The 72,089-nt window shown below is 34.5% G+C and overlaps 2 protein-coding genes across 2 annotated transcripts; both read right to left on the reverse strand.

Moving 5' to 3' along the window:
* Window positions 1-19,640: 19,640 nt before the first annotated feature.
* On the reverse strand, window positions 19,641-25,436 carry LOC127873616 (uncharacterized). Its single transcript, XM_052417493.1, has 8 exons — window positions 25,098-25,436; window positions 24,303-24,478; window positions 23,454-23,632; window positions 22,610-22,843; window positions 22,101-22,227; window positions 21,361-21,570; window positions 19,895-20,070; window positions 19,641-19,761 (listed from the first exon to the last, which is right to left on the reverse strand). The coding sequence occupies exons 3-8, from the start codon at window positions 23,532-23,534 to the stop codon at window positions 19,699-19,701; spliced, it is 891 nt and encodes a 296-aa protein (XP_052273453.1). The 5' UTR covers window positions 23,535-23,632; window positions 24,303-24,478; window positions 25,098-25,436; the 3' UTR covers window positions 19,641-19,698.
* A 12,703-nt stretch (window positions 25,437-38,139) lies between these two features.
* Window positions 38,140-42,613, reverse strand: LOC127872567 (uncharacterized). The gene is made up of 3 exons (XM_052415892.1): window positions 42,165-42,613; window positions 38,814-38,867; window positions 38,140-38,209 (listed from the first exon to the last, which is right to left on the reverse strand). Exons 1-3 carry the CDS (start codon window positions 42,611-42,613, stop codon window positions 38,140-38,142), a joined length of 573 nt encoding a protein of 190 aa, XP_052271852.1.
* Window positions 42,614-72,089: the final 29,476 nt, after the last annotated feature.

The following is a 72,089-nucleotide window of genomic DNA, read 5'->3' on the forward strand; positions in this document are numbered from 1 at the left end:
AAAAAATACTTAAAGTGATAGTATTGGCATTTTGCACTGTTGAATTGAGCTTAAAAGAATTAACAGGTCAAAAGAGTTAGTTAAAATGTGGTTACTGACCAAATATCTGCAACTCATCTTGCTACCAGTTGTTTATAAAAATGTATTTTATATTCGATATTCTTACGTGACCCACCCAGTCCTCTAAGCCGAAATGATCCGTAAAACAAAATTGTGTCTTTGTGTCGTATGAACGAATCTGCACTCAAACTAAATTTAGGTTCAAATCGTACATGCATGATCAGTTGTCAAACGAAATTTCGGTTGATATGCAAATACATTTTTTGTCTCTTTCCGGGATATTGTTTTAGTATGTTGATGCTGCATTAACAAATATAAGTGTATATGAATTGAAAACCCCCAAAATAAACAACGGTTGCGATAGACACCTATAAACTGCTAGATGCCCATAATATCACTTTAATTGTTTTAAAAGATCATGATATCTATAGAAAACTCTCACGAATGAGCGGGCTCTCAAATTTATCTCATTAAAAATTGTGAAATATTAAAAAAAATATATCATTAAAATGTTAACTGGGCGCGCTTAATTCTCCTAACACAGATCTTAAAAGTCACGTGGTGTAGGTACTGTGAGGAAACATCGTTCAGATGATTTAAACCATGTGCTTTCGACTGGCACCCGCGATCTTAATGATATCGATGAAATTGTAAAAAATCAAGTTAACTTTTGGCATTAAGTTTTGTTTTTATAGATATGTATAGTTTTATTTTCGTTTGTATTTATTTATTTATTTAAGCATATTAAAATTGTGTTATAGACCGACGCTCGTCATGTTCATTATATCGATGTAATAATATATTAAACTTTGCAGTGAACGTTTTGCATTCAGTATTGTGTCATATTTATGTTTCTTTTTGCGATTATTTACTTACACTTATTAAAATTGTGTTTTAAAATGGCGCTTTAAATGTATTATATCGATCCAACGTTAAGATGTTTAAACCGGAAATGGGATTGTTTCATTAAATTATTTTATAGTTATGTGTCGTTTTTATTTATTCCATGGGGATGAAGAGTATTAAGTCACTTATCCAGTATTTTCCCCGAAGTTATCGTGTTTCATCTGACCATTTTTATTAGCTTCAATACAGCACAGGTCGATATTATCAAACGTGCGATCAGATTCGCTAACATATGCTGCAACGGGGGATCTGTTAAATTTACGTGTTTTCCAATGAGACCTATGCAAGTGTATGCGTTTGCTCAAAGTCATTTTTGTCTCACCACCAACGTATTGTTTGTTGCACACATTACACATCATGAAGTATACTGCATTTGCTGTTTTGCAGTTGTGGGTACCCTTGATGGATGTAATGGCGCCTGATATACTTGAATGTACGTGTTGGGATTGACTCATTTGGGACACTTTTCGCAGTTTTGGGTGTTACTTTGGCACGCATAAGTATGTCCCTGTGACTTTTTGGCCTTCGGTAGGCTATAACAGGCTTTCCAGGGAATACTTTTTGTAGTTGTGTCGATGTCATGATTTTGGACCAGTGGTTGTCAATAATTGCAGTAATGTTGGGCAGCTCCGGATGGTAGGTGACCACAAATGGAATTCTTGACCTTTGTTTTGTATGTTAGCAATTTGTCCCTCTGAAATGCGCTTGCTTTAGCGATAGACTGCGAAACAATATCATCGTCGTATTCTCGCTTACGAAGGTATTGAGATAGCTCGTGTGTTCTCAAAACAAAGGAAATTTTCTGTTTGCATATGCGTCTAATTGTTCTTGTATCCTCATAGGATCCATTGTTTTTAAGAGTATGTTCGTTGGTGTTTCATTATGTTTCTCAACGTTTAAGAAGACCGAGAGGTCGAAAGCTACGGCAAATGTAATCAAAGCGTTTAATGTTTTATAAACGGCTAAAAGCGACTTTGTTATATGCAACAACGTGATGGCATATCCCGAAACGGAATATATTGAATTTACGCGACTGAAGAAAGTAACTGGACAAATTTGTCGATATGAAAGCCATAGAAAGTTCCTGCTTGATTGTATAAATTCAGAACTAATTCCTATGGGATTCGACATAAAATGGAAAATGGCTCTTGAAACCAATAGGTATGAGGCCGCCAGTGTATCAGACATTTTACACATGTCGCCGTCCGTAAAAGAAGCTCAACAGCTCAACAACTGAAAATGGACTATGTAAGTAAGCTTTCATCACTAATCAATTAACCGCAATTTGACAAGAAACTGTGTGAACTTACAGACTTCTCATTAAAATGAAAATTGATCTGCTTATAACTAAATAAAGAAAACTCAAATAACTTCGAACTCGAAAGATAAGTGCAGGCGACCAGTGTCTTCTTTTTATTGAAAAAGATGGAAACTCCTTTTTTAGGTGCATTACGACAGGAATATTCGATGATCCAGAGAAACATGAACTTGTAAGTACTTCTGTAACTAATCACATGCTAGACCATCTATCCACTTACAATAACTATATTGATGGTGATTACGATGAACCTCTTGGGCTACATCGGCGGAAATATTTGCGGCTTCAACATGATACGACGTAGACATATGCGTGAAACGATACAACAATGGATGCTTTAGTTGGCTGCGATTCCCTGTAGAAAAAGGATCGTTTAACCGGTAGTTCATTTGTGTGCGGCTAGAAAACTAGCACTTTGAATTGATTCGGCAGCATTCAAGACCTACGTCCGTGACAAAAGAAGAAACGATACTCTCCTAGAAGGAAATGCAGACCATACAGTGCATGGCGAAAACAAAGACTAAACATGACGGAAACAAAATGAGTGTTGTTACCAGCCTGTCAAAGAAGGCGTTAACTGAGGCTCAGATGGCCCTGCTGTAGAAAGGACTGAAGTTCATTCCGACTTGAATAACAAAAGACACAAGTAAATTACTTACAGACTTGCCAGCGTCGGAACGCCGTATACGCTCAAGAGAATATTTCTATACAAAAGACGCCGAACATAGAACCAAGGAAGATGAGCAGCAATACAAAAGAAGATCTCGACGTGGACTCCAAAGGCATGCCGCGACAAATGGCTTGACACATATATGCATGCGGTCAAAGACGACATAATTTGCGGATTAAAACGAAAATTTAATTATAATCTGAGCAAATCGGAAGAACAGGCAATCACAGAATTACTCCACGACGACGACATCGTTATTCGGCCTGCCGACAAGGGGTCGGGGATAGTGATAATCGACAGGGAAGACTATGTCAAAAAGCTAGTGTGAAATGTCGGACAGTGACACATACGTCGAGGTGACGGATGATAAAACAAGAATTGGGGAAAACAAAGTGATAAAAGTGGATGATGCACTACACAAGAAGGTTCAATCAACAGTGACCTAAAAAGGTATCTCACCAGCAGCGGTGGAACTTCCGGTAAACTTCAGGGCAACCCGAAGCTTCATAAACTTGGGATACCTCTCCGCACTATTGTAAACGGCTGTAATCATTCGACAGAGATTGCGGAAATTGTCGAGAATGAACTGTGCGATCGTGTGACGTCACTTCCGTCGTATGTGAGACACAACCGACTTTCTAAACAAAATAGCATAAATACAGCAGCCGCTACCAGATGGTATCATCATATTTTGTTTGCATGTGAAGGCTCTTTACCCCAGCGAACCAAGAGAAGAGGCCCCTGCTGCAGTGACTGAAGCTCTCAATCGGCGAGTACAACCGGAAGTAGCAACCAACGACATGATCATAATGATGGACACTGTCCTAAATAACAACACCATTTCATTCAATGGAGATCACTACGTGCAAAATGAAGGAACTGCCATAGGATCGCACTTAGGTATGAACTACGCGTCGACCTACATGGACGCCTGGGAGAAAGGGTTATTTTTTAAATCAAATAAATATTCCATAGCTTACTTCTGGTTAATTGATGCTGTTTGGGGCTTGTGGACACATGGTTTGGAGGCACTTAAGACATTCCATGCGTTTTCAAATAAAATCCATCCACAAATACAGCTCGAGCTCCGCTACTCCACAGAGCAGCTCGAATTCCTAGACACTATGACGTCGATTCGAACAGGAAGGCTGGTTTTAGACTTATACACCAAACCAACAGATAGGAACCTCTACCTACAAAAGGACTCGTGTCATGCCGAGTCTACGAAGAAGGCCATTCCGTACGGCATAGGTGTGAGGCTGAAACGAATATGTTCGGAAGAGACGGACAACACAAAAAAAACAGAGATGAGATCAAAGAGCAACTACTAAAGCGATGATACAATGGCCGATTCGTTGAGACAGAACTGAAGAAAGTTGATAGCAAGAAGCGAGAAGATCTGCTGCGTTCGAAGGTGCCTTCAAAAAGTACTTCAAGGGTACCGCTCGTTATCACTTTCTCCAGAGCGCTACCAAATGTCGGCCTTGTGGGGCACAGAGGTGCGCAATCTGTCCGTACATGATAGAGGCCAAAAAGTTCAGCGATACCACCGAATAAACCTATAATGTGCGGAGCGAGGTCACCTGCAACTCCACCAATGTAGTCTACGCTGTGCACTGCGAACGCTGTAAGACCTTTATATACGTAGGGGAAACGGAAGATATCCTTTGCCAACGAAATCTCCTTAACCTGTCCCGGATACGGACTCGACACAATGACCCGGTTGCTGCTTCTTCCTGTATTTACGCGATGATAAAAACGCTGTAAGACCTTTGTATACGTAGGGAAAACGGGAGATACCCTGTACCAACGACATCTCCTTAACATTTAATTCGGGTACGGGAAGACCATTGAACAACTTTGGTAGCGCAAACTGAGGACGTTCAAACCATTTGGACTGAACACTAAAGACTAACAAATTTGGCGCGCAATATAACCTTCAACAACAATATTACGTCCCTTTCGCTAAACATGATATGCTGCACAAATAAATGCCACTGAAGAAGACCGAAAGGTCGAAAGCTACGGCCAATGTAATCCAAGCTTTTTTTTTTATAAACGTCTAAAAGCGACTTTGTTATATATATATATATATATATATATATATATATATATATATATATATATATATATATATACATATATACATGTTATTGATATTTCATAGTTTCATCGATTAAGTTTGTCGCATTCAGTAAGTAACCGGTATAACTTATGTCAACATAATTAAACCATTGTCACAAGTCACATTAAAATAATAAAAAAGCATGCGCTATTGAATGTCTGTATCAGTATTAGTTATAGCAACCATCAATCGGATGCGAATTGACTTTTTATTTTGTGCATATGGAATTCCACACGAACAGTCGAACACATCCGCAAAGAATATTTGAGAATGTCCCATACGTGTATAAATGTATACGACCTTAATGTAGATTAAATTGTATTGCATATGGCGTACTTTTCTATTAAATGACATTATCAAATTGTAATTGTAGGATTATATACTAACCAAAATTACGAGTTCCTTTATTATGGATAGTGGAAAATTGCCGAACCATAATACGCACTACAAGGGCATAGGGTAAACACCAATGACTGGGTGATTTACTGCGTGACTTATTTTTTACGGTAAAAGGTTTTACGGCTCTTTTATCATTTATTTTGTAAGATTGTTACCCAAAAAAATAAAATAAAGTAAGCATGAACCAATGATTTTTCAAAACATAGTTTATTGATGACAAATGATTGCAGGACTACTATTCAGGGTTTCAGAAAGCATTTTCTGTTTGCTTTTATGAATTACTCCGCAAATTATTATGCCCTCCTTCGAAGAAGAGGGGGTATATTGTTTTGCACATGTCGGTCGGTCCGTCGTTCGGTCCGTGCACCAAATGGTTTCCGGATGATAACTCAAGAACGCTTAGGCCTAGGATCATGAAACTTCATTGGTGCATTGATCATGACTGGCAGATTACCCTATTGATTTTCAGGTCACTAGGTCAAAGGTCACGGTCAAGGTCACGTTTGGGGGAGGCATATGTTTCCGACCGCGGAACACTTGTATTTTAAGAATTTTTTTCGGAATAAGGGGCAAACATTAAAATAATGCCATTGGTTTTCAAACCAAAATCTGGTACTATGAGAATACTGGATAAAATGCACACATTTTTACAAAACATTTATAATTCTGATGTTTATTCTTGAAAATGTATCTTCTTTACTAACTATAAACACTACTTTTGATCAGAAAATGCATAGATAATAATGTTTAAGTAGTTTTCATGTTTGTAATTTCAATAAGCATATAGCAAATTGTCCAGTATATTTATACACTATTCAGACTTCATTGACTTTATACTGAAAGAAAACATTTTCAAGAAAATTTAGACATTTAATTAAACATTTTTATGTCTTTACAACAAATTGAAGACAAAGTAATTGACATACCAGGTACGTCCTTAGTAACATGACAATTCTAGGATGGCACCCTAGCAACCAGTGATTTGTTAATATCTTCCAATCATTTTTCTAGGAAAACATTTTATGTTAATTTTAATATTATTTTAATAAATCAATGCAATAATAATGTTTTAGACTTATACATACAGACGTACTGATTTAAAGTGAATATTTTAAAAACCATTGGCATTTTATTTTACATGTGTAGCAAACTTAGCTAAATCTTAACCAAAGGCTTTTTATCCAAACTATATATAATATTAACATTTTGTTTACCAAAATAAATTATGTGATAAATGTTTTAAATACACAGAAAAAACTCAAGGTTCATTAGATAGATGTCATAGTTTCCAAAATAAGTTTGTGGTCGAAATTATAGGAATTTATGAAACTATCGAAAAGAAGAATAAACTGAAATGTTGTTTTTTTTCAATATTTTTTGCTCTAAATTTTAAGCGTCTTTTAAAAGCAATTATATAAAGAGTTCTTGACCAAAGACAAGGTAATAATACTTTTAAATCATTTAAGTATTGGTATACAACAAAAAATGTAGAATATTTGCGAAAAACATAAGAATTTCGACGAAAACTTGTCTGGTGAAATTTTCCGTTTTGTACGGAAATTATCGATCGTCGGTTTCCGAAAAACTGCATGTCGCTGTTTCCGAAAATCAAAATGACTGCACCCAAAGATTTTAATTTTACTGACTATAACTGTTTGATAAATGTATCATTTTGCTCCTCATTTAATAAGTGAAAATTTCAAGGCCGATACACTTGAAATATATTTGCTATTCTGTCCTTTGGCCTTTGTCTATCAATATATCTTAACGATCGGCAATTTCCGTAACCACTCGGAAAATGTTGGAAGACACAAAATTTTATCAAAATTCTTATATTTTCCGCAAATATTCTACCACTTTCCTGTTGTATACCAATAAATGAATTATTTTCAAGAGTTAACACATTGATTTCAGTCAGCAACACTGTTTATAACCGCGAAAACAAATATTCCAAACTTTTTGGTTTACATTTTTTGTGATGTAAATAGATAGCATGCTGCATGAAATTTAATGTTCTGTCAGATTAGTGTTTCGACCTTCTTGATTGGGTGATTTCGGACTGTTTAAACAAACCAGAACATAGCTCTTAAACGTTATTTAGACCCATGTAAAGCGAAGTAATAAAGAACCCTTTTTTACGTCCCAAAATGTGACGAAACGAGTTGCCTCGATTGTTGGTTCATGCTTATTAAGTGTGAAATGAAAATTATTCTCAAAGTACTACACTCAAAACAATTACAATCTAAATACTGAATGATTTTATGTAAAACCGAGCAGACTTGTACATTTCGGAATGTAAAGCACGTGTTAAATAGCAAAAAACACCGAATATGTGTACAGATACGTGCGTTTAAAGTAACATTACTACTCAATATCAACGAAAATTTCGTACAATTGTTCGTAAAATAAACTTAACCAATTAAAAATCACTGTTTCTTATGGCAATTGCCGAAACTTCAACGCCAGATGTGGTCTGGTAAAATAGATGTTTGTAAGATACAAAATGCTCGTTTTTATTATTGTTTTGCATATCTATTCATACGACACATGAACACTAAAATGGTGTTCGTGTGTCGTATGAATAGACAAATTCTCGGGAATTAATTGTGGCCACAAATAAATAAAAACGAGCATTTTGTATCTACAAAAATCTATGTAAACCCGAGAATTTTTGTAATCACCTTTCCTAAAAATATTCGTTGACAGGCCGAAATTAAAAGAAAAGACAACAAGCTTTACCACGTGATACCTATACTGATCCCTTCATGTTCATGCTTCCAGCGTACACCTTCGACAGTTTTGCATTTAAGGAAGCATATATGATTTTGTTAACCTTGTTTACGAAAACACAACTTCGTTTCCATTGTGTGTGACCGTTATGGTTTTGTTCTATAGATTAAAGTGTACCTTGTATCGTTTCGGATGACGACCACTAAAACCAATACGGTCATAGTAAGTATGCCTATTTGGGAGGGCCAGTATGAGTCTTAGCAAATTAAGTTTAAAATTTCATTGAAGTCCAACTATACGCCGAATGTTGATTTCATAACAAAATTACTACAGTTCACGTTATTGAGGAAATAATACGGGCATAAAACGTCGAACAATGCACTAATATAAAATAATATTCTAAAGCGTAAAAAATCAAATAAGTATGCTTTCGGACTAATACCGTGAATTATTTTCTCGGTAAAGTGAGACAATATACACATTTGTCACTCGCATAAGTTCGTAACTTATTTCTAAATTATTTTAATGATATTTGAAAATACGAGCTTGAGATGTCTTTGTAAAAAGTTAATGCTGTTGTAAAGTAAGGAATTTACATTCTGGTCGAAGTAATTTTATATTGTAACCCAACGAAGGCCATTTACAAAGGGCAATTTATATTGTAATGTGGATTTATTTTGTTCTATTTTAGTTCTTACACTTAGATAACAGGATTTACGTCACGATGTATAACTCAGAATAGTGTCAGCCGATTCATTCAAAAAGGAAGATCAATGCCATCACGGCCTACTCAATAAATGTTTAAATATAGAACAATTGTACAAAATTTTCGTTGATATTGAGTAGTAATGTTACTTTAACATTTCGTTTGTACAAAGATGAACAGCTCTTATATCAGATGGGTTAATCAATACCATTCATGCATAGTCAAGTAGTAATCTTGGCCCAAGACAACTTAGGAAACCCGAAAGCAATACTAATTAAAAGGTAAGGCATTTAATGAGTTTAATATTATCGATTTTAACATTTAGTTTTGATAAGTATTTATGACTTGTATCTGTATTTTCATCTTTGGCGAAATACGACCGGAAAACAAATGCAGTCTCTGCAAATACTAACTTTGCTTCAAACAAACACAAACAACAACTATGTTGTGCGATGTGCGAGAGACGCCTATATTATTGCAACGTGTGCACAGAGCTTCGAGACAAACTTGCATTGTATAAGCAAGTACCGGTACATTTAATATACAATACTTCTAATTTATACAGACAAGTACAGTTTAATTGATGCACATATTTGTATTTTGTGCATAAGTGCAGGCTCAGGTGAATTATGTAGTTTTTGACTGGTTCAAGCTAAATACGATTAACTACAGATTAACCGTATATTCATCACAAGAATGGTAGCCGCACATAAACAACTCCTTTTTCTTTTCTGTGGTCTGGAAGAAGCGTGTGAACCGTATCAATTTCCTTTGTCCATTCTTCAGAATATAGGAATACCGGCCTTTATCCGAGCATGTTCGTAACATAACAAGCAGATGTATATAATATACATATAATCTTGTATAAAACAACAACAATATGAATTTGATGTTGCCACGTTGGCGACATTGCTAGAACTGATTTCAAACGGTATTTAGTTTTATAAATAGCCATTTACAAACCAACTTGCAAAACCGGTTTGTTTTATTATGACCGTCAGGACAAACGTACTCTGCTAAACGATTTAACGCGGAGTACTAATACGTTCTAACTTTGAATCAAACAATCAGAAACAAAAGCAATGGTGTACGATGTGCGAGAGACGCATATAGACAATTTAAAGTATAGTCGGATTAACATCAAATTAAAATTCATACATATGTTTTTTATCCGTTGTAAAAAACGAATTTACAATATCTAACAAATAACAAGTTTTGTAGAATTAAACCTGAAGAGTCTTGAACAAAACCGTATGTTGCTATGTCAGTTTTCCATCTCCCATTCCTCTAAAGGCATCTTTCAGAGACGCTCGAAGTGTTTGCCACATTAGTGACTCCACTAGCTCGCAGTGAGTGCGTACCAAGGTTAAGTTTGGGACCAACTAGTTTCAATTTTTAAACAATGCATTCTATTGCTCTTGGGTAACTTAATAAATTAAAACTAAAAAATAATAAAACGTTGATGCATAAAAATAAAGTAAACAAGTTCAGGAGAAGTAGTACCAGCAAAAAAACACACGAAAGTAGTGTTATATAGAATTGCCAAAAAAATGTCTGCCCTCACCATGTTTAATTATTTTGGTAAGATTTGTACATACGACATTTAGACATTATTTTGTTTCTAAAAAAAAAACCAGTACAATTGTCGGTATCGGCGTAAACCTGTTAGCTGTACTTTGCATAACAGTAAACAATATTTGATTGATGGTAGCATTTAACTATTGTTGACTAATTTTACATGATCATTTCTCTTTTATTTAGGTTAAAGATGGGCAGAATTATTGTTGACTTGAAATCATATGGATACTCGCTTCAATAATAATAATAATAATAATCGATTGGTGTGAGCGAAAACTTAAGTCTAAACTTATATTTGTCATAAGATCTTTTAAAAGAAAAAAAACCCTGACTTTTAATATGTTATCTGGAAAGAAGATAAGACACACATTTTAACGAATGGTAGCTACTGTATACTTCAATACTTCTAGTTGAATTTGGTAAGGAATGTTATATAAACTAACCAGCAACAGTTAAGGACAAATAAGTCACACGCTCAACCAGCAGCAAAAAATCGGTTTCGGCCAATTGATATTGTAGGGATTGTTCAGTGATGAGTCGTGTTGACGCGTAAATTTCCTCCACAGTTCAATGAATGTCACCTATCGCACATTTCTTGGTTCATGTTGTAACATATTTCCATGCATACCTTGCTTTTGACGTGTTCCTTTTGCCCGGAACATATCGTTTTGCTCTGTACAACAGTTATCAACACGCAATAAAGAATACATATCTGTTTTATAGTATGAAAACAAGATTTAATTTACGCAATTAGCAAAATAGTATGAAAGTACCTTAGTTTAGTTTAAACATATTTATTTTACCTCGATTGCATCGATAAGGTTGATTTGAAACACTCTCAGGTCCGTTTAAAACCAGTAATTGGTATCTTTGAGGGAGAATAAAAGAACGCTCCTTTTCGGAATTCGAACTCGGGACCCCACGATCGCTAGGCGGACACCTTATCTACTACGCCACGGCACCGTAGCTAGTCTTGATATCCAAAACTATGTTGAATGGGATACGGTAAAACGCGTTTTCTATGTTTGTGGTTTATTTTGTTTCAAAGCTATCTGGTTTGTTCATCTTTATAAAAACTAAATCATTATCATTATTATCGACAATCATCATCATCATAATCATCATCATCCGAAAAAATACCTTCCTAAGAAGACGATGATGGTTAACTACCGCTGACGAGTCTGTGCGGGAGTTGACACGATGATGATGGTGATGATCATGAAGAGGAGGGTCAATATGATATGCCTCTACAATGTGTTGTTATTAATGTTAACCATAAACATTAACATCGAAGTTAAACTGGCATACACGCGTCTTGTAGCAAAGCTTAATTGCTCGTATAGTTATGAGCAACGATTACTTGAAGTGTCTTATTTTTTTACTCTAATTCAAATTGCTTTGACATTGCTTTCATATTGCGTTTAGCCCAGAGGGGGGGGGGGGGGGTAACGTCCCAAATTTTATGGTAGGGGTATCCCGCTGAGACTTCCGAAATGTGACCCATTTTTATACCGGGACTCTGATAAAGTTGACCCATTTTGATACAAGATTTTTGAAAAAGCATACCCATTTGTATACGATACCATTGAGAAAGTGGACCCATTTAAATACAAGAATATTGATAAACTGGGCCCATTTTAATATTAGAATTTGATAAAGTTGATACATTTCATACTAAAATTTTAATCTCTTTCATACCAATACAGTATACCTATTGAATTTGCTATTGTATGTTCTTTTGTAAATTTCATGTATGTATCATACAACTTTGCCATTTAAAAATATGTCTGTATATTGCAGTCATACAACACAATAATAGGTTAATTTTGAGAGGTCAACTCTGTTCTCATTAGCATTTTGTGATTTTAAAATCACTTGTAATATATCACGTAGCTCTGTACTTTTATAATGTGGCTATTATTGTTACTGTTATCCAATCAAAATTACAATTTCATGAAATATTGGATTTTTTCAACCGACACAATTTTCATAAATCATTTGCAGTTACTGCACTTTTCCCGGCACTTTTAGATTATGTAACGATTTCGTCACTTTATATCAATCTCCATGCAGAGTTGTCGTTCCTTTCTCTCACATACAACCTCTGCCATCACAAGAAAATCCTGCCAGATTCGGTAGGACGATATTATTTTTTATAAGTGTTATATTATGAAAAGTAGTATCATTCCCTTTTAGATTTTCAACATATTGAATAAGTTTAGGTTCATAATATAAAAAAAATTTACCTAAATTAAAAAAGTAAAAATAACCACGGGACATTTTTTCGATTTGGTAAACATGGCGTTCACTTCTGAAATAACGAGAGCTTTTATTGAATTTTGTTCATCTTTTCAGCCTAAAGCGAAACAGATTGAATGTTTAGAACATTTTTTAGCAGGGAGAGACATAATTGCTCACCTTCATGTAGGTTATGGAAAGAGTTTGGTGTATCAGATAATTCCAAAGTTGTTGTCAATTGTGAAAAAAGATGAACCGCAAGCGACGCTATTAGTCATCTCTCCAATCATTCAAAATGAGCAGATTGAAACTCTGAAAAAGTATGATGTAAAGGCCTGTAGGCTTTCTTACCATGAATGTGATGGAGAAGTAGAGGTAATTGCATTGCATTATCATTATTACTATTAGAAATATTATGAAGACTTATTACCAGGAGACTTTGCATGCCTTTTTGTGACTATTTTATACCCATATTTTCAACAAAACAAAATATATATGTACCTTTTTGTTTGTAGCATTTAAACATCTCTTTATGTGTGGAATGTATGTTTCCCGGAAAAGTAACCTTTTGAAAAAAAAAACTAATCTAGTACAAATAATTCTGACCCATTCATAGTACTTTCAAAATCACACACGGTATCAACAGTTATAAGTTAAATCAAGATATCATTAGTTGATATAAATATAATGGACCAGCGTTGTTTTTACCGGTATGATAATTGTTTTTTTTTACAATGATCATAACATTCATATAACATTGATTTTAAATGGGGGGAATTTAACACTTTTTAGTAGATCCAGCAATAATTGTTAATAAGTACATGTTACACTTACTAACCTTAATTCATTGTATGACGTATTTCAAATTTATTTTTAATACTGCTTTAATAAATGATATTTTAGAATAAATGGTAGGTATTTATATAACACGTATATGCTTTGCTGTACTGATATAAAGCCATTGTAATTGTATTTATGTTCCGTATTTATACCATATTATTATTATTCAAGAAATATAATAAATATATAATAATCGATAATTATACCAGAAAACGTAGTACCATATTACTTCCACTCGGACTTCACCAAGAGTGAAAGAAGAGTTATTATTCACATCATATAATCTGTAAGTTAGCAACTATTGGTATATTTCTTTACAGCTTATGGAGAAAGATATGATACAGAATATTGCAGAAGGGGAATTCGCAATTGTGTTTGCTCATCCTGAAGCACTTCTTAACACATTCAGTGGAAAAGACTTGCTGAGCAAAAGACAATTCATTGATCATGTAAAAGGGGTAGTGATAGATGAATGTCACATTGTAAAAGAATGGTAAGTAACTAAGTAAGATTCAAGATTTTATTAACAGCATTTTTAGAAGGCCAATTGCCCATGTGGACAGATTTTAATACATGCAATATGATAATAACATTAATAGACATATAAACATTATTTTAACAAGCACTTGAAATTATGATTAAGCAAGGTTACAAAACGTTTAAAATAATAATAACATAAGTAGTACAAGCAGTGTGCGAAATTCAAATTTTAAAGTAATATCCCAAATTCTTTTACACATGTATAGAACAGTTAAATTTCTTACTGGCCCGACTATATACATTTTTAAATTCCCACTACCTCGAAAGGATTTTCACTAGCCAAAAGCCCAAAACCCTTCAAGCTAGTGCGAATTTCGCACAATAAGTACATGGATCAATAAATAATTTACATCAGGAAATACATATTGACTGTAATTATATTTAAGAGGAGTACTCATACTTATCAGTACATAAATTAATGCATTAATTTTAACATACATTTACTCTTTAAACTAAATCTTATGAGGCGTGAACAAGAACTCACACAAAAATACTGTTTATACAGGATTTCACATGTATTCACATACAAAATCAAAAACAGCAGTAAGTGAGTAGGGAATATGGGCCCCATAGAACAGTCAAGACATATATCCTCTTAATTTCATATACAATTTATTAGCCTGTGTAGTTCAATGTAAGAACACTTCTGCTCTGTGGGAAGAAATCTGGTTTCAACTCCCAGCAATGGCCATAATTTTCACATGTGTTATTTGGAGGATAAAATTCTTTTGCAGGGCATTTGTTAAACATAAGTATATTTTGATCATTAATGTATTGATCAAATCAATACATTTCTTCAAAGAATGATTCTTATTGGTATTTTTTCCCCTTTCATTATTTATGCACAAAGACAATTTCAATAGCTAAATCCGTTGTGATGTAGGTATACATGTTTAATTATATATGTACACCATTTTATATGGATTCAGTCAACTTCATGTAAAATGTTTTGTGCTTGAGCTGTGAGTGCTTGTACAAGTTAATGATCACAGAAGAAGTAGACTACTAACAAGATGTGTTTGTGAAACACAATGTCCCCCTATATGATGTTTGACATTGTAGGATGACCTTGACCTTGTGAAGGATGACCTTGACCTTTCACCACTCAAAATGTGCAGCTCCATGAGATACACATGCATGCCAAATATCAAGTTGCTATCTTCAATATTGCAAAAGTATTTATAAAATAAGCGATTTGGGCCACATATATTTGACCTCTGACCTTGAAGGATGACCTTGACCTTTCACCACTCAAAATGAGCAGCTCCATGAGATGCACATGCATGCCAAATATCAAGTTGCTATCTTCAATACTGCAAAAGTATTCATAAAATGAGCGATTTTAGCCACATATAATTGACCTCTGACCTTGAAGGATGACCTTGACCTTTCATCACGCAAAATGTGCAGCTCCATGAGATACACATGCATGCCAAATATCAAGTTGCTATCTTCAATATTGCAAAAGTATTCATAAAATGAGCGATTTTGGCCACATAAATTTGACCTCTGACCTTGAAGGATGACCTTGACCTTTCACCACTCAAAATGTGCAGCTTCATGAGATACACATGCATGCCAAATATGAAGTTGCTATCTTCAATATAGCAAAAGTTATTGCAAAATGTTAAAGTTGGCGCAAACAGACAGACCAACATACAGACCAACAGACAGGGCAAAAACAATATGTCCCCCACTACTATAGTGGGGGACATAAAAATTCTAGATTGCCATTAAAAATGGAAACTTCACTGATGCATTTAGGTTTGTTTAAGTCTTTGCCTTATCATCACTTAATACATGTTTATAAAATTATGTTCATCATATTTTCTCTTTATAATCTTCAAAGCACCCTACCGATATTAATGGTTCTAAAAATGTAAAAGAGAACTCCTGTATAGTTATAATATTGCGACTTTTGTTGTTAAAATCTTCTTTCATTATTAGGGGAGAGGAATTCAGGACAGCCTTTCAAAAGCTGAAGACTCTTCCTGCGGTGTTTAATGATGTCCCATTTATGGCATTAAGTGGGACATTACCAACCAGTCTGATGAAAGAGCTGCCAAACATATTGGGTCTCAACAACCCCGTGACAGTCCAAGAAAGCCCTGACCGTACGAATATATTTCTGAAAAAACTTCACAAGTCGAAATTTGGTGACACTAATGAAATTTATGAATCAATTTTCAAAACAGAATGTGATGACCTTAAGAAAGATCCCTACAATTATCCTGTTACAATGCTTTTCATGCCTTTGTACTATATAAGCCAGGCAGCAGCATATCTTAAGCATTTGTTTGGAGATGGTGATATTACAACGTCTTGCTATGCAGTGTTGTTTTCCAGACAAGACAAAGTTGTTCTTAAAACAACAGTTGAGGAGCTACAAATGGAATATCCCCAAATAAGACTGATTTTAACATCATCAGTTGCTGGCATGGGGTTTGATCCCCCAAGTGTGATGAGGATCATTCATGCAAGACCACCTCGTAACTTGTCCCAGTACCTCCAGGAGATAGGTAGAGCAGGTCGAAGGGGACAAAACAGTTCTGCAATTCTTCATTACAACAAAAGAGACATTGCCAAAAATATTCCTGGAATTCAAGAAGACATAGTGCAGTATTGCAATAATGAGGAAACATGCGTAAGGGAATTGTTGTTAAAACCATTTGGATTTTCAAAATCTCAAGGAATTGCAAATGAAAATTGTTGTTCATTTTGCCTGAATGAAGACATTTCAAAATTAGACGAAGCTGGAGCATTTGATAACAATGTTTGAATTGTAATAACAATTTCATTTTTTATGTGCCCGATACAACAGGTTGGTGTTTGGTTTGAAATTTGACAGGTCATTTCAGAGTTAATAAATAAAATGTGTGCTATATTTTTTAAATCCATTTTTAAATCATCAAAAACACACACAAGACAAATCATACCAAAGACAACTTGACTCTAAAAATGTTTATTTCTGTACATTTTTATCAGTATTATTATTGCAATCCTCTTTTTTTATTCTGAAAAACATTACACCCCATTCTATTAATGCAGCTTGTATTGTATCACTAATCTGTATTGCTGTTCAAATATGTCTGTTTGCATCTCACAGTGGAGAAACAATCTACTGATCTCAAAATTGTGAATTCTACATTAACACATTTTAAAATGAACATCTGACATAAATCTAAATTGTATTTAAGTATGTCAAACTTGAAAAGCATGTCACATCGTCTACTGAATTGCATGAAAATGGCATGTTTAATACATTTTTTACTTTTTTTCCATTTTTCTGCTTATGTAGGTGACAATCACATACATCAACTATTTAAATATTAGGACAACCTCTTTGGTAAAAATGTTTTTACCATATTTTCCAAATTGATACCATCAAACCCATGTTGTCTTCTGAATGTAAAAAAACTGTAAATGACATTTTTTAACATTTTCAGGAGAAGCAAAAAAACTGTTTAATTAAAATAAGAACATTTTTCCGTATTCCAATTTCTGATAAGTATTATAAATTAATTTTAAAAACAAAACATCGAAATTGAGATGTATTTTGGCAAACAATTAATAATTAAGAAAGAAGCATTTACCATAATTTTAACGCTGAGATATTTTGAATGCAAAAAAGTTAAATATGTGCTCTTTATGTATTTTGTAAAATATATACTCCTGAACAATTTACAAAATGCCAGTTACACATGTTATAACATTCAGTAGACAACATAGTTTATGTCTTGTTTTGCACTGGAAAATAATCAAGAGCTGACCTAAAACAAATAATACTGAATAAAAAAAAATCACATGACTAACCTGTTGGTAAATGTACATAAACTGTAAATCTTCAGTGTACAGACAGAACATATTTGTGTTCTACATAAACATGTGTTCTTGCAATGAGTAGTTGATTAAAAAGTTGATGTGAATGTACCATGATATTAAATTAAATGTTATTGGTATGGTATTTTGTTATGCATATTTGTTCTTGCTAGGCAAACATTAACTCTTTCAGTGCGGGAACCGAATTTTGAAGGCCTGTGCAAACAGTTTGGATCCAGATGAGACGCCACAGAACGTGGCGTCTCATCAGGATCCAAACTGTTTGCTATTCTGATAGTATTCTTTGCAAAAAATCGAAGAAAATGCTTATTTTAGAAATTTAGCGGACAACATTTTAGCAGACGACAAATTTCCCAGCATGCAAAGGGTTAATGTAGTTCAGATAGAATTATACATGTAGTCCCAATCAACAAAATACTTCGCACATTTGAACGTAAAACGTATTTCTTCTGAAAACTGTCGTTTATAAAGAAACACTTTATTTAAAGTCTATATTTAGAATATCTTGATTCAAATGGAATGCACACTGAAGGTTGCATAAAGTACTGTTAAAACTTGAGCACAACAAACAGCTATCCCAATACAGAATATATGTCATATAAATGTTATCAAAATGATGTTTTTTTTCAATTTTTAAGCATTTTTTGCTTGCATTGTGGTTAATAAGATGTCCATAACAAACAATTTCAAAACTCTTAGTTTCAAATCAACTAATATACAGGACTGAGGTTTAAAATTGTAGGGCACACTTATTACGTCACTCCATGTAACACACCCTAGCAGTCCTCCTCAGACGATTAATGGTCAAAACTGATAGTATGTCCATAATACAGCCTGTCAACTACTTGCTTGATCCTGAACTTAAGATCAACAGAGTTAATTTTTCTGACTGGTGAGCACAGGACATTTGGCATGCCTTGACACACTCTTCCTATTGTTTTAGAAAACGGTCGCAAGTCCCTCAAAGAATTGGCAATAACTTCATTATCTTTTATTCTGGCTGGCGTTTGATGCCTACTAGAAACTTTCCTTACTGATGTGGAAATCTCTATTTTCTCAAAAATGTCGGACACAGTGTATGCGGCTCTGCAACTTCTTTGAATTGCTTTTTCCGACTTATTTGCACCCAAAGCCCTGATTAAATCCTTTTGGTTTCTTACAGAGTTTTCTTGTACAAGATCACTTTCAATATTTCCTGCAGCTCCACCTCTCAGGTTAACAAATGCACCTTCCAATGTCCTAATTGTTTGCATAGGGCTCATGCAGTACTCACACTTTAATACAAAGTCCAAACACTCCTGAAAATATTTTGATAGTCTGGAGTTTGAGAAGAAAAACTGGGCACATACCATTAGGCAAGGAATTATTCTGGCCACATCTCCTTCTTTAACAATGTCCTCAAACATCATCAGGTGCATATACCAGTAACAGAGATTGCAACTGTAATTATACACAGTATCATCTGTGTCATTGGACACCACATCATCAGTCTCATGTACATAGTCTAGATAGCCAAAGTGGTCAAGGAACTGTCGCAATGAATTTAACAGTGATTCATAGTTTTCGGATTTTGACTTCACCAGCTGAATAACATTTTGGGTGCAACTGGAAGCAGGGCTCTCCATGCCAAAGAACTCCATCAGCTGCTCCTTCACCATCTGTTTACCTGCCAGCGACAGAAAATCGTGATGCGCTTTAAAGGCGCCCTTAACCTTTCCATTTACATCGCTCCTTTGCAACTTGCCCTTTTAATGGTATAGGGTTCCAGCTTGTCTCAGAGTTTTGGAACTGAACAGCTCTTTAAAGCATTTCTAAAAAAAAAACATGACAATGTAATACATTTTATACTTGTATTACTATTCGAAAATTGTATGAAAGTATTCCACATATCAAAAAAATCCATTAAAATGCTTTGAACCTTTGCTGAAGAAGGTTGATATTTACCTCCAAGAAGTCTTGCTTGATGTGCCAGAGCTCTATTATGAAAGGGTGGAGATCTTCAAACCGCTTTTCTGGTGAGGTAGCTAAGGAACGAAGGTGTTTCGCTTCCTCTAGACGCACACGAGTTAATTGATCACCACCAACAGGGACTTTATAGGACCGAAGAAGGTCAGTGGAGCCTGTTTAAAGGAAAGTTTGTGATGCTTGACCCTGAAGTTAATTTTTGTTTACATGCAAATAATTTTTTATTTATCCTTAAAATGTAAAATGAAATTTAGTTTGTAGCATTTTAACTGCTACTTACTGATGCAAACCTGATTAACGCACACAAATGAATATAATAAATTATAAAATAATGTGCTGAATATATTAACTTTCTGTCATTTACTAGGATACTGACGTTGGCAGTAAATAAGAATCTATCAAAGTGTTTATAATACCTGTATCCTAACTGTCTGTAAAACCTGCAGTAACTGGAAGGTCAAACAGAAACAATAACAAATTTGAACAATAACATCAAACTGTAAGAATTATGTGCACAGTTGTATTTGATGTGGCAATATTTATCATTGTACATAACTTTGATTTATTGGAATGCTCTATGCATCAGTTGCATGAAATTTATGCATTTAAAATAAATTGCCTTTCAATTTACTATAAACTGCAGATGACTTAAAAAAACAACTTGGCTTAAGCAAGGCAAAAGAAGGTTACACCATGCCACAAAAACACATCTACTTGCATTATAGTAATAACAACAAGAAAATAATAACAAATAACAACATGCATGCTGAGAACAAACTATAGATTGAATAAATAGAAAATACGAAAGTCAAAGATAATCTAAATAAATTAATATTCATGAATATATTTTGCATGTTCGGTAATGCTGAATGATTTCTTGGAAAAAATAAGTTTGTTTCATTATCAGCATCTTACATTTGCATAGGACAGAGAAAATTGGAACGGCAAAAATGAACAGCAGCTTTTTATTCAATATTCATTTTCTTGATGATCAAGTAGATGGAAGATACTAGCCTAGGTCAATTTCAACTGTAATTCAAAGAGATTTTTATTTGACAATACTTCACTGTATAAACTGCTTAATGTGCTATGTCTTCTGAACAAGTATTTAACAAATAAATAGATTGACAAACTTACATATTGGCTACCGGTAAATGACTAGCAATGCATGGTGTACATACACAAACCCATTCTAATCTTTATAGACTCCAATGGTACTTGTGCGTCTAGAAAGGTCTTATAATAGTCCTGTTTACTTTCCAGTATTTGGAAATTAATATATTTATGTATTATATTATTTAGAATCTATTGAAAACAAAAGTACATTTTGCACAAGCACATTTGGTAAACACCAGGAATTATGTTCAGTCTTAGTGTATTGATTAGAATGGGCAGATATATAACAGAAAGCAAACATATTTACATGCAACATAACATATACATACCAAATGCCTTCATGTAAACATCACCAAGGACCTGTTGATACTGGTCCAATATATATATACAATCCTCATGCTTGGCCTCATTCTTAAGGATGATTGGTAGCTGAAAAACTTCAGATTTTTGCCTCATCTCAGCTTGGTAAGGATTATAGATGTGGGCTGGGAGCACTTTTTGAAGCCAGGAGAAGTCTTTAAACTCAGCCAGTATTCTTCCTGGAGTAAAACAACATAATAAACAATAAATACAGTAGTCAACACTATTTTCTATACATAACAATTCTTGCTATTTTGTATAACTTGTTTATCTAGCATTCTTCAGTGTACTACTTTAATGATTATACATTAATAACAACAGATTTGAGGAAAAACATGCATAAGCAACTTAACAGAAGAAAATTGTACATGTTATGATATCCGAGGTTTCCGTTAACTTTTGAACTCTGGAAGTCTCTGTATTTTCCACTTTGAAGTGTTGGATTTGGGAAGTTTTGAGACTTCCTGGGATGCAATTTTGATAGTTTTTATGAACACAACTGGGAGTTAATTACTTCCAAACTTCCTTTAACAAAAGCCCAGTCTACTCAATATAAAGACTATATGTTTTAAGAGTATTTTATTAAATTATAGTGCCAGTACAAGAATTGTTTAGCTTATAGATAGATTCATGCTCAACCATAGACAATAAATAAAAAAAACACTTCACACGTCAAACAATACCAGCACTCAAATAATTTGAATTTTACCTAACAATACACAGTAGGTGTTTGTCAAAGTGTCTCTGTGGTGACCATTGGGAAAGAACTTCTCTGGAGAAAGTGTTCCAAGTGATGGCATGGTGAAACTAGTGCTGAACGATCCTAGTTGTGCAATCTGAAATACAAATAGACATACACATGTTTTTGATTTACAACATTTTTGAACACCTTTTAATTGAGTTTTTTTTTCCGCATAAATTTAATTTGCTGTGTTTGGCACTTTGTATTAAGTGAATCAGAATCATGATATTTTTTTAGATAACTGTTGTATACATTCATTCATTTTAACTAATAAACAATTATATCCTGTACACATGTTTAATAGAGTGGAAAGCTTCTGATACCACCAATGTGAACAAAAATACATTACGACTATTTACTCAGTATATTGTTAACAGATCATAATATTAACAGTTTAGTGATGCTATTGTTAACATCACTAATCAAGCCAGACAAGAAGGGGTGTAATTTTAACCATTAGCTCAAACATTACCTACCCTGCTGAATATGATATTTGCGGCAAACATGTGGAGGTCCTTGCTGTGTCTGTCCAGTGAATGATGTCCTGTTCTGACATAGATGTCCAAATTGTCACCCGTGATTTTGACAAGTGGGTTTTTTCTTAGACTTCTGGCGATGTTGTCTTCCAGCATTTCACCAGCTTCATCCAGTAGACGCAGTTTGGATGATGTCGACATTGTCATCCCCATGCGGTTGAAAAGTGTTAGTGCCTGCCAGTAGTCAATTATAGAAATGATCCATATATTAACAGTAAGAGAAACTAATTAGAAGAAGCCACTTTATGACTTAAAGTGTTAATTATATCATTTTATTTTCACCTTAAAACCTAAGAATGCTAATGGATTTATGCAGCAGATATTAATGATTTTTAATAGTATACAAATTCAAATGCTTTCAATAACAGATAATAACAATAATGGAAAAATCATCATTTTTGGGTCAGGTTCCAAATGGCAAAACAAATGTATATCCATAGGCATATTATGTAATTAAATTTTCAGATTGTTGTGAAAAGATATAAAATAAGTCCTGTTAATATTTTTGTGGTCAGAATTTGCATAAAACATAATTTGAACCACGCTGTTAAAATACTTTAACGACAAATTTAGTTTCATTTCCAACCTCATTGATCATATTCCTACAGTTGTAAAAACCAAACTAGGGCCATCTTTTCCTTTATTTTTTAGCTATGATGAGGCCACATATATAAATATCCCCCATTTTTTATTCCTTTAAATTAGTTTTCTGTCTACAGCTCGTTTAACTCGAATATAAATCCCTGTCTTTAGAAAATGTGCTTGTGCCAACTCTAGAGCTTACCGAGTCATCCAAGTGCCCTTTGATGGATACAACTGTTGTGAGTCTGTGCCACGCTGACAACTTCTCATTCCTGGCATTCATGAGGATGGCAAAAAGCAACAATCGGGGCAATCTTATTGGCCGATGGGTTTTTCCCAGCTATTGTCATTGTGCAGAACAGGTCAAGGACGAACGGAAGGCTAAAAAACAACAACAAGGCATGATGCATGTCAATTTATTATTGTGATTTATTGTGAATAAGACCTGTCAACAGAGAGGAATACTGACAATTTCTTTTGCTCTTATTTGAACAAAACGTGTAAAACGAAAAAAGAAAAAGAACGCAATTCTAAATACATCCACTTCTGACAGATAAATATAATGAAAAAGTTTTTTATATTCTGTATTCATCACACTAAAGTGAAAATGATGATCCAATAAGATAAAGTGGAAGCTTTCGTTCTAATCATAAACTCACACAAAAAACAAACATGTATATAGTATTAGTAATGTATGCAACATATTAGAGGGACTTTTCAAAATATAGAAGAAAACCTTTTAAAGACTTTTAAGATGCATAGTCATGATTGGCAGAATTTACACTTCATCAAGGTATTATTTAAATGTTAATGTTTAAGTAATGCCTACAGAATCCACTTCGACAAATGACAATATCCTAAACATAAGTAGGGTTATAACTTAGGAAGAACAGCTAGTGTGCTTGCACATTCAGGTGTACTTTCATGTTCTTTTCATTCATAAAAAAATTACTTCTACTAGAGTTCTATGCACCCGATAGGATCAATTTTTACAGTTTTACATTTTTTGTATAGATTGCTTATTAATGTATAGTAAAATTTAAGTCTTTACCTTTCTGAAATTTCCTGTAATATTTCTGGAATAATGTTTTCCCCATTCTGCATCAACTGTGAGACACTTTTCTTTTTCAGAAGAATGCTGTTAAATGCAGCATTTCTAGAGGACAATCGTGCGCAGACATTGTTGATTTGTTCCAAGAATCTTGCTTGAACTCGAGTGGATAATATCTACAATAGACCGAAAGGTTACTGGTATATTAAATAACATAGTTGCTGTCTATTTACAGAAAAACGTTTATTGTGGAAAAGGGAAATGATCTGTTTAATTTTATAGCTGGTCCTTAGAAGAATATGTACAATTTATTAGGGATTATTCTTCATTTCCTTTGAGGAATCAACACCAGTTCAAATAATTTGTAAACAATATAATTATCCCGCTGCTATTTTAAGCCCATGTTTTCATTCTACCATGATTTTAAAAATGATACAAAAATCCACATGGTGACTTTGAAACCAACAAAATAAAATAATGCCTAATACAATATATCTGAAAGTATTTGCATTTATTTTCATGTTACTAACATGTTTGATGACAGCATAATTGGATAAGTAGCTTTGAATAAATGTGATGAGTGGTGGATACAAATTAAGACTTTCATGCTGTGGAATGTCCCTAAAGCCTCACACAATAAAGTTCATCTCTATCTAACACTATAAATCTTATATTCAATACAGATCCTGATTTAAAAAATTGTATCAATACTTCCAATATGCAGATTTAAGTTGATAAATTGGTAAAAATTATAAATGTAGAAGCAAATTATTATCAGTAATTGTTAGTACAAACCTTGTTATTGGCGACAATATCCACTATTTCATCCACTATTTCAGTGCTCCCACTTGTCTCACACAAATGCTGCTTGATAATGTCCATGGCAGTTATTGTAGGGATGGCATGAATGTCATGCGGTTTCATGTCTGTGTTTAAAGCCCTGGTGTAGTCATGATCTGACCCAACGGCTGTGGCCATATAGTCATGATCTTTTGTGAACACAGAATGAACTACAACAACTTCAACCTCTGAAGTCTCCTTGGAAGGACCTGGTATGGCCATGTCACCAAGTGAACGCCTTGCAGGTTTTTTACCAGCAGTAGGAGCATGTTTGCTACGCTTCACAATTGAAGATAATTTTAGTGTTATGGGCGAGACTGTGCCACGCTTAAATCGAGTTGAGTCTGATATTTGAACGCCATCATTCAAAGCCAGGTCCAGTTTTTTTAACAATTTCATGAGCAGACTGAATTTTGGCGTCACACCCTCTACAAACTCCTAATTCAATTAGTGCCTCTTGATTTGCAGAAACAAAATCCTTAAATGGTCGATTTAATAAATAAGAAATTGCTTCATTATAATTTGATTCTTTTTTTCCAGTCAAACTAAAAACTCTTTTGTTTTCACAAAGGAAACAATTCTCCGGCACTTTCTTCTTCGGCGTTCACATGGTTATCTATCATTTCTACGTCGTCTGCCTGGATTTCGATGAGACATAACATATTATAGGTCCCTGCATTGTACTAAACTTACTTTATTAGCGGGCGCACTCGACTTTATTCTGTCCACTTCCCTAGTTATCAGTTATTGGTTTACACTTATAACTAACTAAGTTACAGGCAATTTCTAAGGCTTAAGGAACAGAAATAAAGAAACACTTTATATTGTAAGGCGCCATTATATTTTATCGTATCACGTGGCTCGAATATCATCACGTGGTTGCTTATGATGGCAGGGTTTCGATCCAGCTATGCTGGTTCCCGTCAAATCACTGCGCGGAGGTTGACTTTATATATGACGTATCTTTATATATGACGTCACAGTATCAGATAAAAACAGTCAAGTTTCTGCATCTTTCCCGCTACTGAAATTTACTTTTAGATACCCATTTATATACAAGAATGACATTTATCATACCCATTTTGATACAATACTTTCAAATCTATATGCATTTATATACAAGTAAATTTCTGATTTCAATACCCATATCTATACTTAGATGCTCAAAACCATACCCATATCTATAACTTTAGTAAAAAAAACACCCCCATAAAATCGGCACACCCCTATACATCCGTATATAGGAAGTTACCCCTCCCCCCGGGACGTTTAAATAATAAGATAAAATGGCAATAGTATTGTCAAAGTAATGATGAATTTTACACTCGATAATATTACACAAGTAATGTTTTTGTTAGAAGCAAAATATATTGGTCATATAATAGGCTTCTGATTGTGTTTATTCACGTGACGTGACAGCCTTTTATATATCATTTTCAAGCACATGAAGCGAATAAATGTCGGCAAGTATTCAACTAAGATAATTCATAGTTAATGTAGATAATCCAAAGCTATTCTTTTATTCAGAGGCTGTTAAGCAAGAATGAAATCATTCTTCATATTTCCATTTCTCACGTATAGTCGAATGAAAGCAGAGTGATCGTAAACTCCCATTGATAACAATAATATATCCCAAATGGGTTCACTATTTAAAGATATTGAACGTAAAATGTTGGAAAGCAATGAACCAGTTCCCGTAAAATAATTGCTTTTTCAAATGAATAAGTTAATCAGGATTTCACATACGTTCATAAGTAGTGGCTTTCACGGCTCAGTCGTAGTCGATGCTCGGTATGTTACGCAATGAAAGAATAGGTCCCCGTGGTGTAACGGATATGGTGTCCGCCTAGCGACCGGGAGGTCACGGGTTCGATCCCCACCGTGGGAGCGTTCTTTAGATCTCCCCCAAAGACACCAAGTACTGGTTCTAGGCCCAGGAAACAGACTCGAGAGCGTTTATATAAGCCTTAGACTTTCGATGCAATCGAGCTAAAATAAATAGGTTTAAACTAATGAAAGAATATCAGGAATTAAACATAAGTTTTAACCAAAAAAAATGTTCATGAAATATTCAATGGAATTTCGAATGTCTAAAATCATTTTTGTTTTATTTTTGACTTTGTCAATGTGTCGTTTTGAAAAACCATTGTTTAAAGCAAAGAAGTCGTCATCTTTGGCGAAATATGACCGGAAAACAAACGAAGTCTCTGCAATACAGTGTTGCGCAGAATGTGAACGTGACAGGTCGTGCAAAAGCACGGGTTACCGTCGCACTACCAAGGAGTGCTACATTTCATATATACCTGCATTTGCGGCGTTAAACGAGACAACAGACCCTTCAAACATTGTCTTTGCATTGGATGGTAAGTTATGCTTGGAAAATATAATTTACCAATTTCAATAGTATTATATACAGGATGTTACATTTGCCAGTTTATTGCCAGTTGAAAATGCTTGAATTTTTCCTTTCAACAACAGGAGAGAATAGAATTAAATGCAACATAAGATTTTGATATTACACGCTCATGTTTTGAAGAACATTATATACAAGACGAATATGAACGAAGAAGGAAATGCTTAAAGAAACAGGTTTATATTTCATAATGTGTAATGGCTATGCAGTATCGTATTGACGTTTATAATGAAATGTTTGCAAACAAATTTATTCCTTGCCCTCGGCGTGGAACTAAACATAGCAATTTGATTTTTTTTAGCCTTTTCTATTAAGCTTCTCTTTATAAGGCGCGTATTCAAATGTGTTTACATGTAAATCAAGAGAGAAACCCAATGACCGACCTGTAAAACCTGCCGCATCGCCCCTTTAAGACTGACGTCACACCTTCTTGGATATATTAGATATGTAAGACTTTGGACATAAACGTCGTCGAACATTTGGATTCGTGTTGAGTGGACCCATGAAAATTCACGCAAAGTAGTGTCCGATGAAAATTATTGGTTTACAAATTTTGCGTTTGTTCCATCTGCTTATATTTGAACAAAACATACAAGCGAACAAGAGAAAAAAGTACAAACGAAGAAAAAAAACACATACTAGCAACATGTACCGTAGTTAAAATTTTTAAGGGATTTTATAAAGAACCATTTATTTCTGGCTCAAGGGAATATATGTGTTCGTATTTCTTGAAAAAATAACACACGTTTTCATGGATCCTTAAAAGAACAAATTGAATCAAAAACGATGATGGGGATTCTCACTACTGCATACATTCCGTATGTACATAAACGATTTTTAACTTCAAAACGAACAGTATAAGCTCAATTCACCAAGAAGTGTTCAGGGTGGGATATTGTGGTGTATTGGCCCAGAGTATTGGAATTTGTTATGTAGCATTTACAGTTTATTGACGTCTTCACTTGTTAAATTTGGCCTTGGTCTTGGGCCTTGATGTACTTTTTTTATATTTATGCTTATATGTTAACGCTACATCGGCTTGAATTTACACGTTTCTTTTCGAAGAACGAAATCTGAATTATTGTATAGAAAACTGTTTATCTTTTTTATTTGTCTAATTTTACACTTTCATATTCAGGTTTTGTAATAAGTATGAAATACCGAAACTTTCACTTGAGAATGGCAAAGATACACAGTAATATAGAATGGCTGCATGTAACTGACACATGGTTTCATCGATTCAGTTCCGTTATAACTTATGTGAACATGCATTTAATCATTGCAAGTAGGTAATATAACATAATTTACAAGTAAAAGCAAGCAAACATAAGTATAAGTAATAACCAACCATCGCAGGATTAGATACTTACCACAATAACGGGTTAAATAATTATGTATGGATAGGAGAATATTGCCGAACAATTATACACATTACAATGGAAAATGGTAAATACCAATGACCGGGTGACTTAATTTATACGATAAATTCATAGCATTACATTAAGAGTTCAAACCGGCTTTAGCGCTCAAATCCTACAAACAAATGTAAGTGTTAAATACAAATAATTCTCAAAGGTACACAATTTAAATCCTACTCTAATGAAACACAAATATTCTACAATTTAACTGTAACATGATCGGATGCAAAACCGAGTAACAGAATTGTAAATTGCTGAATACAAAATCATGTATTCAGTCGAAAAAAAATAATATGTGTACAGATACGTACTGTAGGTGGAATCTCATAAATCAATTAACGACTTCTTATTTATCTAGATTGGACGTTAGTTTTCCGTGGAACACCAGGAATAGGTACCAACCCAAAATTAGCGTGGTTTGGAACGGAAAGCGTTACAAGCACTGATAAGACGTGCACGAGTCTGTCTGCAACTTCCTGTCGCCAACATTACAGGGACCCTGTGGTAGATCAATGGGATACTCTGCGAATTACTGAGGTAGCATTTAACGTACTTTGTTACCATGAAAACATTAACTAGTTTTCCATAAGCACAGTATGTGAATTGTTTCTCACATCTGCAATTGTATAAGTTTATACAGATACAATGTTAAGGGTTTAAATATGGATAATACCAATGGATACTCAGTTCGTCATGGAGTGGAATGAAGCAGAAATCCTTTACACTTTTTTCACTTGAAGGGTAAATGTCTGAAATTAAGAATTTAAAAGTAACGTACACTAGGTCCCCACTAACACGAAGTTCAGCATATTTATGTTATGATTAGATTTTAGTTTTGGAAACTGAAGTCATATAGACGATAAGACAGTGAAATGAACACATGTAGCCCCTTTCCCCAAGTCTAAATATAATATTATGTTTACCAAAATATTTGTCGACCAGTATATTTTCATGTTTACAATATTTATATTTAAGAAATTTGCAGTGCCTTAGTCTAGGAAGTCAGTGAATAATGTAGAATCTGTATTCTCTGGTTCAATTTTCTTGTCATGGAAACTGTTTTTGGCTCAACTGTTTCAAGTGTTTTTTGTATTTTATTAATTTTATAATGAATGTAAGTTGGTCGACTTATTGCCATTCCATAATGGTAGTCGATTTATCAGATGCTATGCAAAAGGTGGAAAGAAGAAAACGAAACTTGAATACTCAAGCTCTAAATGTCAGTAAACGCAACCATTGTTTAAGGGATCAAGCCGTTAAACGAGAAGTAATGGATATTGTCTTAGATAATTAGGCAAACATTCAGGGTTGCCCGCGACATTTATCATCGAAAACGGCATTAAAAGGTAAATATTTGACGACTGATACAAACAAGTCATGCCTTCAATGCTACGTCAAAGGTATCCATGCAGAAATACACGTCCTGCGAATAAAATATATTTTTCAATTAACCATTTGATGTTTTTACAGAGACCAAAGCAGAACTTTCTTCACAGCAACATATAACAACTGCCCAAATGATGAACTGTTTACGCTAGTTTTGACAAGCCGTGTTTATAATTGTTGTAAGTATGACAACCAAGCGACGTACCCCCAGTTCCTTTTTGCAACAGAAGACGCCGCAGGTCGCCCGGAATCCATGTCAGGTTTGTGGTACTACACAAGAAAATTCAAATAGGTTTTTTTTTTCGAGAATATACAATATGTTCTTTATTACAAGGCAAACCATGCAATATTTGTTTTGATTCGAAAATTTGTAACGAAGTATGCTCACTATGAATAAATACATCCACAATTTTCTTTGTTTCAGGTGAAGCCTTTGCGGAAGTTTTCGCAATTTTTATAAAATATGAAAGAAAATAACATGCTGTCTGCGTTCATGGGACTGTCATATCAACAGGGAGTTTTCTCGACCAAGCATGTTCATTCGACCGTGACCAAGCATTTTCATTCAACCATGACCAAGCATGTTCATTCAGCCATGCATTAAGTATACAAAGACAAACCTATTGTTAAATTGTATTACACGGGTAATAACTGTGAACTGAATGATGTCAGTTTGACGTTGACATCTGCAGTGCTCTTGCAAAGCGAGCACAAACAGTCATCAAACAGCTATTACCAAAGTAAGGCATTTATGTAATGGACAGCTTAAGCACATGCGTTGAAATTGATGTCAAACAATGACAAATGAATAATATCGTTTACAACCTTACTATGCGTCTGTATATCATTTATTTAACGTCTGTAGTGATTTATTATGAATGTGATTGATAATGTTGATTTTTCATGTTTCTATTATACCATTTTTCTTTCTGTGTCTGTAACTTAAATTCAATTGTGTTTATATTGGAAGAAGTGTTATTGTCCTCAACATAGTCGATATATTTTGCACTCCTAAACGACTCATTGTGTTTCGAAAGTGACTGCTTACATGAGTGACTATTTATAAGTTGAGATACATATGTTCCTTATTAACATTCAAGATGCGTTAACGTACCATTTAAATCATGTCAACTAACATAAACGTTAAACGCTAGGGGAGAAAATCTCTGCAAACAGTTTTATTCTAGCTTACGCATTTATGGCTTCTATTTTCAAATGACTTTCTGTGGTGCATAAATTGCCAAGGTTTTTGTTCGTTATCACCAATGATATCAACGGTTTCAAAATGACATACAACAATTTGCATTTGAAAATACTGGAGATGAATAAATGTGAACATCTTATAACATATACCATTACTCCAATCAAACGTGGCGTTTATTAAGTGACAACATACCTCTACAAACAAAATGGTGGTGCCGCAAATCTTTGCATATATTAACTCTTTGGCGAACCAACGCATAGAACATTTTTTAATTGGACGGTGTTATTATCTTACGGCAATAGATCCGTTCATTAACCATGTCGTTCAATAAAAAAAAATCGACCTTATCTGTTAAATATAAACGGTACTTCTGTATATGAACAAGGTCATGTTTTAGTTGTTTAAACATTTCTTAAAAGGTCGGATGTGTACTTATATTTTATTATTTATTTAGAAGGCCGTGATTGCATTGATTTTCCGTTTTGAATTAATGGACTGACACTATTGTAATGTATACATTGTTACGTATATCCTTTTCTTTGAGTGTATTTTATGTAGTTTTAAATAAAGCAAACAAGAACCCTTTTGCTGGTTAGCCTATGCAAATAGAACAAATACAACCACGTTACAATATACTGCGATCTGTGTAAATAGCTTTATTTGGCTTGCAATTTAAAATTACTTCGACCAGAATGGAAATAGCTTACTTTAGAACCGCATTCACTTTATAAAAGAAATCTGAAGCTCTTTTTTATCGCTTAACAAATTTAAGTTGCGAACTTGAGCGAGGTAAAAATATGTACATTGTCTCACTTTACTAAGAAAATAATTCACGGATATTAGCCCGAAAGCAAGCACATTTAAATGTTTGCGCTTTTGAATATTATTTTTATATTTGTAAATTTTGAGACGTTTTGTCAATGACGAGTACTGTAGTAATTTTGTTAAGAAATCAACATTCGGCGCAATGTTGGACTTCAATGAGATTTTAAACTTTATTTTCTAAGACTGCAACTGGCCCTCCCAGATAGGCATAATGACTATGACCGTATTGGTTTGAGTGGTCGTCGCCCGAAAAGATACAAGGTACACTTTTATCTATAGAACAAAACAATAACGGTCACACAAAATGGAAAAAACAAAATGTGTTTTCGTAAACAAAGTAAACAAAATCATGTATGCTTCCTTAAATGCAAAACTGTGTACGCTGGAAGCGTGAACACGAAGGGATCAGTTATAGGCATAACTTAGATAAGCTTGTAGTCTTCTCTTTTAATTTCTGTCTGTCAACGAAAATTTTAAGGACAGGGGATTACACAAATTCCCGGGATTTTAACATTACGATTATACGAAGATGAACAGCTTTTATTAGATATGGTGGGTTAATCAATACCATTCATGCATAGTCAAGTAGTAACCTTCGTCCAAGACGAATTAGGAAACTCGAAAGCAATACTAATTTACAGGTAAGGCATATTATGAGTTTAATATTTTCGAGTTTAAAATTTAGTTTTGATAAGTATTCATGATTTCTAACTGTATTTTCATCTTGGGAGAAATACGACCGGAAAACAATCTCTATAATTCCTAACGTAACATCAAGCAAGCATAAAAAACAACTATGTTGTGCGATGTGCGAGAGACGCATATATTGTCAACATGTGCACAGAGCTTCGAGACAAACTTGCATTGTATCAAGCAAATACACTTAATATACATAACTTCTTATTTATACAGACAAAAACAGTATAATTGATGCGCATATTTGTATTCTGTGCATAAGTTCATGCTCAGGTGAAATATGAAGTAAAATGTTCGTACATTTTGACTGGTTCAAGCTTAACACGATTAACTTCAAATTAACCTTCAATTTATCACAAGGACAACTACTAATTATTTTCTGTGGTGGGAAAGAAGCATGTCAATCGTATCAATTTACTTTGTTTATTCTTCGAAATATAGGAATAACAACCTTTATCCGAGCGTGTTCGTATAATAACATGCAGATGTTTACAATATACATATAATCTTGAACAACATAACAACATGAATTTGATGTTGCCACGTTGACGACATTGCTAGAACTGATTTCAAACGCTATTTAGTTCTATAAACAGCCATTTGCACACCAACTTGCAAAACTGGTTTGTTTTACTATGACCGTCAGGACAAAAGAACTCCGCTTTACAATTTAACGCGGAGTACTTATACGTCCTAACTTTGAATAAAACAAATATAATCAACAACCGTGTTGTACGATGTGCGAGAGACGCATACAGACAATTCCAAGTATAGTCGGATAAGCATCAAATTCAAATTCATACATATAGTTCCATCGGTCATTCAAACGAATTTACAATATAAAACAAATAACAAGTTTTGTAGAATTTAACCTAAAGAGTCTTGAACAAAACCGTATGTTGCTATGTCAGTTTTCCATCTCCCATGCCTCTTAAGGCATCTTTCAGAGACGCTCGAAGTGTTTGCCACATTAGTGACTCCACTAGCTCGCAGTGAGTGCGTACCAAGGTTAAGTTTGGGACCAACTAGTTTCAATTTTTAAACAATGCATTCTATTGCTCTTGGGTAACTTAATAAATTAAAACTAAAAAAATAATAAAACGGTGATGCATAAAAATATGGTGAACAAGTTCAGGATAAGAAGTACCAGAAAAAAACGAAAGAAGTGTTATATTCAATTGCAAAATACATTCTGCTATACACATAACACCTCTTCATGTCTTATTATTTTGGTAAGGTTTGTTCATACGACATTTATACAACATATTGGTTCTGCATAAAAATACGAGTAAACGTGTCGGTATCGGCGCAAAGCTGTTAGATACACTAAGCATACCAGTAAACAATATGTGATTGATGGTAGTATTTAATTACTCTTGATTAATTTTATATGATCATTTCTCTTTTATTAAGGTTGACGATTTGCAGAATAATTGTTGACTTGAAATCGTATTTATACTCGCTTCAAAAAAACAAGAGGGCCATGATGGCCCTGTATCGCTGCACTGCTTTTATGCGAAAAAAGCGTGCAATACGCATGGGTTGAAATGTACTCAAGCATATGACTTTCTCTTTCTATCCTTCGTCCCACTTGGCGCTTTAAGTTGGAAGGGTGAGCATTTTTATATATGGAAAACGTTACTACGGTGTTAATTAAACATACAAAAAAGCCCGGGAATTGTCGCACAGGTACTTTGCTTATAACGTAGGTACATTTATCTCTCCAAAAGATATTGTCGTTCTTTCTTTTTCACATATTTTTAGATGCTGAAGATCAAATCTACGCATGTTCTACGTGATTAATGGAAGTTCCTTCATTCAATCATGAATCTTTTTCCAAAATTCCAAAAAGTGTTTGTAGGTTTCAAAGATTCTGTTACTCAGCTGGAGTTTCACTTCTTTATATTATATAGTTCATGACATATGCAAAACACCTAATGGCGTAGATCACCTAAACTTTACTTCATTCTTGAGGCATTAGTGAGTGTAGCAGGATTGTGAACGTGGTGAAGACATTGTTTATTGTACACAGAAGATATTTGCCTTAGGAAACATGAAGTTACGAGTTTTTCAGGTTCAAGATGTTCCGAAAGGCAATAGAAATGATAACTTTGTAGAGGTTGTTTGTTAAACAAAGTAAATGTTTATGAGACAAAAAAATGAATTATAATTCATCAAAATGTTGCGATCATGGCAACACTACTTGCATATGGCGTGAGGTCTAAAGAGATATCATGACAAACAATTAGTTTGACCTAACTTTCTTTTTACTTTTTTCATCTGACGTTGGTTACCTGTCATGTTGTTATTGAAAAATACTAGGATTGCCATATATTGAAATACGGTATCTAATATATTATCTGATAGGTTACTAGTTATACACCTAGCGGCAGTCATGTTATAAACAAGGGGAATGCTTACGGCATCGGTAAAATATACTTTTAATAGACAAATCTTTTTAAAGTTGGATTCTCCTTACTTTTTTGCTACCGAATATTTAAATCACTTATTTCAATTTTGTTTAGTTTATCTTGAACAAATAATGTTTGCAATATGTTTATTAATCATAAAATGATGTCATTCAACAAAAATAAAACATGATTTTTGAAGTTTGTACATAAGAGGCTATATATAAGCATATGTTCAGTTTTGTGACCCCCGGGGCATGGTCAAATTTGAGCCCAGGGGAATGAACAAATTTGGTAGAGGACTATTAGATGCCACTACATACCAAATTTAGTAGCCCTAGGCTCTATAATTATTAATAAGAAGATTTTTATAGTTTGCACAAAATAGGCCGTTTTTAAGCATATGTTCATTTTTGTGACCCCCTGGTGCATGGTCAAATTTGACCCCAGGGGCATAATTTAAAAAAACTTGGTAGGGAACTTTAAGATTTTAAATACATACCGAATTTGGTAGAAATATGCCCAATGGTTATGGACAAGTAGATTTTTAAAGTTTGCACAAAATAGGCCCAATATAAGCATATGTTCAATTTTGTGACCCCTGGGGAACGGTTAAATTTGATTCCAGGGGCTTAATTTGAACAAACTTTGTAGAGGGCTATTAGATGTCACTACATAACAAATTTGGTAGCCCTATGCCATACGGTTATGGACAAGTAGATTTTTAAAGTTTGTACAAAATAGGCCTTATTTAAGCGTATGTTAATTTTTGTGCCCCCGGGGCCGGGTCAAATTTGATCCACGGGACATAATTTGAACAAACTGAGTAGAGAACTATTAGATGTCACTACGTACTGAATTTGGAAGCCCTAGGACCTACGGTTATGGACAAGTAGATTTTTAAAGTTTGCACAAAATAGGCTTTATATAAGCATATGTTCATTTTTGTGACCCCCGTTGCAGGGTCGAATTTGACCCAAGGGGCATTATTTGAACAAACAAAGTAGAACACTATTAAATGTCACTACATACCAAATGTGATAGCAGAAGGCCCAATGGTTATGGACAAGAGGATTTTAAAAGTTTGCACAAAATAGGCTTTATATAAGCATATGTTCAATTTATTGACCCCCGGGGCGGGGTCAAATTTTACCCCAGGGGCATAATTTAAACAAATTTGAAAGAGATTCACCCCCATAAACATTTGTGAGAAGTTTTATCAGAATTGGACTTGTAGTTTAGGAGAAGAAAATGTTTAAAGAAAACGTTAACGCACGCACGCACGCACGACGGACACAGGACCATGACATAAGCCCCGCTGGCCTCTGGCCAATGGAGCTAAAAATCGATTGGTGTGAGCGAAAACTTATGTCAAAACTTAAATGTTTTATAAGATCTTTAATAAGACATAAACCTGGCTTTGAATATGATATCTGCAAAGGAGATAAGACACGCATATTAACGAATGGTAGCTGCAGTATACTTCATTACTTCTAGTTTAATCGGGTAAGAAACGTTATTTATCATACCACCACATTGATATCTGCTTGATATCCTGTTGCCTGATATCTTTTTTTATATCACGGTCAACAGGAAGTTCATATATCAGTCATGTGTGGAGGCTACTAAGACTTAATTAATATGTTTTGTTTTATTGTAAATCTGAATCAGATTTATTAAAACAAACAATTTGATACCAAGAGGTAAAACATTTAATCCACAAACAGAAACATAAACAGAAAAAAACGTATTTTTCAAATATAAATAATAAATAAGTACATGCTGCGACGTCATGTAAAAAACGGACTACCTTTTTTTGACACGCCTTCATATGCAAACATCAAAGGTCAAAAGTTATGTCACAAGTTCAGCACTTAATATAAACAGACCAAACAAATAAAACAAACAATAAAAAAACAGTAAAAATAGTAAAAAATAAAATAGTGACACACTTCACAATAAAATCCAATGTAATATGCATTAAATAATGAAATACTTTTAAATCATCAATGATTATTAGGGTAATATTTGTCGTCTTCTACAGTTTGGCATTTTTGCCAAAGGAATTGTGTTTGATAAGGCTAGTTAAAGCTAATTTCTTTTGAAAATAAGGAATTAAACATAAAAAAACATATTTAATACAATAAATAAACATTACCATGTCAGACTTTGTGGATGGAGGTAAGATGACATTGTTTGGGACGGTTTAATGGAAGAAGGTGTTATGTCGATCTTAGGAAAACTTTGCCAATCAGTTTGGAATAAATCTGAGTTTTTAATGAACCATTTGATGAAAGCACGAATGCAAATGTCAATTCAAATAAAAGTCATTTAGAATCCCTTACTGAAACAAAATCAAAAACTGAGAACAGTGAAAATATATCAGACGCCATAGAAATAACAACCTAAGATGTAAAAAATTAATTGAAGCCGAACAAAAACACCATCCCGAAAACACTGGCAGATGTAAGTCGATTTAAAAAATATCTTGCCAAGAAAGGCGAAACGATTGCAATCCACAATTTATCAGTCGACCGTCTAGATGAATATCTTGCTGCATATATCTGCTCTCCATTCGCAAGAATGATGGTTATGAATACGAGCCTGTCACATTGCGTAGCATCGTGGGAAGCTTTAAGCGCAAACTTCAAAGACCAAAGTACCCATACTCTATCTTCCGGAGCAGTGGTCCAGAATTTTCCCTTACAGGTGACTGTCTGAAAGCAAAGCAGAACAAACTAAAAATAACACAAAGGAAAAGGTAAATTTAATCACTGTTTATTCACGGCAGAAACTTTTTTTGATTTTTTTTCCCAAAATGTTGAAAACTATGGCAATCGAGGCCGGTTTTTAAAAAAACAACAACATAAGTAGAAATCATTCTGCTAGAAAACACCTTGTTCAAAAACTAAGGGATTCCAATATCGCACCCACCGAAATCATGCAAATAAGAGGACACAAAAACGTACAGACTACAGTCGATAATCAATTACAGTGAAATTTCTGAACAAACACAAAAAAGATGTTCAAACCTTTTGGCAACATGTTTTACTGCAACTCCATCTGTTACATGCACTTCTGTCAACACTTCCGAAATGAGCGTAATAATTAAGTGTGATTGCGCCGACGCATGTAGATGGAGATGAACATTTTCTCTCCCCACCCACCCGGCAGTTTCACAAGCACATTTTCCTGGCCAAAATCCAATAAATGGCATGTTTTTTGGAGCTGTACTTAACGTGCAGAACCTCAATATCTACGCACAACTACCACAGTAAACAAAACGCTCAGTATATATTCCAAATTCTAATAAAAACTTACTTCAATTCTTTACACGTGCTGACACACTGCGAAGACGTGAGCGACTTCACTGGCCTGACATGTTGCAACGGTTATCAAGTTTTGCATTTAAAATGCATAACATATGCTTTTATTCTGTTTAATAAAGTATTGCTGCTTGAAGTTTTGTTGCAGAATTAAAGAAGAAAGAGAAAGAAACAGCGTTATTCAATTACATGTAATGGCGCTACTTTTCGTGTTGAGGAACAATGCTATGTTTAGAAAGATTCATACGCGATAAACGAATGCGGCGGCTCCTGGGCGTAGCGATTAGTTTTCATTATATCTTGAAAAGCGGGGTGAGTGGTGTCAGTGGTATGATAAACAGAAAAACAGGTTACTGCCTGATCGTTTTGTAATATATCAGGCGTGGCACGAATAAAATAACGGCTCGGCAAGCCTCGCCGTTATTTTATTCTAAGCCTCGCCGTTATTTTATTCTAAGCCTCGCCTGATATATTACAAAACGATCAGGCAGTAACCTGTTATTCTCTTTATATCTCACCTGCAACAAAGGACACATAAGTCACACGCTCACCCAAAACCCAATCGCAGCACAAAAAAAAATCGGCTTCGGTCCATGGATGCTGTAGCGATTGTTCAGCGAAGAGTCGTGTTGTAGCGTGAATTTCCTCCACAGGTCAATGAATGTCACCTATCGGAAATTTCTTGGTTGATGCTGTAACATATTTCCATGCATACCTGGCTTTTGACGTAATCGTTTCGACAGGAACATTTCGTATTGTCCCGTACAACAGTTATCAACACGTAATAAAGAATACATATATGTTTAATTTAAAAAACTACTTTTTCTCTTTAAATACAAAACTTTTGTTCGAAATTAATCACAGAATTACTCATATGAACCCAAAAGGTGAAGACATTTGAATTTTAGCTTGAATTTAATAAGGTATTTCCAATTTATATAAAATGTAATAAAACAAACTATCAGAGTTTATGTATGTAGTAATTACGCAATAAGCAAAATAGTTTGAAAGTACCTTAGTTAGTTTTAGCCTATTTATTTCACCTCGATTGCATCGAAAGCCTAAGGTTTATTTGAAAAACTCTCGAGTCCGTTTCATAGAACCAGTAATTGGTATCTTTGGAGAAGATCAACATTATGCTCACTGTCGAGATTCGAACTTATAATCCCTGACTCGTTAAGCGGACAACATATCCACTACGCCACGGCACCTTAAAGAGTTTGGATATCCAAAACACATGTTGGATATATCATCATCATTATCATCATCATAATCGTCGTCGTCGTCGTCATCATCAACGTCATTATCAGCATTATCATCATCTTCTTCTTCTTGATCATCATCATCATGAACAACAACATAATCATCATCATCAACATCATCATCGTCGTCGTCCTCGTTGCGTCATCATCATCATGATAATCAACATCATCATCAACATAATCATCATCAAAGTAATCACTTTTGTCATATTAAAATTTACCGTTAAAAATTGCATTATCACCATCAATATATATATATAGAACTTTTGTTAACATGTCCATACTATCACCTTAAGGGAGTTCTTGGCTTAATTAATTAATTATATATATATATATATATATATATATATATATATATATATATATATATATATATATATATATATATATATATATATATATATGTGTGTGTGTGTGTGTATTTATATCTATTTATATATATATATATATATATATATATATATATATATATAATTTATTAAGCCAAGAAATTAAAATTTACCGTTAAAAATTGCATAATCACCATCAATATATATATATAGAACTTTTGTTAACATGTCCATACTATCACCTTAAGGGAGTTCTTGGCTTAATTAATTAATTATATATATATATATATATATATATATATATATATATATATATATATATATATATATATGTGTGTGTGTGTGTGTGTATTTATATCTATTTATATATATATATATATATATATATATAATTTATTAAGCCAAGAACTCCCTTAAGGTGATAGTATGGACATGTTAACAAAAGTTCTCTACGTTAGTCCGATGTCCTCGATAAAGCGCCGTAAGATCGCTCTGAGCACGCTATACAAGCTGTAAAATCATAAGTACTCGTTGGACGTTAATTTTCACTGATTTTATGTGATCCATTTTTGAAAATCCCAAAGAATAAATATGTATGTATTTTAGAGTTTATTCACAGGTCCCGCTGCGTATTCACGACTGCATCTACGGGCAGATTTTTTCGAATAAAAAGTTGATGTTGACCAAAAATAGGACAAATTAACTACTTATGCACGGGTAATCTTCAAAGATATACTTGTGTGAATTAGACCAGTGCACAGTGGGCAATGAGACCTTAATGTTCTCTTGTAAATCGTTTCATCTGTGGTACATCAGATATAAATTAAGATGTTTCGTATATTCCTTCTCTCTGTCGACTTCTGTTATATGGGCAACTTATTTACTACTTAAGATCAAAATATAATTTGCTCTGTTTAGAACGTTGACATGATTTGTTTGAAGGATAACACAGCAATGACTGAATTTAAAGCAAACATCAACGACATGTTTGTCTAATTGAAACATTTAATACTTGCAAAATGCAAAAACACAATACAATTTTCTACCTGAACTGTACATAAGTCTTAACAGTATTGCAACATAAAATGTGGCAAAAGTTTGTTTTGTATTAAAATACCGTAAAAGTGATCGTTTAGACCCCAGTGTATTAAACACAATAGTTATCCCAAAATTGTTGTTAAACCAATATATACACACCGTGTCTTTCAGTAACAAATCTATACGTACACATCTATAAAACAAGGTCAATTTAACATCCATTAAGTCTTCATTAAAAAGAACCATACATCAAAAACACCATTTTATCTTATATATATTCCGTACATTAAGCCAACCGAACAATTGATTTCAAATTGACAATTAGTAAATGTACAACATTTTCCAAGGAAAATCTAACTTAAGTTGTGCTTAAAATTTCATCTCTTTGAATTCTGTCGAGTGTCCAGTGAAACATTATGCTGTATAAGATTCTTTGAAGAAAATTTCCAGGGCTACCTTTTTCAATTTAGATCGCGATGTTACCTGACATGTTTCCCTATAAACGAGTCTATGCGATATGCTTTTTACTTCACAAATGTCTTACATGACCATTTGACCATCCATATACCCATAAAAGGCGCCAATCGATTAGTCGACATCGTGTGATTTAAAAAGTGTGTAATAACTGCTCTGTGACATTAAAGCTTGTTATTATTATATTCGCGAATGTCTCCCGTGACGATGTCGTCTATTCCCGTTTTCGATCAGGTGACCCACCCGCTGTGGTGCCTATCATAGGATTCCCGCTCACGTGACCTACTCCGGTGACGATCCCTGTCATACGACTCGTGTCTGTCCCTCCTGTCATACGACTTGTGTCTGTCCCTCCTGTCATACGACTTGTGTCTGCCCCTCCTGTCATACGAATCGTGTCTGTCCCTCCTGTCAAACGACAAACGACTCGTTTCTGCCCCTCCTGTCATATGACTCGTGTCTGTCCCTCCTGTCATACGACTCGTGTCTGTCCATCCTGTCATACGATTCGTGTCTGTCCCTCCTGTCATACGTCTCGTGTCTGTCTCTCCTGCCATACGACTCGTGTCTGTCCCTCCTGTCATACGACTCGTGTCTGCCCCTCCTGCCATACGACTCGTGTCTGCGCCTCCTGTCATACGACTCGTGTCTGCCCGTACTGCCATACGACTCGTGTCTGTCCCTCCTGTCATACGACTAGTGGTGCCCCTCCTGCCATACGAACCGTGCCTGTTCCTCCTGTCAAACGACTCGTGTCTGCCCCTCCTGCCATACGACTCGTGTCTGCCCCTCCGGCCATACGACTCGTGTCTGTCCCTCCTGTCATACGACTCTTGTCTGTCCCTCCTGTCATACGACTCCTGCCAAACGACTCGTGTCTACCTCTCCTGTCATACGACTCGTGTCTGTCCCTCCTGCGACGTTACGCTCCCTACTGCTCCGATCGCGTGAGTGAGGACGATGACACCGCTCGCCTGAATGGCTCCGACTATGAGAATGGTGTCGATGGTTGCTGTGATTGTTTGGAGTTGAAGGGGCTGCCTACTATTTATACTAAAAATGATGCTACTTTTAATGCTGCTACATGTACTTTCGCTAAAATTACAACCAATACTGCTCCTGATGCTTCTACTTTTACTGCGAATACTTCCTCTGATTCTTCTGCTGCTGCCGCTTCTTCTTCTCCCTCTACTAATACTATAACTTCTTCTTCTAATTTTACTGCTACATGTATTACAGTTACTTCTTTTGCTGCTGCTAATGCTGATGATGATGCTACTTATATTATATTACTTCAATTACTTTCTTCTTCTGTTTATGTTCCTTCTTGTTCTTCTTCTTCTTCTTCTTCTTCTCCTTCTACAGTTCTACAACAACTACGTTTACTTTTATTAAGGGATATAACATATGACAGCCTATTTAGAAGTAACAGCAATTCGCTACGTCATCGGAAATCACAGACAACCATATAAACTCACTTTCGATTTCACTCTTGACATCAGCGGAATGTGATAATACACAAATCGGAACGGGCAGGTACTGATTTTTATTATTACTATTATTCTATTACAAAATGCTTATTTAGCATTATTTTGTTCAAGGAAAAATAAGATCTAATATAAGTGTTTAAATGAAAACTGTCAGAATTATTAATTCTATTTTATCATTATTATTTATCATTTGATCATTAATTTAATATAGAGCATAACAATCATCATCATTAGCAGCAGCGAGAGCATCATCATCAATATCGTGGCTCTATTCTTTAAAGATATTTATGTTTGCCTCGGAGGGGAAGGTTTTTTTCAGGAAATTTAACAGATTAAATTGTACGAATATTTAAGTTATTAACAATTTTAGAACGATTTTAATATATCTTCTGGCGGTATATGGTTTAGTAAACTTAACGATAATCGATCGGAATTGGTGCGATCAGTTCAGTTGGTAGAATTTCCTAAAAAAGTGTTTATCATGTGAGCGCCTTCGAGCCGGAGTAAACGATAAGGGGTTTAAGTTAAAAGAACATATTAAATTAAAAATAGGGTCTAATAAGCCCCGTTGATTTTGGTCCGAATAAGGTTGAAGCCGAATAGACCGGGTATTAGGCCTAGGCCGAATAAGCCTGCTACTGGAATAATGGACGCCTGTTTAATGTGAAAAATAGAACCCATCGTTACGGTTCACTCGTGAAGAAGACACATAGGCGCACTAAACGCTTGAAAAAGCCATATCCGCTTTTTAGTCATACCCGTTAAAAATATTTCCCATGATGCAAATTGAAGGACATATATATGAAAATTTTGCAACAAACATATGAATTATTGCACACACATATGAAAGTTTAGAACACAAATATTTTAAAATTATACCAAACAAATATCAGAATTATAACACATATATAACAAAATAGTGCATACATATATGAACCTTTAGAACATATATATGAAATATCGAACATAAATAAGAAATTATAAAACATATATTTGTTATGCAATACATATATCGGATTTTACTATATATATATGAATTTATACAACATATATATGCAACTATACCACACAAAAATGGAAATAAAGAACATACATATTCAAATATACCACATAAGTAGCGAAACGTTGAATTTTGCAACGCTTGACACGCCATATGAATTTATAAACAAGGATACACTTAGAAGCAATACTTAGCTATCTGTCCTGCACAGAGTTTGCCCTACCGATTTCAAGATCTGCTTGACGATCCTCGCCAGTGGTTACTTCCGTTGATCACAAGTGAAAGACCACATAGATTCAACATCCACAACGACGATTGTGATTCCGTCAAATGAACTCATTTTTATCAAATCGGTATGATTGAATAGCGGGAAGTGCCCCTTTCCAAGGACATGGTTTTCTATAAACAGAAAGGACCTCATATATGTTTTATTTTGAATATTTTCCAATAGATACAACAGAAATGTACTTATAAGCTAAATAAATAACTCATTCAATATTATTGTTACATGTATTTCAGCTTTAATATTTATGAGTCATTTTCCTTCCCATTACGCGGGATTTAGCCATCTGCGCTTTTCAGTCACGCCTGTTCAAAATATTTCCCACGATGCAAATTATAGAACATATATATGAATACTTTACAAAAAACATATGGAATTATTGCATACAAATATAAAAGTTTATAACACACACATATTTTGATAATTATACAACACAAATATCAGAATTATGCCACATATATATATATCAAAATATTGCATACATATGTGAACTTTTAGAACATACATGTATATATGAAAATATCGAACATAAATATGTATATATATTTGTTATGCAATACATATATCGGATTTTACCATATATATATGAATTTATACAACATATATATGCACTTATACCACACAAAAATGGAAATATACAACATATATATACAAATATACCACATACAAATGGAAACATTGAATTTTGCAACGTTGGACACGCCATACATTTAATTACAAACATATTGTACATGGAAAGTAAGCGAGAAACACTTTGCAAATATATCACATGATTGTTTGCAATAATGTCCGTTTCGTCTTCATTGAATGTTTCTTTCTGTAATTATACAAACGGTACGCATCTTGACCTGAAAACACAAGTTAGACTCATTTTGTCCGTCAAAGAAATGCTTCAAAGAAAACCTTTTTTGGGAAAATCGTATATTAACAATTTAATTGTTGATTGTTCAAGGCAGAGAGTTTATTTTAATTAGTTGGATTGAACAATATACCAACTAATTAGATTCATGTGTACATGTTTACATGTTGTTGTCATCTATGAAATACAAGCTTCAAGATTTTTTTAACAAAAAAGAAAATGCATAGGAAATAATGTACACTATCAAATGTAATAATCATAAGACATGACAAAAGATATAACGCAATGAATCAAAAAGTTAATATCAGTAATTTAGCGATCTTTAACTATAAGATATATTTGTACACAGGGAAATACAAATATTTAAAACACTAAGCTGAATCAAATTGTATTATGTGTTTTATTCCTCATGAATTTTACAAACTCAACAATTGAACAGAACAAAATGTAAGTCGATAACATCTTATTCGAAGTAGTAGTGCAAACTTTAGCAAATGTTTCCTTACACAAAGTGTGTATAAATCTGCACCAGCATATGCGGAATATTGTACTGAATAATGTTTACTGTGAACATTAACCAATTTTGTATATTTTTCACACATAAGTAACAACACAAAGTAATGATTGCCTTTTCTCTTTATTTTGATATGCATTACACTTTTCCCATTGTCAAAACGGTTGCTTCTTGCTTTGGACATCCCGAACACGCCAGCGCTGTGAATCATAAAAACACATTAGAATGGTCTTATAAATCAGCAACTTTATTTCATTAAAGCTGTTAAATCGCTACAAAAAATATTTTGATACTACATTTAAAAAATTACAATTTATTACATACATTCGTCTACCGTTATGGTCACTCGGTCATCATCATCATCCCCACCACCACCACCATAATCATCATTATCATCATCACCATCATCATCACCATTTTAATCATCATCATCATCATCATCATCATCATCATCCTCATCCTCATCATCATCATATATCATACATCAATATATATATATATATATATATATATATATATATATATATATATATATATATATATATATATATATATATATTGTTCATTATTCATATGCCAGCCATTGTGCTACATAAACTGTAAGCGTAAAATTGAAAATATATTGTTATGAACAATATTGTTCCTTACGTCATTTTCGTATTGTGACTTTTTTTAAAACTCTTTAACAACGTTATTTTATCTCTGATATCACTACAAAAAATATGATTTCTTGATATGTGAAGATTGACGAAGTGCATGTAACTGTAAGCAACACGTAGGAATATCCAAGGTAAAATGTCTGCATCTCCAGGGGAATAAGGATAAAATAGAAGGTATGTGCTTGTTTTTTACACGAATCGATGCAATGATGAATATGTATAATAGATTAAAAAAAATCTTAGATAAATGAAATAACAATTGATTATCCTGCAACAATTGATGGAAGCCAATACATTTAAAACAGTTCCGTAGGTTTGAATAAATTGTTAGTAAGTAGTTAAGTAAAATGCATGCGCTCTAATACGTGATAACACAATATATGATATTTGAGTTGTTCCTATAATGTAGTGCAAATAAAACCGGAAGTGAAGAACCTTTATAATATCTCGATTGAGGAAGATATATACGTTTGTTAAATCTGCTTTTAATTTGCGGTTATAATAACATTATTCGCTATGTACCTATCAATAACTGTGGTATTATTGTGAAACGTAGACAGAAACAGCGTATTATATTTGATAAGACAAAGATGATTAGATTGTGTTAGAAAAAGAATGGTAAAGCGTACGGCGTATAATATTGCTTAAACAATTATTTTTTTGTGCAAACAAGTGTTTAATACTCACTACGAATTGACACAATAAACAAAGCTTATAGGTCAGGTATTACTAGAATAACTAAATTAAACTATACCAAAGATTTTCTTTGTTAGATTATTGATACACAAGCAGAACACTTGAATGCTGAATCAATGTACAGCCAACTATTCTTTAAAATATGATATTTATTCATGTAAGTTTTTCAGAGTAGGGATAAAATAAGTATAAAAGACTATTCGTTTACAGCTTAGGAGAATGCACATAACGTAGATTGAACCAAATACGCAATTGATGAGCTTGTAATTTTATTAAAATGTATATAAATTCGCTATTGAACTGTTTTTCCGATTGTAAAGAATATGTCCATTATCTTACTTTGAGTTCTCAAGAAACATTCAAGGCACACTATTCGAGTAAGAAAATAGTACATTGCGTTTGCTACATCAAAACGGTCGAGCAACATTTGAGGGGGGGGGGGGGTTGGGAGGGATAAAAAATTTGAAACAAACATTAAGGTATATCACTTACGTCTTTTATATAGTTTAAACTGAACATTATGGTTACATAAAACAGTATCAGGCAGACAGGGACATAAAGGTAGACATACAGACGAAATGACTAACGTAACGACTAACGTAAGAATGGAAAGAGCACCCGACCGACCGACAAACACAGATTGTCGACAATACCAAAATCCCTAGTAAGACAGTTACGATACACACGTATATACATAAACAACTGACGGAATAAAGACAGGCAGTCGAGCGGACCGGCGGGCGGTCTGGCGGGCATCGTGCGAGCGGGCGGGCGAGTGGTCTCTAAAAGGCGGGCAGGCGATCATTCGGGCGACCGAACAGACAGACTGACTGACATTTAGGCAGATATACAAGACATACGGACTGACAGACAGGCAGCGTTTCAGACTGGCGGATGCACAAGCCACAGGACAGGCGCACTGACGGAGGGAAGGTTGAACTTTATTAATGTATCAGTTCTCGTGTTCATGTTTACCGACTTAACATATTTTACTTCTAAAACTTAAAAATATTTAATGTACAAAACAAGGAATGTACTTGGTTTAATGTATAACACAGACTGGGGGTTTCGTTCAAATAAGATAACTAGTAAATTGTTATAAAAAAACATATATCAAAAGTTATTTTCATTCAAACAAATGACATACACGTATGTATCAGTCATATAATAAAACTAATAATAATATGTCGAATGTGTACCAAGCAATTTGATAATGACATATACAAAATAATAACCACTGATCAAAAGTGAAATTATAAAGAGAACAATATTTAAGTTTTAAGTACAGAGTCAAATGATGCTATTGTTTAGTAATGATTTTGCTCTAGACAACACTTTCGTGCACTTGAAGACATCAGATTATAAATAGAACAGACGGCGAAAATCTTTCGTATTAAGGAGAACACTCACGACTCTCATCTATTGTTCAGGCTTGGGTCTGAATTGTAACACTTGAACGCAATCTACAAAACACCCTTCATCAATACGTGGATGATAAATGTAGGATTTTTTTTAAATTTATATTTTTGAAAGACAAACACAATGTATTCAACTACTTGAATTTATCCGACAAGTAAAAGAAATATTTAAAGAGGAGACGGAACAATTCTAGTACACAATCACACTAATACGGTATTCTATTTATCATAGAAGAATTTTTACACAAATCGTTGGTGAAACAATGAAAATATTAAGGTTAATTTTTAAAAGCAATAGCCAAAACAGATAACATTAACTGAATCAAAGCTTGCGTAGTTATATCAAAATTTCAAAATTGTTTGTTATCTTTCGCGTTCCAGCACGCGAAATAGTCCGCAACAATAAAGTTTAAAAGCAGTATGACTAGTTATATGAGTTAGAATTGTATGGAAAGTCTATAAAAAACGGAACGTCATTACAAATCGCGAGAAAAAGTAGTTTCATATCTTAAAGCGATAGGAACAGAAGTGAGCATCCACCAAAATAATTTACTATAAACTTTTTTCGAACTCGTCAACACATATGTATGAGTAAATATAAAAAATTTAAAACGCAAAAAAGAATATTTTGATATTTTCCATAATGCAAATGCGAGTCATTGTTCTATATACCATGTAAGCTGAGAAGTGACAATATTTTGCTCTGCACAATATGTCTCTGTATTTTGTTGTCGTATGTGACATATTAAAAAAACAATCTAAACACCGTAAGTGTATCTCTGATCGCTAGGCAATAATTCTTATTTCTTGATACGTTCAGCTTGCACAAGTTAGAAGAAGAACTTGCTGTAAGAAAAACTTGGAAAAGTCCAAAGGAAAATGTCTGCCTCGCCTTGGGAATTAGGGTCCAAGAACAGGGTTTGTGCTTTTTTTGTTTGCACGAATGGTTGCAATCATCAGTATATGTCATCAGATATCAGAAAGATATCTACGTTTGTAAAATATACTTAAATTTGCGACAGAACATTATTTGCTGTGTACTTACCAATACCTTTGATGTAATTTTGAAATGTTATGATTTTGTTTCGCCACTTGAGCCTAGAGTAGAAAAAAAGCTTAAAGTAACATTACTAAAATTTCGTACAATTGTTCGTAAAATAAACTTAACCAATTAACAATCAGTGTTCATTATGGCAATCGACGAAATTACAACGTCGGATGTGGTCTGGTAAAATTGATGTTTGTAGATACAAAATGCTCGTTTTTATTATTGTTTTGTATATCTATTCATACGACACATTAACACTAAAATGGTGTTCGTGTGTCGTATGAATAGATATATTCGCGGGAATTAATTGTAGCCACAAATAAATAAAAACGAGCATTTTGTATCCACAGAAAGCTATGTAATCATACCACATCTAGCGTTGAAATTTAGGCTATTGCTATAAGGAACACTGATTGTTAAGGTGTTAACTTTATTTTACGAAATCCTTAACGAAGTTTTCGTGGACGTTGAGCGTTATATAGATATAAAGGACAGTGTTTACCAGATTGTGTTAAAATAAGAATGATACAGCGTTAAGTGTATAGAATTGCTATAATAAGGAACGGTTCGTTGATCCGATAATTAGGTAATGCCCACTACTTTCTTCTATCGGAACACCAAACTGTTGATAAGTACCAATCTCATCCACGCTGATCGTTCAGTAATTTCTAAGAAAAAACACAAAGTGTACCCAATATTTTATTTGGTACGTTATTGATACACAAGCGGAACACTTTAATACATTCTCTATCATCATCTATTTATGCTTTGATATTTATACGTTCTAGTTTTGTACGGTCTGAATCGTATAAACATAAATCCATATTCGTTTGCAGCCAAAGAGCAGACATGATAATGATAAATACAAATAACCACTAATCAAAAGTGAAATTATATTCGTATCTCTAGAATCCAGAGCTGTTAACAGCCATGTCTATCGTGACGTCGAAAGTACTTAATGACGTTGGGGCCAGTAAGGATACTGTTATGGAGCGGAGAGAAACGTTCTTGGAGAGAGAATGCATACACGACTTATCACCTAAATTGTTGGGCTTTAATGTAAAATGTTTCCATTTTGGGAGTCAATCGGAAGGGGCCACCATTCCTGGTCTGCAGCCTGATACTGATTACATATACAGCTACTGTGATATGAATATCATGAGGGTATGGGGAGATTGGGTGGCCTGGGTGTGGAGCTTTCTGATGCTCCAAGACGACATCACACCTCCTCAACAGTACTTGCTACAAGTTATCAGCACCGAAACACCTGAGCCGGTTATATCTTTGTGTGGTGTGATGTGAAGTGGGTGTGCTTCGATGTGGAATGACAGATACGCGAAGACAGATTCTGGAGAGGTACTAATGAGTGCTAAACGATCTAAACAGGATATAGCGTATGATCATAGAGATTGCGAAGAGTTAACAAAAGATGGACCTTCTGTGAGTAATATACCTAACTGGGATATAGTAGAAGCACATATCGTTCGAAAACCCCTTCCTGAAATACAACACTGGGTAGACAGATGTAGAGGTAGACACTGGCCGCCTGCTCAGCTGCTGGAGGCTGCACGGGTAGCGCCGTGTTTCCTTGTACCTTCCGGTCATCCAGACAGTGATTACAAGCGCGAAGAATGGCGACTGGCCCGAACCTGATTGAACGAATGCTGATGTTTAGCTTAAATCTGACACAAATAAAATGTTACATTATGTTCAAACTAATAAAATAAATCCTTGTTTTCTAAAATTGTTGGAGACTCTATAACGAGCTATCATTGTAAAACTATTATGTTTTTCACCATAGAAAGAACACAACCTTGTCTGTGGTGCGAACATAATCTTATGTTTCTACTTTGGCTTTGTTTACACGTATTAAAGAACAGCCTTCGATTGGAAAGGCTCCCACAGTATATAATAACAGGAGTGAGCTTGTTCGAGGGAAGCTCTCTAAGGTGCAGCAAAGACACTTGCTTGTGTACGTAGACTCCGTGATAAGGAACAATTACGAGATATATTTTGCATGAGTATAGATAACATAGGAAGTCGGTTAAAAGCGTGTGATATATTGAGAATTGGAAAAAAACTCGAGAACTTGGGCGTGTATGCTTACAAATCAGTATCAGCTTATTGCTGAAGTAAGACTGCTTGGACACGTTTCTGAATGGTTTTACACAAGAAACAAAAAAGCTTGTACACAGTTCCTATACAACTTTCGAAAAAGAAATACAATATAAATTACGCACTTGTGTTGAATACCCCACCAATGCAAGATTGAAAACAATTCCTTTAAGACTTATTAAACGTCTTCTTTTGTTAAAAATTTATATTCAAATATCTAACTGTTTGCGACTACGAATCGTTCTAGGCAGTGAAAGCCTAAGGCGTGTCCTATATTCCTTAAACTCGGATGTAGTTTCTAGTCATTTAAAGTTGGCTTCTATATTGTACTGTAGTGGACATATTCACGCGGCAGTCAGAGTGTTGGGGGATGTTGAGAGGAGGTTTCACAGCAGGGTCAATGCTGTATGCGGATGTGTAACTATATCAGGAACCCACGATATCGAGATGTTTGCTAATATCGGCAAGAAATATACTACGCTCCTTTTATATTGTTGTTTGAAATGAATCGCAATACTACTGCAGAAGGAGTGACACAGAGAACACGCATTCAAAAAATGTGGAATGACTGTGCTGAGGTGGATGCTCGTCCGTTCCTGCACTATCTACAGTATCTCACGTATGGAGGACCCGGTGAACTTGATCATCAGCACCATGCATTAAGAGTCTTGGAGTCTTATATCTGTGTTATGAGAAATCAAATCAACCTGTATCACATAGAGCCTGCACTGAACTCGTTGGGGAACTGCTATGAAATGAAAGGAGATTATGAAGGGGCGTTAGATTACGACGAGATGTCGTTGCGTTTACATGGTACAAACAATGCCGCTAACTGGCACGTCCGGCATGTGCTGCGTCTTATAAGTGGTTAAAATACTATATGATTATTGTGCACTATTATGAAAATGAACTGTACATGCTTTGTTAAGGATAATAGCTTTATGATCATTAAGCTCCCTATTTCAGTATAATCCATCTTGGAAGATAGTTAAACGACCGCAATGTATATGTATACTTTAAAATATTAACATCGCTATGTTCTTCGTGAACGGTTGTCATTTTAGTAAGAACTTGGTTGAACATTTTTGTGATGTTGTTTTGTATGGTGATAAATTTATGTTTTATGTATCTGCATAGTAATGTGTGTTGTCAAAAGTATGTGTTGAATGTAATTAAGAACCAGAAGATATAAGCAGCAAGTACAATTATGACTATAACTCTTATATTTACATCCATTTGAAAATGATGTGTGTTCATCGGGAGTTTAAAAACCAGTGATATATATTGTAATATTACACCTATGAGATATTCGTCCTTCTGTATCTATATGACCGATTTCAGTCTTTAAAATGCGATAGAGTATATGGACCTGTCACTATTTTTTTGTAAATTGACCGTTCGGGGTTACACACCACTAAATTTGCACTGTGTGGGAGCGTTTTATAGTACAGCGTAGTATTTGCTGTTACAGTTAGTAAACCACAATGACGTCTGCTGCAAGATTCGCAAATTTTAGACAATACAGATTTTAAAAGCACACATTGTGCATTTAAGAATGCAGTCTAAATGTTGAGGGCATATTTAAAAGAAATTTCGGATGTTCTGCAGGGCTACATACTTGTGAGATTAAATCCATATGTTGAGGTTCTAAACCATGAACAATCATACAACACTGTACAATGGTACAGGGGACACTCTTCGGTATAATATAAGAAATAGTAAACTCCACTTTGGTCCCAATGACATTATAGTGACCAGCCAAGCGGCCATAACCTCAGTGGGGTTAAATATTTCTTAATTAGATAAACCATCGAAAAATAAATAAAATATTTACAATCGCTCAGCTCAAAGGTGATTGCTCAGCACTTTTGGGACGGATATAAATTATTAATATAGATATGTGCTATTACCTGTCAGGCATGCTTAATTTTACACTTGTTTATTTGACCCGCACATCTCTAAAATGTTAGGTACTCTAAGATTGGATATCGGCTTTCTACTGTGGCCTTGGTGTAGACCCTTGTATGCTGACAGCCAACATATGTATAAGCGTGTTATTGCTTCAGTAGGAAAAAAATGAGTGCTTATGTTAATAACAAATTTATATCATTACATTTCAAACAAATCGCTTCATAGAGTTGTGTGTATTTTGGATTTCATATTCGCCTTGAGCAAACTTGGTATCGCCAATTCAAGCTCCGAAAACTCTGGAATTCAACGAAAGCACATTTCGACAGGCCAGATAAATTGGCAATAAAGCACTCACGTTCAAATGACTTTAAATCTTTTCTCAATAGTATGTTTAGTGTATCTCGTTGCATAAATATGCGTTTATTACAAAACATGCCTATTATATAAAAGATGCAGCATATTTAAATTGCGAGAATATTGTGAAAGCACATACAAATTATATCAAGGAATATCACGGAAATACTTTGTTTATTCTCATTTTAACGCTTTGACTTATTTCTCCGGAAATATTTTCGTCGACGTAGATACGAACACACGGAACGCTCTGTAGACTTCTAAATTTATCGACAGCAGTAGAAGAATTAACAGACAGATGTTTCGACAGGCCAGATTCATAGGCAATAATACACTCATACAATTTGGGAAGCGGACATCAACAATGAGCGAGGCCTGGTAAAGAGGAGATAACCCTGGGTTATGGTTAGATTAGTGTTAGGCTATCCCTTTTTGGTTCGAAACGTAAACGCACTAAGGTGGACAATTTTAAAATACAGTCCACTCTCTTTATCTCGAAGTCGGCGGGAACATGAAAAAATATCGAGATAACGAGAGTTCGAGATATCCGATTAGGCGTTTTCAAACGATTGTTTTTAACATATAATTACCTGCTAAGCGGTCTAACAAAGCCGTCAACATGAGGCATAATACTCTCTTCCTAATATACATGTATATGCATTTTACGAGGCACGATTAATTTTGCTTTTTTAATGCTTAAAATGACGTTTTAAGTATTACAGAATTGTATGAAAACATGCGGTTAGAATTTTTATAGACTGTCGAGTAAACATCTGGTTATGTTGCTATTTAAAGTGATGATGCAATTGACCTCCAATCAAGACGAGGGTTTTCCATCTGAACATGCGTAAATCACGTTCCGGAATACTGAACTGTACATGTACATTTTGTTGTTTGAAATGCAAAGTGCAATAGATTACAGGATCAAATACAAATGAAAAACCATTTTGAGTCTTGTCTTTATCATCGTTATTATCTTTATAACGTTTTATATACGCAAAAATATAACTCAATGCATTTTGGAATGTTGTTTGTAAAAACAATTACTATTTTGGCCTTTCGGCAGGCTGTGTATTAATTGCAGTTAAAGTGACAGGCCTTACTCAAGTGTTGATGGCTAACGACATTACACACGTGTGATCATTGATGCAATCGATGATACATCAATTTCCTACCGCAAAGTATCGGGAGCAGCCGGGCTAAGCGGGACGGTGATCAAAGAAAAAATTTCGCACCTTTTGCCGACACTGGGACAGTTATTCGCACTTCGAGATAAACCACAGTAAATACATGTAAAATCGGGACTCGGGACAAAATTTTATATCGACATATCGAATAATTCGACATAACGATAATCGAGATATGCGATGTTTACTTACATAGATAAAGAAGGAAAAAAGTTGGGACATTGAGCTTACTTCGACATATCGAGAATATCGAGATATCCGATGTCGAGATAACGAGAGTGGACTGTACAATGTAATGATCATGTTATAAAATCTAAGACGCATGTAAAATATCTTGGTTAGATTTTGAATGCTGATTTTTCTGGTACTTCTATTGTAAATAATATCGTCAAGAAGGTTGACTCTAGACTAAAATTTTTATAAGGACAAAGTGCTTTCTTAAATAAAAGTCTTAGCATAAGTTTATGTAATTCTTTAATACAATGCCATTCAGATTATGCATCCTCTTCGTGGTATTGTGGGCTCACGAAACAGCTCAAGCACAAGCTACAAATAGTCCAAAATAAAATGGTTCGTTTTATTAACAATTCCCAGAGTCGAACATCACTTGGTGTATCGAATTTTGAAGATCTTGGTTTATTGAACATTGAGAAAAGATACAAGCAACTTCGACTTAACCATATCCATAAGATTTTCTACAATAAATGCCCGAGCTTTATGAAAGACAATTTTGTCAAATGTACAGATGTCTATCATTATGGGAATAGATCAAGATTAAATTTTTATGTACCTCAAATTTATGGCTTTACTAGTTGTTCATTTAACTACAATGGTATTAAGGAATGGAATTCATTACCTGATAATATAAAGTCCATCAAATCGAAATTTACTTTTAAGAAACTTGTTAAGAAACATCTATTAAATGAAATGAAGGAAGGCGAGAATTTAATGTATTTTTACTTTTAGATTTGTTTTATTTTATGAAATTGCTTATTTTTATGCTAATTTGTATGAGTCTGTGTATTATCATGTCAACGTTTGAAAGTCTCACTTTTTTAATATGTAATGGAAATAGTTTAAAGATCATGTCGTTTTTATCTTAAGAACTGAAACAAACTATATATTTATAGTCACTTATAAGACCTGTTCAACAAAATCCAGGGAACCCGTTGGAAATAAGCTTATTCATGTTTATATGTCTAGGCTTTACGGGTTATCCTGTGTATACATCATGTCCTTATATTAGTTAGATCTGTGATAAAAGGCACCATTTACACTTGAAGTAACAATGTTAGCTATATCGTAGTATTTGTATTTGTACTTAACATGTTACGAAATTGTAATGCATTGATTATATTGAACTGTAAAATGCTTGACATGTATACACAAATAAAACTAACTTACTGACTCGCTCGTCGTTGTCCGCTTCCCATACAATTTAGGAGGCAATCTTTTGCCATTTGTCATGTGTAATGTATCTCTTGAAATAAATATGTGTTTAATACAAAACACGGCTTTTATTTTACGGCTGCATCGTATTTAAATTGCGGGAATATTGTGAAGGCACATACATTTTTGTCAATTAATAGCATGGTTAAACAGTGTTTAGATGGCTGAAACAACAGCAATGTATTTACACTCGTCATTATGCAAAATACACACGTCTTTATAGTACCTTTGGTAAAAAATATTTAACTATATTATAACAAACTAGTGTAGTTTTATAGATAGCACGGTAAAACTGATCTTGGTATCTGGTATTCTCAAAGACCCTATTATCGTTGTATGTTTTTTTTCCGGTTTCTCCCCGTTTTATTAATTTACAATTCCGGAACAGTCATATCCTGTTTCGATTTTAGGCCATGTACCCGCCAATAAATATTGATAAAAAAAGTAAAATATATAGTCATATTATTCTCATTGAAAGTAATATATTAATAAATAATTAGGTCAAGCATTCAAATTATGTTACCGTTTTTATGTTTTTAATGACTACACGTGTTAACTTTTAAAAAGTAGGTAACTAAACATATCAGTTTTCACAAGTAGTGAAGATGTAAGCAAGCACAATATACGCTTTATTCACCCAAGACAGCATATCCTACTCCACATGCCTCCGATGATTCGTATAACGCGATAAAATATGATTTAAGAAATGTCTACTTGACGATAACATATAAGAAATCTGAAATTATTTTATGCTAATTTTGTGTGTATTTCCAGATTAAAATATTAGCCTTTTCGATCCATATATTCACTAGGTCGTGTGAGCTCCATTAATACAACAGAATATAATTGCCTTATGATTAATCATCACCTCAATTGTTTTCTTTATGAATCGAAATAGCTCATCATGCCGAATTTCAGAGTATTGTCAGCCAATATTATAATGGTTGTGAAAGTACCGTCTTCTATCGAGTCTATTTACTATTACCTTTATGATTGGTTGCTAGAATACACTTTTTATAATAAATTATTACAGAAAAGAATACAGCTTAGTGGCACAAAATTTATACATTATTTTTAAGTAGTTCATATATTATTTATGCATCATTAAAATAAAAATAAGTTTACATTAGATAAGAAATACACTTATTTTTATTTCAACCTGAAAACAGGAAACACCAATAAGCAAAATGTTTCTAATAAATTCGCCTTTATTCTAGCTTTAATTTGGTGATGATAGAACCTTAATTTCCTGAATTTCCGGGTAATAAACGTAAACAATAGTGTACAGTCCAGTCCATGTATTGGTTTAAGCCGCACATCTTAGTTTGATGTCCATGTGTAGAAATAATATTTAATCTACTATCATTGACTTATGATGTCGCTATTGTACAATTGAATGTGGTCAATTCAAAACATTGATATCGAACATTTCCTTCCTAAATCCAGAAAAAAACATAAAAACAAACGTGTATATATATAATGTACATAGCATCATATTTTGTGATAAAAAGTCTGAATAAACCACCGGTAGGAAGTCCATTCTTTTGATATTCTTTACACAAGATACAGAGCAAAATTGTTGGATAAAACACTCAAACCGAATTAATAAGTAGGATTGCTTTGACAGATGGTATCTAGTGGTCGAGAGAACTAGTCTAGAAGGAATATGTTTATTGTGATAAATTATGTTGATATAATGAAGCATTACTACCGATAATTTACTATGCTATAAATCAGAAGTATGAACTTGATCCTAAATTGAGCAGAGACCTGATTAAAAAAAATCTTTTACATAAAAAGCTGGGTTAAAAATATGTTAGGACGAGGAAACACATATTGCTAACATGATTTCTGATCGACAAAAGAACACAATTAGTGATGTAAAACTAATCGCAACACAAGCAGAACTAGAAATGAAGCGGCAGAGGCAGACGCGTATCCCAACGCCGCATAGACGTTATATTAAAAGGCAATTTTGGGTGGACAAGGCCTTTAATGGTGGGGCCCCGGGGTGGGTCATGTGGACATGGATGGTCGAGATAGACCGTGTTGTCATAAGAGATGTTCAGTATTAATTTGAAGTCAATTGGTGAATAAATGAAGAAGTTATGTTAAAACAAAATTTTGGGTGGGCGTGATCTATGTGGACGGGGCGCCCCAGGGTTGGTAATGGGCCATGCATATAAGAGAAGTTCGGTATCAATTAGAAGTAAATCGGTGTAAAAATGAAGAAGTAATAGTAAAAGGCAATTTTGGGTGGGTGTGGCCTATGTGGGCGGGGCCCTAGGGAGGGTAATGTGGACATGGATGGTCGAGATAGAACGTGTCATAAGAGATGTTCAGTATTAATATGAAGTCAATTGGTGAAATTTTGGGTGGGCGTGGTCTATGTGGACGGGGCGCCCCAGGGTTCGTAATGGGGCCATGAATTGTTGAAATTGAACATATTGTCATTAGAGATGTTCAGTATCAATTTGAAGTAAATCGGTGTAGAAATAAAAAGTAAATCTAAAATAACTTTAAACAAAAATGAGTGAAAATATCTGACCCGACCCCATCCAAACCCCCATAACTTTTGATTCAGGGGTCAGATCAAAATTCCAAATATTGCAATGTGACACATATGCTCATAGCTACCATGTGTTTAAGTTTCAAGGTTCTAGTGCTTATAGTGTGGGAAGAGATAGTGGCTAGGGCAAACGGACGGGCGGACAGACGACACGACAACAATTTGGGTACGAAACAATTTTGGGTACGAAAAAAAATTTGAGTGTACGGGGAAATAAGGGTACGAAAAAAAACTTGTGAACGAAAAAAAATTTGGGGGTACGGGGAAGTAGTACCTCTCGATAAATTTGAAAGAGGACGGGAACCAAGCTGCCTTTACCTTTATTTATGGCCCTGGGATGGTAAATGTTGACATGGATGGTCGAGATAGACCGTGTTGTCATAAGAAATGTTCAGTATTAATTTGAAGTAAATTGGTGAATAAATGAAGACGTTATGTAAAGAAAAAGGTGGGCGTTGTATATGTGGACGGGGCGCCCCAGGGTTGGTAATGGGGCCAAAATCTCTGACCCTGCCCCACCCCAACCCCCATCTGCCACTATCTCCTCCTACACTATTATTACTAGAACCTTGAAACTTACACACATGGTAGCTATGAGCATAGGTGCGACGGTGCAATATTTGGAATTTTGATTTGACCCCTGGGTTAAAAATTAGTATCATGTGCGTCGCATGTTGTTAGTAAAATGAGTGAACATGTCCTCATTTTACCCTAATAACTTTTGACCCAGCGGTCATATCAAAATTCCAAATAGTGCACCGTCGCACATATGCTCATAGCTACCATGTGTGTGAGTTTCAAGGCTGAAGTGCTTATAGTGTAAAAGGATATATCGGCCAGGTCAAACGGACAGACGGCGGAGATAACCACAATATCCCCACGCTTTTAAAAGTGTGGGGATAAAAAGAACCGAACCCAAACACGGCATATCAGAAAAATGTTCTCAATTTAATTGCATAAATATTTAATTTAGTGATCAAAAGAAAATAAACATTTTTGCTACTACACTTCTCGATTATTTATCATTAAGATTATATTTAATTATAATTTAACAAGAGGGCCATCATGGCCCTGTATCGCTCCACTGTTTTCTATGCGAAAAAACGTGCAATGTGCATGGGTTGAAATGTACTCAAGCATGTGACTTTATCTTTCTATCCCTCGTCCCACTGGGCGCTTAAAGTTGGAAGGGTGAGCATTTTTATATATGGAAAAAGTTACTACCGTGTTAACTAAACATACTAAAAAGCCTGGGAATTGTTGCACAGGTCCTTTGCTTATGACGTAGGTACATTTATCTCTTCAAAAGATATTGTCGTTCTTTCTATTTCACATATTTTTAGATGCTGAAGATCAAATCTACGCATTTGATTTGAAACAGATTCACAAGACCCATATGAATCAAAATGCCTTAACCCTTTACCAAACGACACATTTTGGACATTCCCAATTTGAAAGAAGTTGCAGACGACAATTAAATTGTAATGAAATCTGAAGGAAATGATCAGGTAGGGAAGAAATAATTGTGATAAAAGGAGAAATTTCTCATCTTGAGCAATTTTTCCTTTTATCACAATTATTTATAAAGTCGTCAGCTACAAACCTGTAAAATCCTGTTAGTGTTTTGTAAAGGTTTTATGATCTCTGGTTCCTTCTTAAGAGCCTTTCACACACTTATAACAAATACAATAGTAGCATCTTTCTTTGTAAACAATCATCTCAAAATATAACAGGACTGTTTGTAAAACATGCATGCCCCTCATATGGGCTGTCAGTTGTAGTGGCAGCCATTGTGTGAATACGTTATTTGGCACTGTGACCTTGACCTTTGACCAAGTGACCTAAAAATCAATAGGGGTCATCTGGGAGTCATTATGAATGTACCTATGCAGTTTCATGAACCTAGGCGTATAAGCTTTCTTGAGTTATCATTCGGAAACCATTTTACTGTGTAAAGTCACCGTGACCTTGACTTTTGACCTAGTGACCTGAACGTCAATAGGGGTCATCTGCGAGTCATGATCAATGTACCTATTTAGTTTCATGATCCTAGGTGTAAGCCTTCTTGAGTTATCATCCGGAAACCATTTATCTAAGTTGAGTCACCGTGACCTTGACCTTTGACCTAGTGACCTGAAAATCAATAGGGGTCATGTGCGAGTCATGATCTATGTACCTATGAAGTTTTATGATCCTAGGCATAAGCAATCTTGAGTTATCATCCAGAAGCCATTTTACTATTTCCGGTCACCGTGACCTTGATCTTTGACCTTGTGACCTAAAAATCAATAGGGGTCATCTGCGAATCATGATCAATGTACCTATGAAGTTTCATGATCCTAGGCATAAGCGTTCTTGATTTAACATCCGGAAACCATTTTACAATTTGGGTCAACGTGACCATGACCTTTGACCTAGTGACCTGAAAATCAATAGGGGTCATCTGCGAGTCATGATCAATGTACCTATGAAGTTTCATGATCAAGCGTTCTTGATTAATCATCCGGAAACCATTTTACTATTTCGGGTCACCGTGACCTTGACCTTTTACCTATTGACCTAAAAATCAATAGGTGGTCATCTGCGAGTCATGAACAAATTTGGTAGAGGACTATTATATATCACTACATACCAAATTTAGTAGCCCTATGCTCTATAATTATGAACAAGAAGATTTTTAAAGTTTGCACAAAAAAGGCCTTCTTTAAGCATATGTTCATTTTTGTGACCCCCGGGGCAGGGTCAAATTTGTCCCCAGGGCCATAATTTGAACAAACTAAGTAGAGGCCTATAAGATGTCACTACATACCGAATTTGGTAGAAATAGGCCGAATAGTTATGGACAAGAAGATTTTTAAAGTTTGCACAAAATGGGCCCAATATAAGCATATGTTTAATTTTGGAGAACGGTCAAATTTGATCCCAGGGGCTTCATATGGACAAACTTGGTAGAGGTCTATAAGATGCTATTACATACCAAATTTGGTAGCACTATGCCATACGGTTATGGACTAGAAGATTTTTAAAGTTTGCACAAAACAGGCCTTATATAAGCAAATTTTCAATTGACCCCCGGGGCAGGGTCAAATTTGACCCCAGGGGCATAATTTGAAGAAACTTGGTAGAGGACTATAAGATGTCACTACATACCAAATTTGGTAGCCCTATGCCATATGGAAATGGACAAGAAAATTTCTAAAGTTTTCACAAAATAGGCCTCATATAAGCAAATTTTCAATTTTTTGACCCCCCGGGGCAGGGTCAAATTTGACCCCAGGGGCATAATTTGGAGAAACTTGGTAGAGGACTATAAGATGTCACTACATACCAAATTTGGTAGCCCTAGGCCCAATGGTGATGGACAAGAAGATTTTTAAAGTTTTCACAAAATAGGCCTTATATAACCAAATTTTCAATTGTTTGACACCCCTGGGGTATGGTCAAATTTGACCCCAGGGGCATAATTTGACGAAACTTGGTGGAGGACTACAAGATGTCACTACATACCAAATTTGGTAGCCCTAGGCCCAATGGTTATGGACAAGAAGGTTTTAAAGTTTTCACAAAATAGGCCTTATATAAGCAAATTTTCAATTTTTTGACCCCCGGGGCAGGGTCAAATTTGATCCCAGGGGCATAACTTGAGGAAACTTGTTAGAGGTCTATAAGATGTCACTACATACTAAATTTGGTAGCCCTAGGCCCAATGGTTATGGACAAGATGATTTTAAAAGTTGTCACGAAATACGCCTTATATAAGCAAATTTTCATTTTTTTTATCCCCGGGGCAGGGTCAAATTTGACCCCAGGGGCATTATTTGAAGAAACTTGGTAGAGGACTATAAGATGTCACTACATACCAAATTTGGCAGCCCTAGGCCCAATGATTATGGACGAGAAGATTTTTAAAGTTTTCACAAAATAGGCCTTATATAAGCAAATTTTCGACCCCCATGGCAGGGCCAAATTTGACCCCAGGAGCATAATTTGAACAAATTTTGAAGAGGTTCACCCCAGGAACATTCCTGAGAAATTTCATCAGAATTGGACCAGTAGATTAGGAGAAGAAGATGTTTAAAGAAAAAGTTAACGCACGGACGGACGCACGCCCGGACGCACGCACGACGGACACAGGACCATGACATAAGCCCCGCTGGCCTCTGGCCAGTGGAGCTAAAAATTAAGAATAGTATATTGCACACGGCGCGTGCTGCCTCTATAGTGCGTCCTTTCCAGGCCCACAGTCAATTGTATACTCCATGCACTCGAAGTTCGTTTGGAAAATTAATAAAATTAAATTTATAATTTTCATAAGTGTGTACATCACATTAACATTAATTACGACTGAAGCATTTTTGACGTCAATTGAAATTAATTCACGGTGGACAGGGGCTTGCACGTATTAAGGTTACACCAAACACGCTCGAACAAGCGTGCTAGGATAGGCGAATTTCACTTTGTAAATGTTCTTCATACCGTGCGATGAGGGAAAACAAGTAAAAGAGGTGTTATTTTAAAGAACTTATGTTTATACATTCCACGAATTGTTAAATACAACTGATAGATGTGAACTTATTAAGCTAGAACGATTATTTTAAGTTATAAAAGTACTTCTCTTAATGTTGTTCTCTAATAACTATGAGTAGATGTCCACAAATTTATGATAAGCACTAGCTTTTGTAAAACTACACGCCTGATCATATTATTGTATATTATTTATTTAATAGTTAATTATAATTCATATAAGTTGTATAGGTATAAATATGTGTTAAATGATACAATGTCGAGAACGCCTATTTAAATCAATACTGTAAGCATTTATTTCAAATTGTATTTTATTTCAGAGAAGTATTAGCTTACACACAAATATAAATGATGCACATGCCTGCCATTTGATTGTATGATGTATTATTACAATACCAATTGTGTACACGAACGAATGTACCGTTTGTGGACGATGTACACTGCAGAAGTTTTTGAATGAATATTTGTTATTTCTTATCTAGGAAACAGGATATGTTACAAGTACACAGCATACGTTATATATATGTGATGTACCTCACAAATTTAAGGTTATTAATGTTAGCAATAAAACATTACTATCGAAGTTAAACTGTCTCACACGCGTTTTGTAGCAAAGCTTAACTGCCCGTATAGTTTTGAGCAACGATTACTTATTTTTGACTGCTTTGCTTTGACGTTGTTTTCAAATTGCGTTTAAATTATAAGATAAAATGGCAATAGTACAAGTATATGGTACAAGTAGTCGTGGGAGTTATCGGTTGCCTATGACTTTGCCCAATAACACTCTTTGTTTATGATACGATATTATGACAAAAATAATATTTGTGTTTTCAAAAAAAGATATCGATCATATAATGGGCTTCTGATTGTGTTTATCCACGTGACGTGACAACCTTTTATATTATTTACAAGCACATGAAGCGAATGAATGTCGGGAAAACTATTCAACATAAATAATCCATAGTTAATGTAAAGCTTTTATATTATTCAGAGGCGGCTAAACCAAAATGAAATCATTGTTTAGCTGATTTCCATTGTTCACGTACAGTCGAATGAAAACAGAGTGGTCGTCAATTCCAATGAGTAACAATAACATATCCCAATGGGTTCAATATTGAGAAAATATTTACTGTAACGTAAAATGTTAGAAAGCAATGCACCAGTTCCTGTTCATAATTGTTGATTTTTTCCAAATGAATAGATTAATGAAGATTGCATATACGTTCATTAGAAGTGACTTCCAAGGCTCAGTCGGAGCCGATACTCTGTATGTTAAGCAGCTCTGATGAAATATCACGTTTTAAACAAGGTTCTAAATAACAGTTACATTAAATATAAAATGGAATTTCGAATGTTTAAATTATTTTTTATTTTATTTTGGAATTTGTCATTGTGTCGTTTTGAACAACCGTTGTTTAAAGCAAAAAAGTCGTCATCTTTGGCGAAATACGACCGGAAAACAAACGAAGTATCTGCAATACAGTGTTGCGCAGAATGTGAACGTGACAGCTCGTGCAAAAGCACGGGGTACCGTCGTACCACCAAGGAGTGCTTTATTTCATCTACGCCTGCATTTGCGGCGTTAAACGAGACAATAGATCCTTCATCCACAGTCTTTGCATTTGATGGTAAGTTATGCTTGGGAAATAAAATTTACGGATAACAATAGTATTATACAGAGGACGTTACCTTTGATGGTGGTGGTAGATTAACGTGAGTCATGTAAATATGTAAATTAATCTAAATAACAAGCAAAAGCAATCAAACATCAGTATCAGTAATAACAACCAACCATCGCAGGATTAGATACTTAGCATAATTACGGCTACATGGATAGTGGAAAATGGCCTAAACATTATACACATTACAAGGGAAAATATGGTAAATACCAATGACTGGGTGACTGACTTTATTACGATAAATTCAAAGCATTACATTAAAAGTTGAAACCGCTTTATGGCACAAATCATCCACAAAGCTGCACAATTTATATAATATAGAGGATATTTGTTTGATTCGGTGGATTATCGATTTAAAATCACGAGTGATCATAGAAAATAATATTTTCACGAGTGAATTAAAATCGATATTCCACCGAATCAAACAAATTTTCTTTTTATTGTATGCTTTTTTACACAGTTTATATACCTTGTTAAAGTGTTTAACTTAAGAATTTCGCTGGGATAATGACGTCACTTCGTCAAAAAGACGTCATTTCACAGTAAACAGTGAAAATTATCGATAATTTTCACTGATAATTTTAATTGTTTGAAACAGTGAAATTATCAGTTTTAACTCACTGATATTTCTCTATAAACCACCGGAAAGCATTAAAAAGAATTCAATAAACACAATATTCTTCTACAATTCAACTGTTAAATGATCGGATGGAAAGCCGAGCAACAGAATTCTAAATGTTTGAGACACAATCATGTACTCAGTCGAAACAAAAACACAACATATTTTGACAAATACGTACGGTAAGTGAAGTTCGGAAAATAGTTAACGCTTTATATTTTTCTAGATTGGACGTTAGTTTTCCGTGGAACACCAGGAATAGGTACCAACCCCAAATTAGCGTGGATTGGAACGGAAGGCGTTACAAGCACTGACGAGACGTGCATGAGCCTTTCCGCAACTTCCTGTCGCCAACATTATAGGGACCCTGTGGTAGATCAATGGGATAATCTGCGCATTACTGAGGTAACATTACACATACTTTGTTACCATAAAAACATTAACTAGTTTTCCATAAGCGCAGTAAGTAAACTGTTTCTCACATCTGCAATTGTAAAAGTTTACACCGATACAATGTTAAGGTTTTTCTTAAACAATTATCGGAAAAGAGATAGCCTCGCTAAATGTAAAATCAGACTCGTTCATATTAAAGAATATGTGTCGCACTTCTTACGACATTTTACACTGGAAGATGCTCGCTGCGTTCGCGAGAAATATTCCATTCGTCTACCATCATACATATTTTTTTTACCACTCGACTATGATTGCGCATTTTCATTTCTTCTAGGTGAAGATTTCATTCTACAAAGATGACAACGAGAAGTACATCATATTTAATGGCACAGACACAACGATTTCCGATTGGTTTCAAAAAGAAAGGATACTCAGTTCGTCATGGAGTGGAATGCAGCAGAAATCCTTTACATATTTTTCACTTGAAGGGTAAATGTCGGCAATTAAGAATGTATAATAAACTTACACCAGGTCCCCACTAACACGAAGTTCGGCGTATTTGTGTTTTGCTCAGATTTTGGGTTCGGAAACCGAAGTATTGAACATTGTTAGAAAGTGAAATTATCACGTTTGTCCCTTTTCCCTTTAGTGTAAAGATACTATTATGTTTACTCATATATTCGTAAACCAGTATATTTTACGTTACAAAAAACATTTTTCGAAAGTAATTTGCACTGCCTTAGGTAAGGAAGTCAGTCAATAATGAAGAACGTTTATTCTCTAGTTCTGATCACATTTTTATCATTGACACTGTGTGCGACTCACTTGGTTCAATTTTTTGTATTTGATTAATTTTGAAACGTATGTATGTTTGTTACACGTATGTAAATTCCGTTAGGGTAGTCTTTGTGCCACATTTCTATGCAAACGGTGGGAAGAAAAATGCGAAACTTGAATACTCACGCTCATAATGTCAGCAAACGCCACCATTGTTTACTGAAATTTGTTTGTTAGTGAGAACGATCAAATCGTTTAACGGAAAGTAAAGCCGATTGTCGTAGCATTGTGACAATAATTTAGCGCGACCCTCAAATCCCAAAGGCAATGTTAATTGTTACCTGTTTGACGACTGATACAAACTAGTTATGGCAATACTGCTTCGTGAATTACATCCACGCAGTAAAACACTTCTCGAGAATGAAAGTTATTGTTTCAATACATTATTTTATTTTATTACAGCCATGCTAGCCGGAATTTCTTCACGTCTTCTTATTACGGATGCGATCATGATGAAATATTTACGCTGGTTTTGACAAGCCATGTATTGCTTTGTACGAACGACATCCACACGACGTACCCCCAGTTTCTGTTTGCTACAGAAAACGCTGCAGGCCGGCCGGAATCCTTGTCAGGTTTGTGGTACTACCAAGGAAATTGCATAATTTAGATACGACTTGTTTGTGTCTTACGTATATATATGCAGTACGTTCTTCATAACAAGGCAGACCGTGCAATTATTTGTTTTCGCTCGAGAAATGTGTAGCGACGTATGCTCGCTACGAATGATTTAATACAATTTTTTCTTTGTTTCAGGTGTAGCCTTTGCGGACGTGTTTGCAATTTTTGTAAAGTAATTAAGAAAATAACCTGCTGTCTGCGTTCTTGGGACTGTCATAACAACAGCGAGTTTTCTCAAGCGAGCATGCTCATTCAAACGTGTACGTAGCTGCAAATAGGCTAAGTCAGACCTACTAACGGAATAAAATATCACTCTTTTTTGCAAATATATGCTTTTATTTTGGTACATATGGAATTTAATTATCGCTGTCGTTTACTATGGCTCGCTTCATATTTTCCAGTTTATAAATCCGTAGTTTCTCGAACTGTAATAGTGACTGAGATTTAAGTTTAGTTAAATGAAAACACAGTTTCTTGTCAACAACATTTGAGTTTATATTTTTCTTATAAGGAGACAATGGAATATTCATGTTATATGTTTTCATTCTGAATTATATAGTGGTATGATTGTTATATAAAATAAAACAAATCCGACGTATTTTCCAACTGAAGACGCACACAAGTCAAGGCACGTCCATGCATGTCATAATTTTCGGAGTCGCCAACGTTGGTATAAACAATTGTGCGTATGTTCATGATAACTGAAAATAATGGTGTTGGTCGCATGCATTGAGTCGTCTTCATACGAAAAATGTAGTATATTATTAGGAATTGCCATTTAAAATAATGTGTTATTTCTGGTTTCATAGTTTCCCGTGTCAATAATTTGCTGTACAAATTGCATCTTATCTATGCATAAATGGATTTGAGAGTCAACCATTTGAATACCGTCACCGCTGTGCAGTTGGTGGAATGACATAGGCTAAATAATGAAGGAATCACAGTAATTACTCTAAGTTTTAGGGCACTAAGTTTTCATATACACCCTATTTTGGCCAAAATAATTATTTATCGTGACTTTTAATTCGGAAATGTGCGTTTCCGTCTATCTATATGACTCTAAGTTTTCGGACAGTATATTTTAAAGTGCTGTTTTACCAGATTTCAGCACTGAATTCGCTTTTCTAGTCATCTAGTGATCATGGGGTTTTACAAACGATTTAAGGTCATAAAACCTTGGAGGTGCATGCCTGAGGGCAACGGACCATAACATGTGCGTAATTGCGTAGTTGGATAAATAATCATGTATACCGTTAGAAAACAATCGTTTCACTCAACAGCATTTTAAATGATATCCATGTTTAACGTTTTTACTTTTGTGTTCTGTATCATTTCAGGCAAGAGTAAGCAAAGCTGTGAAGATGTTTATGTTTTAAAGTAGAAGTACTATTGTGCATTGATTTATTGGTTTTATTTCAATATATTTATCATTTTCTGACATATAATTGTTGTTTCTAAATTTACTGACACCCGATATATGTACATATTTTCTGTATCTAAATTTTCGAACATGAACACAATTAATTATTTTTATTGTCCAAAAACTTTAAGTAATTACGGTAAATCACTAGATAACCTATAGCACGTCCGAATTCAGTCACCAACCATGTGTACTGTCTGTCGTCAATAGAAATCTGTAAAGAACAAGTTTCGTCTGTTGAAACAATCTAAGTTACTTCAAGCTATTAGGCGACTGGTGAAAATCAACTGAATGATTGAGCAATACAATATGTATCTCAGCCTTCTGTTTCACGAGCGGTGGCACAGGTCGTAACCAACTCGATTAACCTTACATAGTTAGTCGGTTCATCATGTTCCCAAAGACTGAAATTCAGTTGTAAGTGCAATTGCAAGTTTAATTGCGGCACGTTTTTTCCAGAATAGCCACACATTTGAAAGTTTATAACACACACATATTTGGAAAATTATACAACACAATTATCAGAATTATACCACATATTAAACCACATATATATCAAAATATTGCATACATATATGAATTGTTAGAACATATCGAACATAAATATGAAATTGTACAACACACATTTGTTATGCAAAACATATATCGGATTAAACCATATATATATATATATATATATCTATATGAATTTATACAACATATTTATGCAATTGTACCACACAAAAATGGAAATATACAATATATATATATATATATATATATATATATATATATATATATATATATATATATATATATATATGGTGGCCAAAGCGGGCTTTTACTGTGATGATTACTTCCCTTTGTATAAAGATCTCTATGAACGACCATATGAAACAATTTGATTGGCTGACTAACTCGTGGCCACGAGTAAGTTAAGTCGGAATCTCGAGATAGCTAAAATTCTCTCCTCTTTTGTTGATGATTACTTCCCTTTGTATAAAGATCACCATGAACTACCATTTGAAACAATTTGATTGGTTGACTAACTCGTGGCCACGAGTTAGCTAAGTCGTGATCTTGGGATAGCTTAAATTCTCTCCTCTTTTGTTTAATGCACCCTTCCTTTATTTACTGCACCGCTCTTTTTTAATTGCACTTCTCTTTTATTTAGTTTTGCACTCCTCGTTTTTAAATCTCGTGGCCACGACATGGCTAACACGCGGCCACGAGTTAGTAAGTCGTGGCCACGAGATAGAAAAAAGAGGAGTGCAATTAAAAAAAAGAGGAGTGAATTTCACCTCTATGCCACCGTTGGAAAGTCATTTGAAATTTTGCTGAAAGCTGATGATTCATGTATTGATTACCGAAAGCGATACTTGTTATATTATATCTAATCCGTTGACAATTGTAAATATTGGTTTAACAAAAGCTTTACTTTGATCTATTTATATGAACATAAGTTTCAATGCATTTCATGATGCGCAGTAATGTTCAAACAGTGTATGTATTTATGCTTTGTAAAATCTGAAAAATAAAATAAAAAGTTTTAATTACTTCCATTCGTTATTAAATGAGACAAGATATTGACAGGGGTTATGCTTTTTTTTATGTTTTTACATAGAGTTTAACAGTCAGAATGTTGTTGATCTAATTTTTAGTGGTTATTTGTTCAAAAGAAAGTGTCAAAAATAAGAAAATATGATTTAAATGCATTCTTTACAGACATTTCAATATGATGCAAGTATTGAGTATGCTTTATCTAAACTTATTCTCAACCAAATGAATTTCAAAATGTGTACAAGTTCGCGACTCGTTTTTTTCATAGTTTTATAAGAGTTCGCGACTCATTTTGTTCACAATTAAAAAAAAAAGTTCGCGACTCATTTTTAACAAAGTGAGGGTGCCAGTGCCGCTTCACAAAATCAGGAAAATAGCCCTGATATATGATACAAACACATTATAACTAAAATATTGATAAATTTGACGTTATCTTTTTATCATTTCTAAATAAATCAAGGCATTCATGAAAAATACACTACGATCTTTTAATTGAAATGAGTGTGTACATAATTAGTATTATACTTTGAACAAAATTCATGAGGTGATATTTGGGCAAGAATAAACATATAAGAATATGACTCTGGTACAAAGCCTTAACCTCATAGTCCGTCAATGGAGACGCGGCTCTCGGCTTCTTCCCTTTGCCTTGTTTGTTAAGACTGTTCGACCTTACATTGTGATCTTAAGTTGAAATAACGTGTTCAGTGTTTCTAAAGTTCTCTATGATTTGGTGTAGAAATGATGTGGTAGTGTTTGATGACATAAGGACCATGTCGCCTTGGTGATAGTGTCATGGTTCTATCCACGAAAAGTTTGACTTGTACATTTAAATGAAGTTTTCCCGTTTCAAAAAAACAACAAAATAATTACTGCCATTAACAGGTTGATTCATTTGTAGTATTGTTCTGAGAAAACTTGGCATAATGCATGTGCGTCAATGTGTCGTCCCAGATTAGCCTGTGCAGTCCGCACAGGCTAATC

This window comes from Dreissena polymorpha, chromosome 3 (assembly GCF_020536995.1).
Source record: "Dreissena polymorpha isolate Duluth1 chromosome 3, UMN_Dpol_1.0, whole genome shotgun sequence".
In the NCBI taxonomy this organism is placed as follows: domain Eukaryota; kingdom Metazoa; phylum Mollusca; class Bivalvia; order Myida; family Dreissenidae; genus Dreissena; species Dreissena polymorpha.

Bases quoted from the DNA above. Each gene is read 5' to 3' on its own strand.
- LOC127873616 (XM_052417493.1), bottom strand. From the start codon at position 23,534: ATGAATGCCAGGAATGAGAAGTTGTCAGCGTGGCACAGACTCACAACA. The intron at 22,844-23,453 runs GTAAGCTCTAGA...GACTACTGGCAG, and splicing joins AAGGGCACTTGGATGACTCG to GCACTAACACTTTTCAACCG. The intron at 20,071-21,360 runs GTATGTATATGT...TCCTTTAAACAG, and splicing joins TGTTTACATGAAGGCATTTG to GCTCCACTGACCTTCTTCGG.
- LOC127872567 (XM_052415892.1), bottom strand. From the start codon at position 42,613: ATGACAGGAGGGACAGACACGAGTCGTATGGCAGTACGGGCAGACACG. The intron at 38,868-42,164 runs GTGGGTCACCTG...GCAACATGTCAG, and splicing joins TATGATAGGCACCACAGCGG to GCCAGTGAAGTCGCTCACGT. The intron at 38,210-38,813 runs GTAAGTTTTTAT...CTTTGCTTTCAG, and splicing joins AGCACGTGTAAAGAATTGAA to ACAGTCACCTGTAAGGGAAA.